This window comes from Diplotaxodon limnothrissa, linkage group LG3, assembly GCF_057381915.1.
Source record: "Diplotaxodon limnothrissa isolate DT_005_m linkage group LG3, D_limnothrissa_male_GT1.1, whole genome shotgun sequence".
NCBI classification, from domain to species: domain Eukaryota; kingdom Metazoa; phylum Chordata; class Actinopteri; order Cichliformes; family Cichlidae; genus Diplotaxodon; species Diplotaxodon limnothrissa.
Genome location: NC_140598.1, coordinates 31,245,946 through 31,297,891, shown reverse-complemented (window position 1 = coordinate 31,297,891; position 51,946 = coordinate 31,245,946). Strand labels below are relative to the sequence as shown.

At 43.2% G+C, this 51,946-nt stretch overlaps 2 protein-coding genes across 2 annotated transcripts; both read left to right on the top strand.

Annotated features, from left to right (window-relative positions):
* Window positions 1-22,670: 22,670 nt before the first annotated feature.
* Window positions 22,671-28,707, top strand: LOC146635358 (alpha-tectorin-like). The gene is made up of 14 exons (XM_085350096.1): window positions 22,671-22,715; window positions 24,941-25,025; window positions 25,131-25,260; window positions 25,421-25,664; window positions 25,984-26,140; window positions 26,265-26,352; window positions 26,459-26,521; window positions 26,689-26,888; window positions 27,009-27,140; window positions 27,234-27,421; window positions 27,582-27,733; window positions 27,816-28,076; window positions 28,148-28,310; window positions 28,621-28,707. The coding sequence occupies exons 1-14, from the start codon at window positions 22,671-22,673 to the stop codon at window positions 28,705-28,707; spliced, it is 1,995 nt and encodes a 664-aa protein (XP_085206222.1).
* Window positions 28,708-35,532: 6,825 nt separating this feature from the next.
* Window positions 35,533-51,398, top strand: LOC146635357 (alpha-tectorin-like). The gene is made up of 17 exons (XM_085350529.1): window positions 35,533-35,578; window positions 39,734-39,825; window positions 40,114-40,338; window positions 41,007-41,081; window positions 41,230-41,335; window positions 41,462-41,591; window positions 41,725-41,974; window positions 42,196-42,346; window positions 42,474-42,561; window positions 42,668-42,730; window positions 42,918-43,117; window positions 44,160-44,291; window positions 44,385-44,572; window positions 44,733-44,881; window positions 46,289-46,534; window positions 46,648-46,810; window positions 51,306-51,398. The coding sequence occupies exons 1-17, from the start codon at window positions 35,533-35,535 to the stop codon at window positions 51,396-51,398; spliced, it is 2,397 nt and encodes a 798-aa protein (XP_085206655.1).
* Window positions 51,399-51,946: the final 548 nt, after the last annotated feature.

Genomic DNA, 51,946 nt, shown 5'->3' with positions numbered 1-51,946 from the left:
GGCATAACCAGTCATTAATTTCCTCAATGCATTTACCAAGAGCCTGTACAGGACCTTGGTCTCCTGGTGACATTGTGATATATATTTGTGTGTCATCTGCATAGCTATGATAGTTTATTTTGTTGTTCTTTATAACCTGTGCCAGTGGGAGCATGTAAATGTTAAACAGAAGGGGTCCCAAGATGGAACCTTGGGGAACTCCACATGTGATACTTGTCTGCTCAGATGTGAAGTTACCTATTGATACAAAGTATTTCCTGTTTTCTAAGTATGTCTTGAACCAGTTTAGTGCATTTCCTGAAAGACCTGTCCAGTTCTCCAGTCGTTTGAGTAATATGTTGTGGTCAACTGTATCAAATGCTGCACTGAGATCCAGTAAAACTAAGACTGACATTTTTCCACTGTCTGTATTCAGACATATGTCATTAAACACTTTGGTCAGAGCGGTTTCAGTTCTGTGGTTCTGTCTAAAACCTGACTGGAAGGCATCATAGCAGTTATTCTGTTTTAAGAAGTAATTGAGCTGTTGAGAAACTGCTTTTTCAATGATCTTACTTAAAAATGGGAGATTTGAGATCGGCCTGTAGTTGTTCATTTGTGTCTTGTCAAGATTGTCCTTTTTTAGTATAGGTTTTATTACAGCAGTTTTTAGTGATTCTGGAAACACACCTGATAATAAAGAAAAGTTGACGATCTGTAACAGGTCTGACTCTAAAGTCTTTGAGACCTTTTTGAAAAAACTTGTTGGCAGGACATCTAAACAGCAGGAGGAGGAGTTCAGTTTACCTAAGATGTCCTCCAGGTCTTTGCTGTTAATCGGGTGAAACTGTTTCATGGTGTTTAAACAGTTTTTTGGTGGACACAGTACATATCCTGGATCTGCTGTTGATGTACCAATTGTTTGTCTGATTTTTTGGATTTTTTCAGTGAAGAATTTGGCAAAGTCATTGCAGGCCATGGTCGAATGAAGTTCGGCTGCCACTGACACAGGAGGGTTTGTTAGCCTGTCAACTGTAGAAAATAAGACCCGAGCATTATGGCTGTTTTTAGTGATGATGTCAGAGAAGTAGGACCTCCTTGCGCTCCTCAGTTGTAAATTATAATTGTGAAGTTTCTCTTTATAGATGTCATAGTGAACCTGGAGGTTTGTTATTCTCCATCTGCGCTCAGCTTTCCTACACTCTCTTTTTTCATTTTTCACCAGTGTGGAGTTTCTCCATGGAGACTTTTTCCTTCCAGAGATAACCTTCACCTTAATGGGAGCAATAGTGTCCATTACATTTAACATGTTAGCATTGAAGCTATTGACGAGCTCATTGACTGACCCTCTGGACAGGTCAGGTGTTAATGGGAAGACCTGGTTAAAAATTGCACTACTGTGTTCAGTTATACACCGTTTTGTGATCACTGTTGTTGATATATTTATGTGGGCTGAGATTTTACTTTCAAAGAAAACGCAGTAATGATCAGACACGCCCACATCAGACACAGTAACCTACAGTATAATTTGTTTCTCCTTTCCTGTAAAATACCTACAATTTAGGCCCTATTTAAAATTATTTATGCAGTACTTGAATGTAGTTAAATAAGAGTTATCCTCTTATTCGAGTGTACCTATTTTGCCTGGTGATTTTGTGTCATTATACACATTAGACAAAGAAATTTAGAACCAAATTTTACATTTCATACTGGTGTTTACTATATTATACTATGTGTCTGTATCAATTATCAGTGTCTCCTTTGTCTCCTTCTTCTTGGCTTGGTAACATGTAACAACTGAACATGTTGGCATTTTACAATTATCCCCTCTTTCTGTCAGCATTATAGATTCAGCTGTGTTGTAAAGTTAATAGGCTAAATAGGATAAGTGATGTGTCCTAAAGTATCCTTTAGATCAATGACTAGATGCTGAAAAAAAAAAAGAGCTCACCTCTTGGGTCGCAGTTGCCTTTGTCTTCATCCACACGTACACGGTTAATTTTTAAAACAGCTCCCCCAAGTTTCTTTAAATAAAATACCCCCATCCACATAAAACTAAAAAGAAAAACCCATCTCAAGCGTTGTCAAGACCCAAACAAACATATAACCCTAATCTGACTGAAAATCAGAATCAGAATCAGAATACTTTATTGATCCCTAGGGGAAATTATTTTTTGTTACAGTGCTCCATTATAAACTAACATTAACAAGACATACACTACACTAACTAAGAATAACACAATATATACACACAAACACACCTATATATACAGTGGGGCAAAAAAGGAATTTAGTCAGCCACCGATTGTGCAAGTTCCCCCACCTAAAATGATGACAGAGGTCAGTAATTTGCACCAGAGGTACACTTCAACTGTGAGAGACAGAATGTGAAAAAAAATCCATGAATTCACATTGTAGGATTTGTAAAGAATTTATTCGTAAATCAGGGTGGCAAATAAGTATTTGGTCAATAACAAAAATACAACTCAATACTTTGTAACATAACCTTTGTTGGCAATAACAGAGGTCAAACGTTTACTATAGGTCTTTACCAGGTTTGCACACACAGTAGCTGGTATTTTGGCCCATTCCTCCATGCAGATCTTCTCGAGAGCAGTGATGTTTTGGGGCTGTCGCCGAGCAACACGGACTTTCAACTCCCGCCACAGACTTTCTATGGGGTTGAGGTCTGGAGACTGGCTAGGCCACTCCAGGACTTTCAAATGCTTCTTACGGAGCCACTCCTTTGTTGCCCGGGCGGTGTGTTTTGGATCATTGTCATGTTGGAAGACCCAGCCTCGTTTCATCTTCAAAGTTCTCACTGATGGAAGGAGGTTTTGGCTCAAAATCTCACGATACATGGCCCCATTCATTCTGTCCTTAACACGGATCAGTCGTCCTGTCCCCTTGGCAGAAAAACAGCCCCATAGCATGATGTTTCCACCCCCATGCTTCACAGTAGGTATGGTGTTCTTGGGATGCAACTCAGTATTCTTCTTCCTCCAAACACGACGAGTTGAGTTTATACCAAAAAGTTCTACTTTGGTTTCATCTGACCACATGACATTCTCCCAATCCTCTGCTGTATCATCCATGTGCTCTCTGGCAAACTTCAGACGGGCCTGGACATGCACTGGCTTCAGCAGCGGAACACGTCTGGCACTGCGGGATTTGATTCCCTGCCGTTGTAGTGTGTTACTGATGGTGACCTTTGTTACTTTGGTCCCAGCTCTCTGCAGGTCATTCACCAGGTCCCCCCGTGTGGTTCTGGGATCTTTGCTCACCGTTCTCATGATCATTTTGACCCCACGGGATGAGATCTTGCGTGGAGCCCCAGATCGAGGGAGATTATCAGTGGTCTTGTATGTCTTCCATTTTCTGATGATTGCTCCCACAGTTGATTTTTTCACACCAAGCTGCTTGCCTATTGTAGATTCACTCTTCCCAGTCTGGTGCAGGTCTACAATACATTTCCTGGTGTCCTTCGAGAGCTCTTTGGTCTTGGCCATGGCGGAGTTTGGAGTCTGACTGTTTGAGGCTGTGGACAGGTGTCTTTTATACAGATGATGAGTTCAAACAGGTGCCATTCAAACAGGTAACGAGTGGGGGACAGAAAAGCGTCTTACAGAAGACGTTACAGGTCTGTGAGAGCCAGAGATTTTCCATGTTTGAGGTGGCCAAATACTTATTTGCCAACCTGATTTACGAATAAATTCTTTACAAATCCTACCATGTGAATTCATGGATTTTTTTTTTTCACATTCTGTCTCTCACAGTTGAAGTGTACCTCTGGTGCAAATTACTGACCTCTCTCATCATTTTAAGTGGGGGAACTTGCACAATCGGTAGCTGACTAAATACTTTTTTGCCCCACTATATATATATATATATATATATACACACACACACACACACACACACACACACACACATATATGTATATGTATATAGATAAAGTAAGTATGAACAAATGACTTATGAACAAATGACTTAATCTGTAACATAATAAAGTATAAAGAAACATAACCAGTGTTGGGAAGGTTACTTTTAAAATGTATTCCATTACAGATTACAGAATACATGCCCCAAAATGTATTCTGTAACGTATTCCGTTACGTTACTCAATGACAGTAACGTATTCTGAATACTTTGGATTACTTAATATATTATCATGCTTTTTACAACAACGTGAATGTACTATTGCTGTGTGATTTATTACTGTTACTGAAGGTTCGCGACTCCGAACTGTAGTAAAGGGACCTCTGACTAATACGGCGGGGTCCCTGTCGGCTCGTAGCCGAAAACTAGCTTTACTTTGTTGTCTGGGTCAACTTTTCTTGCGAGAGACCGAGAGAGGCGCTGAAAGGCTGCTCCAACGGAACTTATTGTTTTCGGAGGAAAACACGAACACGGTGTACAGTCGAGTCTTAACAGCTTACTTACAGCTGGGCTCGTCAGGCTCTCTTCTTGGCTGAAGTGGTTATTATTATATTTACATGCTTCCAGCTCCCGTTTTTGCTCGATGACAACTCGTACCTTTCCACTCCCCTTTTTCTCCCTCCTTGCGCTCACAGACACATAACGTGTATGGCGGTCCATTCTCCCTGCAACACGGACTACACTGCCCATGAAGCTACATTCTTTAGAGCTATGCTTGTAGCATTCTGCTTGTTAGCTTAGCACAACAACAACGAAAAGGCGCTCTCTCACCCAGGAAACACACAGTCGCAGAGAGAGAGAGCGTCGCCCTATAACCATGACAACCATAACGCTGCCGCCTGGAACAATAGAACGTAGCTGTCAAACAAAACCCAAACAGTCCTGACCCGCGACAAAATGAAACAGGAAAGTACCGCCGTGTAATCCATTTATTCTGAATACCACCTTTTTAAATGGTAACTGTAACGGAATACAGTTACTCATATTTTGTATTTTAAATACGTAATGGCGGTACATGTATTCCGTTACTCCCCAACACTGAACATAACTTAGTATTGGTCTTAATTTGCAGAATGTTTGATTTGCCGGCAACAAAACGCTTACACAAACAAACCCGGGATAGTGAGTGAAGCAATGTTACTTGACAAATAGCAAATCATAGCAAATACATAGAAATAGAATAATGTGTACAATGTGCAAAAAAAAGGTAAACACATATGGGACAAATGGAGAGCATTACAACTGCTTCTCCACTTTGTCACACAGCACAAATGAACCAGCTGCTAGTTAACGAGAGACACCCGGAATGGCTAACCGAAGGTCGGACGGTCCTGATCCCCAAGGACCCCAAGAAGGGACTGGTCCCCTCCAACTACCGACCAATAACCTGCCTTAGTACCACATGGTAGCTCCTGTCAGGCATTATATCGGCTAAGATGAACAGGTACATGGGTCAATACATGAGCAGGACACAGAAAGGAATTGGCAAGAATACCAGAGGCGCAAAACACCAGCTACTGGTAGACAGAACAGTCAGCCGAGACTGCAAGACCAGACTGACCAACCTGTGCACTGCCTGGATTGATTACAAGAAGGCCTATGACTCAATGCTCCACAGCTGGATACTGGAATGCCTAGAATTGTACAAGATCAATGGGACCCTAAGAGCTTTCATCAGGAACTCAATGGGGATGTGGCACACAACACTAGAGGCCAACTCCAAGCCCATAGCACAAGTCACCATCAAGTGCGGGATCTACCAAGGAGATGCTCTGTCCCCACTGCTGTTCTGCATAGGCCTGAACCCCCTCAGTGAGATCATTAACAAGACTGGCTACGGATACCGACTACGGAACGGAGCAGTTGTCAGCCACCTCCTGTACATGGATGACATCAAGCTGTATGCCAAGAGTGAACGAGACATCGATTCACTGATCCACACTACCAGGCTATACAGCAATGACATTGGAATGTCGTTCGGACTGGAGAAGTGCAGTCGGATGGTAACAAAGAGAGGGAAGGTAGTCAGAACTGAGGGGATTGAACTACCAGAAGGCAACATTGCAGACATAGAGGACAGTTACAAGTACCTGGGGATCCCGCAGGCGAATGGGAACCATGAAGAGGCCGCTAGAAAAGCTGCAACCACCAAGTACCTGCAGAGGGTCAGGCAAGTCCTGAGGAGTCAGCTGAACGGTAAGAACAAGATCCGGGCCATCAACATGTACGCCCTGCCCGTGATCAGGTACCCTGCTGGGGTAATAGGCTGGCCAAAGGAGGAGATAGAAGCCACTGACATAAAGACAAGAAAGCTCCTTACCATGCATGGAGGGTTTCACCCCAAGTCCAGCACCCTGAGGCTGTACGCTAAGCGGAAGGAAGGGGGCCGGGGACTGGTGAGTGTCAGCACCATAGTCCAGGATGAGACAACGAACATCCAAGAATACATTGGGAAGATGGCCCCAACTGACCGAGTGCTCAGTAAATACCTCAGGCAGCAGAAACCCAAGAAAGAGGAGGGAGACGAGGAACCATCATGGAAGGACAGGCCCGCAGGGGCGTGCTGGGTGTTTTTATATAACACCCAGCACGCCCCTGCGGGCGGTTTTATCCTTCAAGCTCGGGTCCTCTACCAGAGGCCTGGGAGCTTGAGGGTCCTGCGCAGTATCTTAGCTGTTCCCAGGACTGCGCTCTTCTGGACAGAGATCTCCGATGTTGTTCCCGGGATCTGCTGGAGCCACTCGCCTAGCTTGGGAGTCACCGCACCTAGTGCTCCGATTACCACGGGGACCACCGTTACCTTCACCCTCCACATCCTCTCGAGCTCTTCTCTGAGCCCTTGGTATTTCTCCAGCTTCTCGTGTTCCTTCTTCCTGATATTGCTGTCATTCGGAACCGCTACATCGATCACTACGGCCGTCTTCTTCTGTTTGTCTACCACCACTATGTCCGGTTGGTTAGCCACCACCATTTTGTCCGTCTGTATCTGGAAGTCCCACAGGATCTTAGCTCGGTCATTCTCCACCACCCTTGGGGGCATCTCCCATTTTGACCTCGGGACTTCCAGGTTATACTCGGCACAGATGTTCCTGTACACTATGCCGGCCACTTGGTTATGGCGTTCCATGTATGCCTTGCCTGCTAGCATCTTGCACCCTGCTGTTATGTGCTGGATTGTCTCTGGGGCATCTTTACACAGCCTGCACCTGGGGTCTTGCCTGGTGTGATAGACCCCAGCCTCTATGGATCTTGTGCTCAGAGCTTGTTCTTGTGCTGCCATGATTAGTGCCTCTGTGCTGTCTTTCAGTCCAGCTTTGTCCAGCCACTGGTAGGATTTCTGGATATCAGCCACCTCCTCTATCTGCCGGTGGTACATACCGTGCAGGGGCCTGTCCTTCCATGGTGGTTCCTCGTCTCCCTCCTCTTTCTTGGGTTTCTGCTGCCTGAGGTATTCACTGAGCACTCGGTCAGTTGGGGCCATCTTCCCAATGTATTCTTGGATGTTCGTTGTCTCATCCTGGACTGTGGTGCTGACACTCACCAGTCCCCGGCCCCCTTCCTTCCGCTTAGCGTACAGCCTCAGGGTGCTGGACTTGGGGTGAAACCCTCCATGCATGGTAAGGAGCTTTCTTGTCTTTATGTCAGTGGCTTCTATCTCCTCCTTTGGCCAGCCTATTACCCCAGCAGGGTACCTGATCACGGGCAGGGCGTACGTGTTGATGGCCCGGATCTTGTTCTTACCATTCAGCTGACTCCTCAGGACTTGCCTGACCCTCTGCAGGTACTTGGTGGTTGCAGCTTTTCTAGCGGCCTCTTCATGGTTCCCATTCGCCTGCGGGATCCCCAAGTACTTGTAACTGTCCTCTATGTCTGCAATGTTGCCTTCTGGTAGTTCAATCCCCTCAGTTCTGACTACCTTCCCTCTCTTTGTTACCATCCGACTACACTTCTCCAGTCCGAACGACATTCCAATGTCATTGCTGTATAGCCTGGTAGTGTGGATCAGTGAATCGATGTCTCGTTCACTCTTGGCATACAGCTTGATGTCATCCATGTACAGGAGGTGGCTGACAACTGCTCCGTTCCGTAGTCGGTATCCGTAGCCAGTCTTGTTAATGATCTCACTGAGGGGGTTCAGGCCTATGCAGAACAGCAGTGGGGACAGAGCATCTCCTTGGTAGATCCCGCACTTGATGGTGACTTGTGCTATGGGCTTGGAGTTGGCCTCTAGTGTTGTACGCCACATCCCCATTGAGTTCCTGATGAAGGCTCTTAGGGTCCCATTGATCTTGTACAATTCTAGGCATTAGGGCTGGGCCATATTATACCGTTCACGGTAATACCGGTATAATGTTAGGCAACGATAGGAAAATGAAATATCGCGATAGAATATGAGTAAAACGCGCATGCGCAGTGCCTTTGTTTTCATACGCACATGGCCGATTGTTGAGTGAAACAGATGAACCAGAATTGGTTTGTAAAAATGGTGCAACTTCAGTGATGTGGAACTATTTTGGTGTTTGTCCGTCAGATACACGACAAAGCACATTTTTTTGCAGAACATGCAAGCGGCCGTCGTTATTGTCGTATTTGTCGGACTAAGATGCTCTTAAATCTGGGAGTAATCTGGGTCCTAAACTCCGTATACTTCAGGTCAAACGAACACTGCAGCATCACTGAGCGTTAAAAACTGTCTAAATTCTTTCATCTTTAATAAAACGATCAGCATTGCTGCTTTACCAGGGGTAACTATGAAGTTTAACTTCCAGGCATCCATTAAAACAAAATTTATTACATTTAACGGAGTTAGAAGTTAGCAGGAAGCTAGCGGAAGTTAGCTCGCTAGTTTCGCTAGTTACCTAAGCATGATATAGCATGTTCTGACTGAGAGATTTCTGAAAAAATTCAAACGTACAGCTCTGCTATCACTTCCAACATAAATGAAGACAGGAAACTAAACAGCAGTGATGTTTGTAGGGTTACTGAAGTTGGGCTAGCTGGTATATAATGATGTGCTACGTAATCGCTAGCGACACAGCTATGTTAGCATAACATAAACAGTGAAGCTGGAGGACGAACACTAACACTTTTCCACTTATAAAAGTTAACGTGAAGGTTCCTCATGGTTAGAGACAAATGCAATTGCATGGCAGGATGCTGTAAACGGACCAAACTTCGGTCCGGAGAACAACTGAGATAATCCATCCACAATACGAGGTTAGTCATTAATATACTGCAACAACATGGGAATAGAGCAGCTGCTAGAGAATTCAACATTAATGAACCAATGGTACAGAAGTGGAGGAAGCAAGAAGAAGGAGTTTAATAAAGTTTGATTTATCTGACTGCTTTGTTTCGCTTAATGTGCCTTATAATCCCGTGCACCTTATGGTCCAAAAAATACGTACTGCACACTGCAGTTTAATGTTGCAAAGCACCTCTTTTTAACTTCAGTGGATATTATATATGGTTATGCTCAGGATATGTCAGCCCATTTCTACTGGAAATGCCTTTTGGTTAAACTTTCAGCAAGGAATTAGCATTTGCACTGTTACATTTTTATAAAGCTTTAATGTACATAAAAACCAGCTTCTTATTTAAGTGAAAATAAATGGAAGGTTGTCTTTTTGCGCTAGTAATGTTGTGGAGTTGTATTTTGTCTCGCATCAATTATATCGTCAGTTATATCGTTATCGCAAATTTTCAAATATATATCGTGATAAATGTTTTTGGCCATATCGCCCTGCTCTACTAGGCATTCCAGTATCCAGCTGTGGGGCATTGAGTCATAGGCCTTCTTGTAATCAATCCAGGCAGTGCACAGGTTGGTCAGTCTGGTCTTGCAGTCTCGGCTGATTGTTCTGTCTACCAGTAGCTGGTGTTTTGCGCCTCTGGTATTCTTGCCAATTCCTTTCTGTGTCCCGCTCATGTATTGACCCATGTGCCTGTTCATCTTAGCCGATATGATGCCTGACAGGAGCTTCCATGTAGTACTGAGGCAGGTTATTGGTCGGTAGTTGGAGGGGACCGGTCCCTTCTTGGGGTCCTTGGGGATCAGGACCGTCCGGCCTTCAGTTAGCCATTCCGGGTGTCTCTCGTTAACTAGCAGCTGGTTCATTTGTGCTGCCAGACGCTCGTGGAGTGCAGTCAGCTTCTTCAGCCAGTAGGCGTGAACCATGTCGGGCCCTGGTGCTGTCCAACTCTTCATACTGGAGACCCTTTCTTGGATATCTGCCACTGTGATGGTTACTGGACCCTGTTCAGGGAGGTCGCTGTGGTCTGCCCTCAGATCCTCTAGCCACTGAGCATTGCCGTTATGGGTTGCATCCTTCTCCCATATGCTCTTCCAGTATTGTTCCGTCTCCAGCCTTGGTGGTGCTGTTCTCTTATTGTTCCCTTGCCACTGAGAGTACACCTTTGCTGGTTCTGTGGAGAACAGCTGGTTTATTCTCCTGCCTTCTATCTCTCTGGTGTACCTCCTCAAGCGGCTGGCCAAGGCTGTCAGTCTTTGCTTGGCAGTTTCCAAGGCCTCAGGTATGGACAGCTTGCTGTATTTCTTAGGCACCTTATTTGTCGCACCTTTCTGCAACTCCGTTAGTTGGCTAACCTCCCTCCGTGCTACTTTGATCTTGCCCTCTAGCCTCCTTCTCCATGGAGGGTACTGCCCCTTGTGGCTGTTCAACTTGTAGCCAAGCATCTCACTGATCACTGCTGCCGTATTGTAAATCAGCTTGTTAGTGTCGGTAATCGTGGTTGTACAGTGGGGCAAAAAAGTATTTGGTCAGCCACCGATTGTGCAAGTTCCCCCACCTAAAATGATGACAGAGGTCAGTAACTTGCACCAGAGGTACACTTCAACTGTGAGAGACAGAATGTGAAAAAAAAATCCATGAACCCACATGGTAGGATTTGTAAAGAATTTATTCGTAAATCAGGGTGGAAAATAAGTATTTGGTCAATAACAAAAATACAACTCAATACTTTGTAACATAACCTTTGTTGGCAATAACAGAGGTCAAGCGTTTACTATAGGTCTTTACCAGGTTTGCACACACAGTAGCTGGTATTTTGGCCCATTCCTCCATGCAGATCTTCTCGAGAGCAGTGATGTTTTGGGGCTGTCGCCGAGCAACACGGACTTTCAACTCCCGCCACAGATTTTCTATGGGGTTGAGGTCTGGAGACTGGCTAGGCCACTCCAGGACTTTCAAATGCTTCTTACGGAGCCACTCCTTTGTTGCCCGGGCGGTGTGTTTTGGATCATTGTCATGTTGGAAGACCCAGCCTCGTTTCATCTTCAAAGTTCTCACTGATGGAAGGAGGTTTTGGCTCAAAATCTCACGATACATGGCCCCATTCATTCTGTCCTTAACACGGATCAGTCGACCTGTCCCCTTGGCAGAAAAACAGCCCCATAGCATGATGTTTCCACCCCCATGCTTCACAGTAGGTATGGTGTTCTTGGGATGCAACTCAGTATTCTTCTTCCTCCAAACACGACGAGTTGAGTTTATACCAAAAAGTTCTACTTTGGTTTCATCTGACCACATGACATTCTCCCAATCCTCTGCTGTATCATCCATGTGCTCTCTGGCAAACTTCAGACGGGCCTGGACATGCACTGGCTTCAGCAGCGGAACACGTCTGGCACTGCGGGATTTGATTCCCTGCCGTTGTAGTGTGTTACTGATGGTGACCTTTGTTACTTTGGTCCCAGCTCTCTGCAGGTCATTCACCAGGTCCCCCCGTGTGGTTCTGGGATCTTTGCTCACCGTTCTCATGATCATTTTGACCCCACGGGATGAGATCTTGCGTGGAGCCCCAGATCGAGGGAGATTATCAGTGGTCTTGTATGTCTTCCATTTTCTGATGATTGCTCCCACAGTTGATTTTTTCACACCAAGCTGCTTGCCTATTGTAGATTCACTCTTCCCAGTCTGGTGCAGGTCTACAATACTTTTCCTGGTGTCCTTCGAAAGCTCTTTGGTCTTGGCCATGGCGGAGTTTGGAGTCTGACTGTTTGAGGCTGTGGACAGGTGTCTTTTATACAGATGATGAGTTCAAACAGGTGCCATTCATACAGGTAACGAGTGGGGGACAGAAAAGCTTCTTACAGAAGACGTTACAGGTCTGTGAGAGCCAGAGATTTTCCTTGTTTGAGGTGACCAAATACTTATTTTCCACCCTAATTTACGAATAAATTCTTTACAAATCCTACTATGTGAATTCATGGATTTTTTTTCACATTCTGTCTCTCACAGTTGAAGTGTACCTCTGGTGCAAATTACTGACCTCTGTCATCATTTTAAGTGGGGGAACTTGCACAATCGGTGGCTGACTAAATACTTTTTTGCCCCACTGTAGGTATTGCCCGTAGTGCTGCATTAACATCATCTAGCAGACCTTCTGAGGGTACTTCACGTAATCTTGGTAACCGGCTACGGGGGATCCAGGTTTCAAGCTTGGCCATAGCTTGGCCAAGCTTGGCCATATATTATATTATATTATATATATATATATATATATATATATATATATACATATATACATAAAAGGGGCGTTGTCCGTGGCCGCTTAGTGGGGATAAATTCGCCGTCTTAGTGGGGCGATGTACAAAGCCGCTCAGTGGGGTTTTTTTGTACAGAAGCATTAAGTCGCAGAGTTGCGCAGTTCGAACTTTTTTGGTTCGCCGTCTTAGTGGGGAGAAATGTAGACCGCTTTGTGGGGTCCGCCGCTTTGTGGGGTATTGAGAAGTTCCGCGGGGTCCAGATTGTGCTGGACAATAGCCCTTTTTTGTGTTGTTGTTGTTGTTGTGTGAGTGTGTAAGGAGCAGAACACGTGGTCTGTGACGTCAGCAGCTGTTGTTGTTATCATGAATTCCTAAGCAACCAAGAGTGTGTCGGAGGGTGACAGACGTTTATGCTGGACTTTGCTCCTGGCAGCACAAAGTATTTAAATAAAAATAAAAGAGAGCAACGGCTCCATGGCTGTGCGGGTTTCACGCGGACCTGAGCCGTGCGGTTAATCGCAGGCTTATAAATGGAAGAGATTCAAATGTTAGAAGTTTTCAGAAAACACATCAGCCTTGAAGAGCGTGTGGAGAAGGCCAGCCCACATCAGCAGCACTTAAGATATGCTCTGGTGAATGGCTTTCCCCCACCCCTTGCTGACACAAAATGTTTATTCTTTAGCTTGTTCGACAACAGCCTGTGCTCCAGACCATAGATTTAATTGAGGTGGATAGTTGTTAAAAGTAATCTGCATTAAGCTTAGGGTTGCTCAAATTCAGTACAATGACATATGAGATGAAGTAAAATAGGCAAATATTTAAACTAATGAAGTGCATAGAGGCACTTGACCTGTGTGAAAGACTGTCGTCTTAATATGAGCCATTGTTGAGATATAGAGCACACCTGTGAAAACAACTGTTACGGATTCAAATATTGGGGATGGATACAAGAGGAAAAGCCAAAAGAACAACACTGGTCCGGCCGGGTTAAGTCAAACAATGATTTTAATGGTCACACGCGTGGGAGATGGACACTGTACGCAGACAGCATCAGATCTCAAAATGGTGGAGCATTGATCAAACTCTTATGGCCCCCACCTAATTATAAAAGCCTAAACATTCACATTCTTTCTCTCACACAGCGCCTAAGCTACGGCCTTGGCTCCCTGTTTATCTGCTCCTGCTGAGATGGGGCAGAAAACTCCAGTATGTTCTGTTCTCTTCTAATCAGACAAATAAGGCGATGACTTTCTGCGAACAGTATTTCTTATAACTCAGCAGTATAATGCATCATAAAACAATATCATTCATTCACAATAAATCAGCAGTCTAATGCAATGCAAATCAGTTTAACAAATGCAATAGTTATCACCTTCTTCTAATTCAGGAGAATAATGCAAACCAAAACTACATAATAATTCACAATCTTTAATTAGGGGTCTAACATGGCATACAATAATATTATAATCCCACACTCCCCCTGTTGAGCTCTTTAGAATAAAGAGCTCACCTACACCCTGCATTCCAGTGTGGCCGGGTTCATTTCTTCTTACCGCTCAGGTCCTTTGTCCCCCTGTTGGGTGAACCATATGTGAGATGGCCTCTGTGTTTGCGCAGTTCAGATGCAAGAAAAACTATTATTACAACAGTAGCAGGTACAGATGACACTCCCCAGTTCTGCCACAGCTTTATTTTGGTGCTACCTATACCCTCCAGACGTATTCAGACTAGAACCCCTGTCCGAGGAGCTTTTAGCCTCTATTTTATTGCTGCAGCTACCAGTGTCGTCCAGTTGGGTGATCATCTGCTCGTCTTTCTTCAACCTCAGGGGTTAGACAACCCTTCAGTCGTTGCACAGATCAGGGGATTATTCTGCCCCGATTTCAAACAACAATCTGTGTATCCTCCGGTCCTGTGTATCCTCCAGAAAAAGGAACAGGAACGTGTCCCCCTTTTGACCAAGAGCCTCTCGAACCTCGCTGGTCTGGTGTTCCTGGATTTCCGCCAACCCCTTCATGGTTATTGCTGTGTTTATGGGATCCATCTTTTTGAGGTGACTAATCGGAGCCCAAGCGCCATGACACTTGAACCCAGTTGGTGTCTCGGCAGTCACTGTGTCTGTCTCTGCTGCGAAGGATCCTCGTATATCTGTGACCTCGTCTGGTGTCTGTTCCTTTCTCTGTAAGAGACAGAAAACCAAAACACCTCTCTGCCTAGCCCTAATAATCTAATGTTGTTATCTACTGATCTTCTGGCGATTCAGAATTGGTTTAGAATATTCAGAATGTCCCAGGGACTTATTCTAATCATATCCTATGTGTGTGTAAGCGTGTTTGCATTTAGCCCTCTGCACTCAAAGTCAATACCTGCAATATATCAGTCCGGACCATCACGCCGAACGAAGCTTATGACCTTCAAAAGACCAAGTGCCAACTCATTATAAGCACATTTGCAAGGCGTGTCTGAAAATTATTAAAACCACTCATTTTAACAAAAGACATCAAAAACAAATTAGCCATTTTTATTTCTAACATTTGCCCCCCGTTTTCATGTGTTTGCTTCCGCCTACTGTCCCACGGTTTCCTCTCCAGTGTGGTACTCAGCTTCTCATGAACACAGGCATTTTATCATCTAAACGCTATTCAGTTCATTTCAATGATTAACGCTTAAACATGGAAATAATGATTTATGCTTCTCACTGATTCTATAAAAAAGTCCGGAAACCTCTATTAGCTTAAGCTTTACCATACCTACGTCATTAAAACACAAATGAAGTCATAAAAATGTTCATATAATCCTTGTTTGATGTTAAAACTCAACTTCCCCCCCTTTTTTGACACATTCCCATGTGTCAAATCAACAGAGCTAGAAAATTAAAAGAAAAGGTTAGTGACCTCGTATCTTAGAAAGTATGAGACTTTCTCCTATCCAGTGTCGTTGCTCCAGTCCTGTCATCCTGTGTTAGAGAATGAAATCATTTTAATTGTCATGTTAGATCTGTTCAACTCCTGGCTCTGCCCAGAGCCTGCGTCCGCAGAATTGCCAAGAAACAAAACCTGTAATAATATGAACTTCACTTCAATATGAACCTGTTGACTATTTCTGAGACAGCAAAGGAAGATTCTCTCCTCCTCGAGGACAGGCACTGACTCCCACCTATCTCCTGGAGCCAACTGTCCCTTATGGAGACACAACAATGCAGCCACAAGGTTTTGCAGATTGTTAAGTTGATCTGTGTGTAATGCTCGGAATCAGGTATGTAATATTAAATGAATGTTGTTTAATCAACTGCCACTACTTAAAACTTAGCAAAAGATATAACTGAATAAAAGAGCACAAAGAAAAGCATGATATCAGTGTTATGTAAGCGCGTGCGGCCTTCTATGCTCGAAGTCACTCCAGTCCATAGATCAGCCAAACATCGCGTTGACTGTAGCTTTTAACCCTTATTAACTTGAGCACAACTCTATAATGAGCAACAAACTGCAATATGTATAAAAATGATCATGGTTACACCTGCAATGAAAGATTATATGATTATTCTAACACCTGTAAATAGAAGATTAACCTGAGGTTATAACAATCACTGTAAAACAAATGTTAATGTAATGTCAATAGCTTCAATAAATGTTTAATGCAATGCTTGTTATATGATTCTTATGTAATAATAATGCTGATGCTAAAATAACAGTAAAACACCCCCTTTTATCCTGTTTATAACCTTCACACATAAACGTTTATCCATGCCTCTTTTAATTTCACTTCCCCCTGTTTTCCCCTCACTGACCACAGCAGGGGAATCTATGTTTTTATTCAGCCATGAATGGAGCTCACCTGATTAATCACTGAGCCCCACCGTCACTGGCGTCTGACAGGGTGGCGCTGCATACTCTTCCTTTAATGTCACTATTTTCAATCTGTTAATTAGAGTGCTTAAACATGACTGGTTCATCCAGAGCTGTATCATCTTGAAACATATATGCAACAAGCCAAACCACACCTTGGTCACACCAACACTTTTCCGCCCTGAAGATGTCCAAGGCCATCTTAGTCTGGACCAGGGTTTTAATAGTTTTGCAATTTTCATTAGTTTTATTTTTATTTAGTTTCGACTTCAGATTTTCAATTTCCTGTCAGTTGTAATTAGTTTTTACCAATTGTTTGCTAGTTTAGTTTAGTTTCTATTTTTTCTCTGAAAATCCTTAGTTTCAGTTTAGTTTTGATTAGTTTCAGTTATAGCTTTAGTTGTGTTTGCAAAAACTAAGTGAAATGAAATCCCCATTCCATCATATCAGTCATGCTCTTCTGCTTATCCTTGGGTATTGAGACTATTAACTCTTGCAGCACCGGTGTTCGTAATTTTGGTTCAAGTGAATTGATAAACTTTTTGAAGGCAATTGACTCACACAGTTATGTAGATGTCCCCGTCCTGTTGTCTCGGGATGCATCACGCTGCCTTGCCTGGGGTTAGCTTCTGTTTTCTGGGGAAGAGGGTTGAGTGTGCTCCCTTACCTTCTCAAGGTAAGCTAGGTTAGCCTTCTGGTGTGAGCTTTTCAAGTGCACTTTAAGATTTGTGGGAGTTTTTTCCCTTTAGAAATGTCCCTTTATCCAAAACACAGTCATATTCAAAGTAATCCCAAATTGGACTCTGGCGCTTTCTCCCGACTTTTCCTGACCTGAGTCTGCGCATGGACGGAGCAGCAACCAGTGTCGCCAACTCCTCAGTAAGGAAAATCGCTATTGGTTGTCCTAAAAGTCGCTAGAAGTCGCTAAATGACGTCATCGCCTAATTTGCATAATTGGTCATGCTAATCTCATTGTAACCTAAGTTGTTGGAGAGAGAAATAACATCGCTAGGTGTGCGTTACAGCACCCGCTGCTTGTTGAGAGTAAAAGTGATATGCGCTTTCACGTCTTTTTTTTTAGCTAAGGGGTCTGAAAGGGGTCGCAGATGCCAACAGACTTAATAAACTGATCCGTAAGGCCAGCAATGTTGTGGGGATGGAGCTGGACTCCCTCAAGGTGGTGTCGGAGAGGCGGATGCTGTCCAAGATAAAGACAATGTTGGATAACACCTCCCACCCACTCCATGACATGTTGGTCAGTCACAGGAGCTCGTTCAGTGAGAGACTGAGATTACCGAAAAGCACCACTGAACGACACAGGAAATCATTCCTGCCTGTGGCCATCTCCCTGTACAACGCATCCACTTAACACACTGTTTACTGCTACAGCTACACATGTTTCTTTTCCAACTATTTATTTATAAGTGACTTATGTATGTATGTATGTATATATATGTATATATTGTACTATTCTTAGTTAGCGTATTGTCTGTCTTGTCTTAATGTTGGTTTAAAATGGAGCACTGTAACAAAAAATAATTTCCCCCAGGGATCAATAAAGTATTCTGATTCTGATTCTGATTCTGTGTCACGAGCTGAAAGCAGGGACTCAAGCGCAGAGCAGGTTGATGTCTCAGAACACGATTTATTTACACACCCGTGCAATAATATATACAGTGACGGGAAATTCAGGGTTCCAGGGGATTAGGGGAAGGCTCTCTCTCTCTCACGCTCGCTCACGTCCTCACACACGTTCGTACCGCGGGGAGGTCACAGGTCCGGGAAGATAAGCTGGAACAGGGAAAGGGAGACATCACTCACAAATCACGAAGGCATAAAGGTGTAAGACCACGGGAGCTGGAAAGGTAGACTAACGTCAGTAGCGCAATCATCCCGCGATGAGAGGATCTGTGACCCAGCCTCAAATAGAAGACGGATAATCAGCTGATCGCCAACAGCTGTGAGAGCCAAGGGCGGGAGCCAGCTGTGAGCTCCGCCCAGGCAGAGAGATAGGGGGAGAAAGAGAAAAAAAACACAAGTGTAGCCTTGTGAGGCCGGCTGGGCAGGCACGGGGACCATGACAGTACCCCCCCCTCAACGGGAGCCTCCCGGCGACCCACCAGGCTTACCTGGATGCCTGCGATGGAAGTCCCGAAGCATATTCCTGTCCAGAATAGCCGCCCGAGGCACCCAGGAACGTTCCTATAGCCCGTAGCCCTCCCAATCCACCAGGTACTGAAAACCCCTGCCGCGGTGCCGGGAGTCCATGATGCGGGAGATGTCATAGACCAGCTGACCACCCACAAGCCGGGGGGGGCGGCGGGGGCCTGGCAGGAGGACACAGCGGGCTGGAGAGCACCGGCTTGACCTGGGACACATGGAAAACATTGTGAATCCGCATGGTACGAGGCAGCTTGAGGCGAACGGACACAGGGTTGACAATGGAGTCTATGGGAAAGGGGCCAATGAACTGAGGTGACAGCTTCTTAGACTCCGTCCGCAACGGCACAAAACGGGTAGACAGCCATACCTGTTGACCGATGGAGTATTCAGGGGCCGGTGTCCGGTGACGGTCAGCGAGGGCTTTGTTGCGCTCCTTAGTGCGGAGTAGAGCGGCCAGAGTAGCACGCCAGGCCCGGCGGCACCTGCGGAGGTGAGCCTGAACAGAGGGGACAGAGTGCGCACCTTCGACAGCTGGGAGCAGGGGTGGTTGGTAGCCCAGGGATGCCTCAAAGGGTGACCTGCCCGTGGCGGCGGAGGCGTGGCTGTTGTGGGCGTACTCGATCCATGGCAGCTGTTCACTCCAGGTCGATTGATTGTGGGAGGCAACACACCGGAGGGCAGCTTCCAACTCCTGGTTAGCCCGTTCGGACTGTCCGTTGCTCTGTGGGTGGAAACCGGAAGAGAGGCTGACCTTGGCCCCCAATGCGGTGCAAAACTCCTTCCATACTCGGGAAGTGAACTGTGGTCCCCTGTCCGAGACGATGTCCTCGGGGATCCCGTGGAGCCTGAACACATGTGAGGCGAGGAGCCGAGCCGTCTCCAGAGCCGTAGGGAGTTTAGGAAGGGCGACAAAGTGTGCGGCCTTAGAGAAACGGTCGATGATAGTTAGTATGGCGGTGTAACCTGCAGAAGGAGGCAGTCCAGTGATGAAGTCCAGCGCGATGTGTGACCATGGTCGAGCCGGCGTAGGGAGAGGTAGAAGATGGCCCGACGGAGGTTGGTTTGACCGCTTGTTCTGGGCGCAGGCGGGGCAGGCGGTCACAAACTCCCTGGCGTCCCTCGCCATGGTGGGCCACCAGAAGTAGCGTCGAAGGAAGGACAGGGTACGGAAGACCCCGGGGTGGCATGAGAAACGGGCAGTGTGAGCCCACTGGAGTACCTGGGAGCGGACCGCCGAGGGGACGAAGAGGCGGCCCGTTGGGCCGGTCCCAGGATCCGGTTCAGTCTCTTGTGCCTCCTGAATGAGGGATTCAATCTCCCAGGAAACGGCTCCAACCACCCAGGCCGCCGGCAGAACTGGTTCGGGTACCGACTCCTCCTCCGTGGTGGAAAACTGCCGGGACAGGGCATCCGGTTTCACGTTGCGAGATCCGGGCCTGTAGGTGATGGTGAAATCAAAGCGAGCGAAGAACAATGCCCACCTGGCTTGCCGAGAACTGAGGCGTCTGGCCGAACGGATGTACTCCAGGTTCTTGTGATCCGTCCAAACAATGAATGGGTGAGCAGCCCCCTCCAGCCAATGTCTCCATTCCTCCAAGGCGAGTTTTATGGCCAAGAGTTCCCGATCCCCGACGTTGTAATTGCTTTCTGCAGGTGAGAGACGGCGAGAGAAGAAAGCACATGGGTGAAGCTTACCGTCCTCCTGTTGTGAGAGAACCGCCCCCACCCCGGAGTCAGAAGCGTCGACCTCCACCACGAACTGCCTTGTGAGGTCCGGCTGCCGGAGGATGGGCGCTGAGGAAAACCTCTCCTTGAGCTGGACGAAGGCTCGCTGAGCGGCAGGGTCCCACAGAAAAGGAACCTTCGGAGAGGTGAGTCTAGTGAGAGGGAGAGAGATCTTACTGAAATCGCGAATGAATCTCCTGTAGAAATTAGCGAATCCCAGAAAACGTTGCAGTTGGCGGCGATTAGGAGGGACTGGCCATTCAACCACCGCACGCACCTTCCCAGGGTCGGTACGTAGATTTCCGTTCTCAACTATATAGCCCAGGAAAGCCACCGCAGGCGCGTGGAACACACACTTCTCCCCCTTCACAAACAGCCGGTTCTCCAAGAGGCGTTGCAGGACCTGTCTCACATGCACCTGATGCTCCGCGAGTGACTTAGAAAAAATGAGAATATCATCCAAGTACACAAAGACACAGCGATTAACAAAGTCACGAAGCACCTCGTTCACCATGGTCTGAAAAACAGCGGGAGCGTTGGTGAGGCCGAAGGGCATAACAAGGTACTCAAAGTGCCCCTGGTGAGTATTGAAGGCCGTCTTCCACTCATCCCCCTCCCGGATGCGAACCAGGTGGTAGGCGTTGCGCAGGTCCAGCTTAGTAAAAACAGTCATGCCCTGGAGCAGCTCAAAAGCAGAGGAAAGCAGCGGCAAAGGATACTTGTTCTTGACAGTGATCAGGTTAAGGCCACGAAAGTCGATACACGGGCGCAACGAACCGTCCTTCTTGTCCACGAAGAAGAACCCAGCCGCAACCGGGGAGGAGGAGGGACGGATCAAGCCCGTAGCGAGCGACTCAGAGATGTAACGCTCCATAGCGACCCGCTCCGGCTGGGAGAGGCTGTACAGGCGGCTAGATGGCAACGGAGCCCCCGGAAGGAGATCGATAGCGCAGTCATACGGGCGGTGGGGGGGAAGGGACCGTGCCCGATCCTTGCAGAACACGCCACGCAAGTCATGATAGACCCGCGGAACCGCCGAAAGATCTGGGGGGTCGGACGGCGAACCAGAGGGCAGAAGCGGAATGGGCGCCGTGGCCGCCCGAAGGCAGGACATGTGACAATTAACACTCCAACCCAGGACGTCACCCTTCTCCCAGTCAATGTGCGGGTTATGGAGCACAAGCCAGGGGTGACCGAGAACCAGCGGAGTGAGTGGAGCCGTGAATGCAAAAAAACAAATCCTCTCCGTGTGATTGCCCGAGAGAGACAACGAAAGGAATTCCGAGACATGAGTGATATCGGGCAGGCGGTGACCAGAGAGCGCGTGCACGCGGAGAGGGCGTGACAAGGGCTCCAAAGCGATGTTCAGCTTGGCGGCGAGCGAGGTGTCAATAAAGTTCTGCTCAGCCCCAGAGTCAATGAGTACTGAAAGCGAGTGAAAAACAGATTGTACTTGAAGTTTGGCCGGTAAGAGAAGTCTGGGGAGAGGGTTTTTACTAGACAGATCGCCCACCAGCACCCTCTCAATCACTGGCGAGCGCGCCCTTTTGCCAGCGTCGGGCACGAGGAGACAGAGTGACCCTTACGGCCACAATAGACGCACTCACCGGCGGCCAGACGGCGCTGGCGCTCTGCAGGCATTAGCCGCGAGTGTCCAAGCTGCATGGGCTCCTCCTCATCACCGGCGTCAGAGTCGCGCGGCCCGCGGCCGGCTGGAGAGGCCCCGTGATAATCCAGTGATTCCTGTCCCGTCCGTGTGTGCGCGCTCCGGTGTGCACGTACTCTGTCATCCAGCCGAACGCACAGGGTCATAAGCGCGTCTAGGGAAGAAGGCAGTTCACGAAGCATCAGTTCTTTCTTTATGTCTTCGTTAACATTAGAAAGCAAAGTACTCTTTAAAGCCTCCTCCCCCCACTCTGTCTGTTCAGCTAAGGTGAAGAAGTCAATAGAGAAATCAGCCAAACTCCGCTTGCCTTGTTTGAGCGCGAGCAGGCGCTGGCCGGCTGTGAGCGTGGTGGATTTTCTATCGAAGACGCCTTTGAACTTATCCAAAAAGTCAGAATACGTTATGTCAGGGTTGGCGTGAAGCACAGCTTGAGCCCAAATCAGAGCCCGATCCTGGAGTAGTTGAACTATATATGCAATCTTAGCACCATCGTTAGCAAAAGCTTGCGGTTGCTGACGAAACTGAAGGGCACATTGAGTGAGGAAGCCAGCACATTTATCAATTTCTCCGGAGAAAGCTTTCGGTGTGGGTAGAAATCTGTTAGCTTGGGAAAGTGAAGAAGCAGGAGGTGTGGCACTTACTGCTGAGGCCGAGGCTTCCTGGAGAGGAGCGGCGGCAGGTGGAATTGCCGGCAGGGGTGTTCGTTGGGCCACAGCCTGCGTGAGAGCAGCGAGCTCGCCACGGAGATGAACAAACATCTGTTCGTGTCGCTCCAGCATTGCGGCCAGGGTGGCGAGAGTGGGAGTGGAGGCCGCCGAGTCTGCTGAGTCCATTTCCTGGCGGGATGATTCTGTCACGAGCTGAAAGCAGGGACTCAAGCGCAGAGCAGGTTGATGTCTCAGAACACGATTTATTTACACACCCGTGCAATAATATATACAGTGACGGGAAATTCAGGGTTCCAGGGGATTAGGGGAAGGCTCTCTCTCTCTCACGCTCGCTCACGTCCTCACACACGTTCGTACCGCGGGGAGGTCACAGGTCCGGGAAGATAAGCTGGAACAGGGAAAGGGAGACATCACTCACAAATCACGAAGGCATAAAGGTGTAAGACCACGGGAGCTGGAAAGGTAGACTAACGTCAGTAGCGCAATCATCCCGCGATGAGAGGATCTGTGACCCAGCCTCAAATAGAAGACGGATAATCAGCTGATCGCCAACAGCTGTGAGAGCCAAGGGCGGGAGCCAGCTGTGAGCTCCGCCCAGGCAGAGAGATAGGGGGAGAAAGAGAAAAAAAACACAAGTGTAGCCTTGTGAGGCCGGCTGGGCAGGCACGGGGACCATGACATTCTGATTCTGAAACTCGCTAAATATAGCGACAAAGTTGCTAAGTTGGCAACACTGGCAGCAACACAGATGACACGACTAACGTACTGCCACCTTCTGGCATAATGAGACAGCAAGAAAAAATCTGGAAACTAAACTTCATCTTCACCCTTGACTATCGTATGTCACACACACATCAATGAAAACAAAACACATTTTGCTATAAATTCAGTTAATTTTAGTTAGTTTTGTGAACACTCATTACAGTTTTAGTTAGTTTTCCTTTTTTGTTTTTATTTTTATTTCCGTTAACGAAAATGTTTTTTCACTTCTAGTTTTCGTTATTTCGTTAGTTTTTGTTAACGATAATAACCTTGGTCTGGACTGTCAATGGTGACTTTAATGCTGACTGTTCCGACAATCCATTTTATAACATTTCCTGGTCAGATTAGCCAATCTCTGTACACTGGAATAAACATAATCAACATGGTCAATATTTTTCCTGCGTGTTATTTCACCATCTTATCAATTCCAATGCTCCATCCTTATGTGGTTTGCGACATTATGTTTATCCACTCTGTCTCTAAATGTTTGAAGAATTTTTCAAGTTTGGGGTCAAATTTTGAGAATTTGACCATAAGTGAAAGTTATGGTGTTATCACCCCCTTCGGGGCTTACCTTTCCCAGTTTTGATGATATTCCTCCCTATTCTTTGCAAGTACCCCCTGTTGGTGACGAGAAACTGTTGGTGTGGTCAAGTGGGTGCTGTAAAAACAAAAGCTCAGGACAGATCAGTCACCAGTCATGTACTCACACACAAAATTAGCATATATCGAATTTCATATTGATCCTCTGAGTGTAACGGTACATTTTAATTTTAATTTCTCAAAGCTAAACACAATATTTTTCTTTATTTTGCTCTTGTTCTTGTGCAGCACCACCCCTCAGCACATGCCCCTGTCGGTTATATCTGTACTTTTCTGAATTATTGACTATTTCAATGAAAGGACCTAAAAGACGGGGACCAGTGTTTATTATTACATATCTCCATTTTGAGTGTGACAAGTCTATCATTCCCCTGTTATTCACAGACCTCAATAGAGGGTTTTTTGGCTTTTTTTTTTTCCTCTATAAAAGTTAATTGACTCTTTACAGTGGCCTGCTATGGTTAATAATAACACGTTCAGTCATGAGTGAAATCAAACCTTTTCTTCACTTTAGCATTTAACATTCCCAACAATATAATGTGATACATTAATCGAAACACAGCTACAAAAACACAATTTTCTTAATGCAAACATCAGTAACTCAAAATTAGCAACCAAAGGGTTAAGTCTGCATTTCACACTCATGTGAAGCTACAGCCTCCCCCTTTAGTCTCTGTCATCCTTCTGTTCCTGCAAAAACAAAACGAAGCAAGACAAAACATCCACCCTTCTTTTACAGGCTGGGTGAATTGTTTGTGGACATTTACTAATCCTAAAGTCAGTACCGTTTTTGTCTCAGTATCAAGTCAGTTAAAACTTTTAGTCGTCAGTCCATCACAGTCCAGTCACATGCATACATCCACACACATTCATACCAGATATTGTTGATAATCGAGTCATTGTTAATCTTCAAAACTGACTAGGTTACTTTTAAACATATAACACTGTCAAAGTGTTAATTTAACACTCAACAGTGTTGTATTTAACACTCAGAGGTGTGCACCCATATAGACACTCTCCAGTGTTAATTTAACACTGGAGATTTTGCTGTGTAACATGAGTTTTGTGTGGTTCTGCTTAGGACTTGGAAGTTTACATCAGTGGTATCAAAGTGACTACAGTGTACAAGAATACAATACAAGATATCAGTGGATGCAGACACTTAGGTTGGTGAATCTCAGGCTCATTACTTTGACGTTGGGATGTTGCTGTGCCTTTCTGCTTGCTCTTGTTGGTTTTTAAACTAAAGTAAACCGTCCATCACTTCTCAGGTATTGCATATGAACCTGACACTGTGGTGAGCGCTGATCCAGAAACCTGCTCCAAACTCACCTGCTCTGAAACTGCAGTCCTTGAAACCATTGGCTGTGGTCCACTGGAGCGTTGTCAAGGAAACAACACGTGAATATAACCCCATTTATATTTAAAAGAAAGATCTGATGCGTTAAGGGATTTTTTAAATGTAATTTAATTAATTATTTTTATTTTGTGTATTTGGTCTCTTCCTCATCAGCGGCTTATGAGGTTAGTGGTTGATTGTTTTCTTCTTTGCTTCCATCAGCTGTGTAGTGGACACCACCTGTAATGTGACTGGCCCAACTGTCATCAAAGTCCACGGCCAACTCAACTTCATCAAGGATCGGTGTGCTTACTCTCTGGTTTCTATTCCGTCAATCCCAAACCTGTACCTCGTGGCAAATTTCAGAGACGGCCGTCGTGAAGATGTGAGCTTTTTGGAACGCGTGATACTGCGTCTAGATGGGCCAGGTGTTCATATTCACCTGGAACAAGGCGGGAGAGTTTGGGTAAGCTGCCTCAGGCAAGCTAAGGGTACATCTTTAACCATATTGCCATGTACATTGTTGCAGCCATTCCCCGATTCTCAATGGTGCTCATGGCAATTAATTAATGGTCATAACAATTCGGTCGATTGTTGGTCAGTGGTGCAAGTTTAGGTTATGCAAAGAAACTGCTGTGTCTCCTCGCATCGTTCTTCTCAGGGCTGTTAGAAGCAGTTCTTTCAGAGCTGCTGAACTCAGTGGTTGTTGCTGTGAAATCAGCCTGTTTGTGTGTTTGACATGTTTCACTCAGTGTTTCCTCCACTTTGTCTCTGCTGTGATGCAGCTGGACGACTCCATGTTGACCCTTGAAAGTTTGCCTCAGCTGGTTCATGGTGTGCAGCTCTCTAAGGACCAAACTGGAGTCACTGCCAACCTGTTGCTCTCCAACCTCAACATTTCTGTCTTCTTTGACGGCTACACCGCACAGATCCTCTTAGAAGGTACAGAAGTTAAAGTTTAATTCATGTAATGTAAACTGTAAACTGTGCTGTTATTTATTCTTCTGTGTTCGTCCAGTTTGAATATTGATGCTGATCTGACTCATTCTGTCCTGATCCTGTGCAGGACCTGCTGGTTCATCTGTGGAGGGTCTGTGTGGAAACTCCAGCAGCTCTCTGAGTGACCTGAGGCTCTCTGAGTACAGCTCCACCAGGTAAGACCTCATCACAAGCTCAGAGTCCCTCTGACTGCTGCTGCTGATGTTGCAGATATTCTGTTTGTATGAATGAGCCTGAACTTTGTTGTTTGTCGCCCCCTAGCTGTGAGATGCAGTACAGTGAGACTGCTGACAGCACGATCAACTGCAACAGTGTGACTGAACGGTGAGCAGACTGATCCACACAGCAGGAAACATCTGTGTTGTACCTTGATCTCTGTTCTAAATTATATGGTACATCACATGTGACTGCAGCATAGATGGAAGATAAACACATCTGATTACAGATTATTATTTTATTGTCTTCAACTTCTTCTTCTGTCTGTGGTACAGCTGTAATCTCCTGAAGGAGGCGCCCTTCTCCTCCTGTAACACTGACATTGACCCAGAGCCCTACATAACCGCCTGCACCGACACTTTGTGTAAATATCCTGCAGTGGACGGACTCAACTGTCAGTTCCTGAAGGCCTACGCCAGAGCCTGCAGTCTACACAACCACGCTCAGGATGGCTGGACATCAAATACCGGCTGCTGTAAGAACTTAATAAGACCTTAATAAGACATTAATAAGCTCTCCTTTGTTAAAGACCTGAACTGTGGCTTTTTAGAGCTCCCATGTTTTCAGGATAATAGATCAGTGTGTTCCTCTGTAGCCTCTGAGGCCTTCTGTCAGGACAGGACCTGCAGCGATCACGAGTTCTGTGGTGAGAAGACGGTCGGTGGTGACACTCGCTGCTTCTGTCGGGACATTTTTGCCTCCAAGTACCAAGCAAACAACTCTTTGGGTACAACAGCTGTGACGTCACCATGACAACAGGGCTGAATAATGGAGGAAAACTTCTAACTGTGATTTTTCTGACTGATATTGTGACGTTCAGGTGATCCAATGGTCTGCAAGGAGAACTCTGCTTCACTCAGTCTGGTCGGTTGTCTCCTGGAGGACAAAGACATCAATTACTCTGCCTTACACCTCAACGACCCGACCTGCATGGGTCAGGTGGACAAGCTCACCCACATGGTGACCTTCAGCTTCAACAGCAGCAACAGCTGTGGGACGGTGGTCACGGTGGGTTTCATCTCCTGCTGTTTAAGCTTTGATCTCTGTGAATTCTAAAATTTTTGGTCATCTGAAGTTTATACCAGTCAGTCAACATCTTAAAGAGTATCAGATGTTAAAGATGAAACAATGAAGAACTTGCCCAGTATCTGATTATGTGACCCTGCAGACCAACAACAGCTACGTCATCTATAAGAACACCATCAGGAGCCAGAATTACTCTTTTGACGTCATCACTCGCAACGACCAAGTCCAGATCGACTTCTCCTGTGTTCACAGTCAGCCAAGCATCCACACTGCAACCTTCAGAATCAGAGACTGGTTTGTAGTGGCTGCTAGGTATTGTTTGAATATTTGTTAAAATGTGGGCATTGTTAACAGTGCAAATGTGTGCATTCTGCAGCTCCGTTGCACAGAAGATCTCATGTGGAGCTTGGAATTACACTCTGATTATCAAGGCCTACACCGACGCTGGGCGGACACAAGTTGTGCAGCTGAACAGTGATTTGAGACTGAACCAGAGGATCTGGGTAGAGCTGGAGACTAATGGGCTGGATGGAAGCATGGTCACTGTGGTGAGCGACTCCTGCTGGGCAACCAACCAGGCATCACCTACCAGCAGTCCAAGACATGATCTGATCATTAACGGTGAGAGATACTCAGAGTCACTCATAAGTTCACTTTGATCACCTTTATCAGCTCCTCAATAATGTGTATTTTCGTGGTTATGAAAAGCTGTGCGAACCCCGCTGACCTGACAGTGGCAGTGGAGGAAAACGGACTGGGAACCTCCACCTTGTTTTCGTTCAACATCTTCCGGTTCACTGGGGGTTCTGGTGAAGTCTACCTGCACTGCAAACTCCACCTGTGTCCCAAAGAGGAGACCAGCTGCATACCGGTAGGCCTCGCTGTCAAACACTCATAGCAAGCTTTACCTATTCATCCCACCTGTTACAGGAGGGCTTGATTTGTTATGCACAAACCTAACCATCTATTCATTGTTCCAAAGCACACCATTAACATATATGGTCATATATAATCATTTTGGTGCTTTAAGTAAAGCAGGTGCATGTGTTACGTTCTAACTAAACACCTGGTTTATTACTAGATTATATTGTTCTGTACATTTTTATCCTCACTTAACTACACTCACAGCACAACACTGAAAACATGAAGTGAATTCAGTTGTATTTTGTTTGAACATCCAGAATTGTAATGCAGCAGCTCGCAGAGGCAGATCAGTTGGATCCAAATACAAAGGTGAAGCCTCAATCGGCATGTCCTGGACTCATTAGGTAACTTCAGGTGACAAATCTAATGAGTGGTGTAAGAAGTAAGATTGGCTGCAAACAGAATCACGAGAGGGCAAGAGTGGTTTCCATGCTGACTACGACTGAATGACCAGTTGCCGACCAAATGCTGAACATTGTTTTTGAGGACAGTGTTCAGCAGACACACAGAGCAACACTACTTCCATCTTCTTTATTCAATATTATTTATATAGTGCCAATTCACACCAAAAGTTGCTTTGAGGCACTATATATTGTAGAGGCCCTACAATTATCTTTATTGTTGTACTTTCTGCCAAAAAAAAATAAAGAATGTGGCAACAACCAGCCTGAGTTTGATCCTTGTTTTCTGGCTCAAACACCATTCAGGTAGAAATCCAGTAATTATCCAGCTGACGATTTCTCCTTTTACGCCACCTAATGGATTCAAAAGCATACAGTGTATCACGGTCCTGGGTGATTTGACCAAGTGTTTTTAAGATTTTGGACTTTCGTTTTATTTATGTAAATATTCTATTTGACTCTTGGTTTACTTGTTTATGTGGTTTCCTGCATTTTCCTTGTGCCTTGATTTTAGCTACCCTTTCATTGGCTCACCCTTCAATTTAGTTTACCTGTGTCTCGTTATCCCCGGCTTTCTCCACTCCCCCTTCTCCGTGTACATATAGTGCTGTATTGGACTTTGAAGTCTGCTCATCTCATCTCTGTGTTTCTGCAAGCTTTACGTTTCAGTTGTTTATAGCTTCCCCCCTTGAGCACACAGTTTTTGATGAAAACAGAGGTGTGACCATAGCAAACAGGAAACTAATGTTGTAGGAGATGAGGCAAGCACTGAACTATTTTAAATCTTGTTAGGCAGAATTTAGAAGTTGACCACACATGTACACAATACTATGCACCCCAGATTATTTCAGAGCATTAAAAACAAATCAAAAACTAAGTTTTATGCAAAAGACTACAAGAATTTCAGAATTTTTTGGGATGAGTTTTTGGGTTCACTTTCTCACAAGAAGAACGCCGGTGAGATTTGATCCAGGAGTTTAAATCTGTACCATGACCGCTTTCGTGCATTTTTCAGGATGTCAGTGGGGCAGTTTGAGGTTTGGTTAGCAGAGTTGGGAAGACATCTGTGGAGGCAGAGAAGTAATTTTAGGGAACTGACTGACAGGGAACAGGAGCAGCTTCTAGCTGTGTATCTGAGGTAAAATAAAGGCCTTAATACTTGCAGATGATTTTGAGCTTCTAGAAATAAATTGAACACATCATTTTTGAAGTGAGAAATGTATTTGGTGACTCAAAGTCCTCCTAGAAGCAAGTCCTTCCACTCAGTTTCTTAAAAGCCTCCTGACACTTTAAACATTAGAAAAATTTATTTCAGTTGGCTGTTTAATGTTTTTGCCAAGTACTCTTTAAAATACCAGAATAGAGAGGATGGAGGATTTAAGTTTATTAGATTGATCAGTATTGCTGAACTATGAAATATTTTGAGTGCAGTGTGTTTTTTGCATACAGGCATAACAGAATAGCTTTAGTGTTTTGTTTTTTAAACTTGAGAATGAACTTATACAAAATGCAGCAAGATATTCAAAAAACATTTTTAATGATTAAAAAATACACTATATCGGATTCATATCGGTATCGGACATATAAAGTGGTATCGTGCCATCTCTAGTATATACAGAATGTGGCAACTGAAGTATACACAGAGGGAAATTCAGGGAAGTGCAGACAGCCATGTAGAACGAGACCCAGCTGAACTAAATTATCAACAATGGCACAAAGAAAGCACAAGCACACCAACTCAAAATAAACCAAAAATGTCATAATTATATGTCAAGTTTATTTCTAAAGTACATTTAAAAACTACAGCTGATGATTAAAGTTATGTACATCTAAAAGAAAATTCAAGTAACATAAAACAGAGGACACAATCAAAGTTTAGGTTCAACAGTTTTTCCAAACAGTTAGAGTTGAAGCATTCGCAGAGACAACCCTGTGTTTCATCCCTGACAACCAAATACAGCACCGAGCTCCTGTCAGAGCTTCACACTGCAGCGATAAAGCTGTGCTGCACGGTGGGGACCTAAACATAATCATCAAATTAATGACAATGATAACACGATCACATGCTTAACTTGTTACAGACAAATATACACAATACACCTTTTACCTGACATCCTGTCAGAAAACACTGGAATTCACCCTACACCTAAAAATTTCCATGTATGGTGGATCCTAGATGCACTCCAGCTGTCGATGGTGTACTGCCCACAACTCAACAATGGCCTCTGGGAACAGACATAAATAAAAAGTTGTGTAATGTTCAATCTCACATCCTGTCCAACCTTTTGGAATGAGGTCTGTCACACTAGGTGTTTTGGCAAGATGCACTCCAGAAAACATGCCTGTCACCTTTTCATTGACATTTACATTAATTTTAATGTAAATCAAATTAATTTGATTTGCATTAATTAACATTAATTATGTGTAACCACATAATTTCCTCAGGGATTAATAAAGTATTCTGAATGTGTCATTTAGTTCACTAATTAGTAGCATTTACCTTCACGACAGTGGTGATGTCTTTCAATTTGTAGCACAGCAAGTTTTTTGTGTTTATGATTCTGTGAGAATCGCTCCACATGGTTTACCCAAAGTATGTTGATTTCCTCAAAATCAAATGTGAAATGCGCCCTTATATCTGCTCCTCCCAAGCCTTGACATTCTAGATGTCTCATCTCAAAATACCTAAAAATTGTCTTTGTGTCCTTGCATGATGATACTGTAACTAGTTTTGTGTTTTTGCAAATATTTTGTTGACTCTTCATAAATAAAGGAGGTTTTCACATAGTTCACTCAAGTAAAATTGTTAAAAGTTAAATTGTCTACATTCCCCACTGGTTCCTGGTCCCTAAAAAGGTACCGTCTGAGCAGAAGCAGATGTAGATTAAAGTTGTTGTAATATGATGGCATTAACTGGACTCTAACAGTGTGAATACACAGTCATCCCAAAGATGAGGTGCAGTGAGGGTGACACGAAAACTTTCAGTGCATGCAAAATGACATCATTGCACTGAAAGATCCTCATTTTACACTCGGCTCCACTAAAATCCCATCTCGATGCAGTCTGGCCAGTTTAAAATACGTGTTCTTGCACAAAAGCACAACCAGAATACCATAGTAAAATGTCATGTGATTGAAAAAGTGAGACTGTGATGAAGATGATGTACATATGACAAAAATTAAATTTTTGCAAGAAATGCATTTTGAAAGTACACATAGTGTACTTTCTGTGGTGCAGTTTGTTCGCCCGAGTACATAAGCATACGCTGACAGATGTTCACCATCAGAGAAGCATGTACAAACTTAACGGTTCTTGATTCAGAGCCCAAATGTCAGAGTAAAGGAAGGCTTTCAGAATGTAAAGTGCGTATTGTTGTTAGCTGTAATAAAATCCCAGTGGGAACAAAATGTACACTAAAGTCCTTATTATCCAAACTGTTCCACATCCTGTATCTGTGTCTACACCGAGTCAAAGCAACATGACGTATAATGGGGTTTTTCAGATGAGTGTGTCAAGGACTGATAACAACTACGTAACACTGACACGATAACCTGTAAACATGCTGTGTACTCAAATGCATCTTTTGATATTTCAGAGGGCTGATAAAGGGACTGTGGGAGCTTTTCTATCTGTTACACCCAATAATTCTGACATGAAGCTGATGCTAATGACACTTACTAGAGAATTTTGTCAAACATCAGAAAACCTGCTCACAAAGGATTGGATCAATGGGTCAGTGAGTCCAAAGACTAAGCACAACGATCCTTCTAACATCTTTAAATGTAATGACCAATATTTTACATCCTGATATGTTCCCTCCATTCATCCGCTAAAATTTAAAATTTGGGTTAAAACTTTTCAAACTTCAACATGGCATGTGTAAACATACTAGTTTTCTTAAGTAAGCCTAAATTATTTCTGTTTCAGAATCTTATTGTCAAGAACAACAAAATTGTAATCAAACCCATCCTGAAAAAAATACTTTTTTATTAAGCCACAGCTGTGCAAATGATCTAGTTTAACTTTAAATCCACAAAACTTGTGAAATAAGTTAAAACTGAGGATTATCTTTCAACTTACACAGACACATTGTGCCAAAACCAAAAGAAATCAGTTTAGACTTGAGAAAAAGACTTGCTGAGGCTCAGAAAGCTGGAGCTAAAAATACAACATTAACAAAAATTTTCCAGGTGTCAAGAAGTGGAGTGAGAAGGATCATCGATACATTCAAAGACAGCCAGACAGTACAGAACAAGCCTGGCAGAGACTGGAAGGAATAGATCTCAAAGACTGGACAGAAAACTAGTGAGAGACGTGTCTAAAGACCCCAGAAAAACCAACTCCTAGCGAACCTCGTCCCCACAGTGAAACACGGTGAGGATGCTTCATAGTGGAAGGAAACATGAAGAAAGAAAATGTGACAACCCTGAAGGAAAACATCAAGCAGTCAGCAGCAAAACTGTGCTTGGGTCTTCACTTTGTCTTCCAACATAACCGCAAAACAAAACAGACGTGGCTCCTTCAGGAGGCGATGAAAAACCAGCTCACAATGAGCATTACTGACTGGCCTGCACAAAGTCCTGACCTGAAGCCTGCTGAACATCTGTGGAGGGAACTGAAGACCGAGCTCCATAAAAGATGATCATCAAATCTGGAGGTGCTTGAGAATTTTGCAAAAGAAGAATAGGCTGGGGTTACTCGGTTCAGGCTGTTATCCAACAGAGACCACACACAGCTGACTGTTAGCATCAGTGATGCTAATAATTCTGACCCTGCTAGTTTTGTGTTTTTGCAAAGTAAGAAGTAATGTGAGCATTCAAAATAAAACTAGGATGTTTGAACACGCTGTTTTAAACATTCCTGCTCTGTTTAATGAAATGTTCATTGAGCGACTAATGACCCACAGTGAAGTGATCATATTAGCCAGTGAAAGAGTGACATTATTCCATTTTTACCTATAACAGTTGTGGCCGATCTGTGTTTAATTCTGGGTAACTCACTCTTACTGCTTAATCAGTCTCTCTGTAGCTACTCAGAGTTGTGTTGCTGGCATATGTGACGTGCTTCTGACAAAAATTGATTAGTGTATTAATCTTTTGTTTATCTGTCAGCACAAGGAGTGAACTAAAGGAATTTTTGTTTGATACGATATCTCTGGCCTCAAACGTTCCAGCCTTGGGACTCTCCTCCATCTCTGCCATCTCTGTATCTTGGTGGCCTTGACGACTTTCTTGCCCGTGTGCACTTGTGTTTGCAGCCACGTGGTGATTAGAAAGCGGAGATTACGAACGGGACCGGGACAAGATGTTGGTCACTAGAAAAATCTCAGCAATCAAAATTCATAAGGAATTATTTCTAATTTTATTCCATTTAAGAAGACATAAATGTTATATGCTGAAAGGTTTCAAAAAACACCTGAAGCTCTCGGGGGCTTATTTCAGGTGTCTCTCTGTAAGAGGCTGATTCATCAGTGGGAGGTTCCCATCAGGTAGCTCCTCCAGCCCTCCTCTCTACCCCACTGGTTCCTGGTCCCTAAAAAGGTACCGTCTGAGCAGAAGCAGATGTAGATTAAAGTTGTTGTAATATGATGGCATTAACAGGACTCTAACAGTGTGAATACACAGTCATCCCAAAGATGAGGTGCAGTGAGGGTGACACGAAAACTTTCAGCACAAGGAGTGAACTAAAGGAATTTTTGTTTGATACGATATCTCTGGCCTCAAACGTTCCAGCCTTGGGACTCTCCTCCATCTCTGCCGTCTCTGTATCTTGGTGGCCTTGACGACTTTCTTGCCCGTGTGCACTTGTGTTTGCAGCCACGTGGTGATTAGAAAGCTGAGATTACGAACGGGACCGGGACAAGATGTTGGTCACTAGAAAAATCTCAGCAATCAAAATTCATAAGGAATTATTTCTAATTTTATTCCATTTAAGAAGACATAAATGTTATATGCTGAAAGGTTTCAAAAAACACCTGAAGCTCTCGGGGGCTTATTTCAGGTGTCTCTCTGTAAGAGGCTGATTCATCAGTGGGAGGTTCCCATCAGGTAGCTCCTCCAGCCCTCCTCTCTACCTGGGTGTGGACAGCAGGAAGGATCCAAATAAAGAGAGACGGACGGCTCACAGAGACACCATCACCAGACAGCCTCCTTAGCAGCAGCCTCCACCCTCCTCATCCTCCAACAGAGCTCCAGAAGGTAAGACGAGCTGCACGAGTAGAACAATAAAGAGTCACTGACGGGCATCTCTGTGGCTTTAACAGGATAAATAACAGACAGACGAAGGAGTGGGCAAAACTCGCACACTGACTTTTAGAACTTTTAAATGCCGAGTCCTCCTTTTAAAGGATAAATTCAGGGTTTTCGTTGTTTTTTTTGCTCATGATACGCATTCCTCCAGTCTTTTATTCATATTGTTATGTTTCTCTTCTTTGAAGTTTGGTGTTTAATGAGAAAATAAACTTAGATTCAGAGAGGAAATGTGCCAAGTGTTGGTGCAAGGAGACAAATTTCACTGACAGCTGAAGGAGCATGGAGATGTTTAACTCGCACAGTGATGATTGTTCAGTTAGTCTGTTTCTGTGACATCATCAGAGTCATAATTTCAAACATTCTGCATGCTGGGATTTTCCTAACCTTACAGATGATGTACAGTAATAACTCCAAGTGTTACCATTTGATGTTTGTGCTACTTTCTGTCCAATCACAGACGTCCAACTGTGTTTTTTTTTCTTTCAGGTCTTTGTCAGGCGATTGGTTCCCTCCAACATGCTGTGCCCACTGCTCTTCCTGTCTGCATTCATTGTACTGGCAGGTAAGCATGCACCGCAGCTACTTTAAAAGTATCCTTACTAGGGATGGGTACCGGTGCACCGGTTCTGACATAAACGGTAGTAACCAGACCAAAAAGCAGCGCACATTTCGGTGCTTTATTTCGGTGCTTTTTTTTCCTGAGCTGTGATACACTTTAGATTCTAGCCAATCATTTTACGTTTCCGAGGATAGTAGGCGGGTCCAGGTACGTACGTTCTTTTAGAGCAGAGCTACAGATTAAAAATGTCCAAGGTGAAGCGTTCAAAAGTCTGGCTGTACTTCACAGCAAAATATGCAAACTCAGCAGCAACAAGTGCTTTAAGCTGATACTGTGATACTGTGCAAAGGAGGCAACACCTCGAATCTGATGAAACACCTGGCGACGCATAGCGTTTTTTTAAAAGCCGAGAAATGCGCCGTATTTGATGGCAGCAGCAGCCGAGAGGAGAGTCCTGGCCCCTAGCCCTGCCAGTGTAGCAGAAATGATGAGGATGATGATGCAGCAGCAGCCGTTCTTCTCTGCGTGAGTAGCTTAATGTTGTTCGTGTGTAGTTTACGTTGAGTAGGCTAACCACGTTATTACATTAATGCATGTAAGGTGAACTAGCAAACATCATCATAGCTACATGCGGCTGTCTTCTTGTTTGATGGCAGATACTCCCTTCACCCTGGCCAAAAAGGCTAAAATGACCAAAGAAAAAGTGGGAAACCTCACTCATGTCATTGCCTGGCCCTATTTGGTTCATAACAGACAGAAAGAACATTACCTTAAAAAGGTACAAGAGGTTTTTGGACAAAGTTGGTGTTTTTTCCATTGTTTAAGCACTGCTTCCAGCCAAGAGTGATACCATACATGCCCCATAGCTGCAGAAAAGGCTAACATTGTTGTCTTTTTACAAAAAACAGCTGAACATGAGAGGTTTTTGGACCAATTTTGTGTTCTCCATTCTTTAAGCACCGGTTTGAGCACCGTTTGAGCACCGGCACCGTTTCAAAAGTACCGATTTGGCACCGGTATCGGATAAAACCTAAACGATACCCATCCCTAATCCTTACTAGACTTGAGTATTTGGTGATTAGTATTCAGGAACTGATAATCAGAGACTGAGGAACAAAGACCAAATGACCTGAAGTGAGGAGGGACAGTGAAGGCCATTTGAAGTGCTGATAATCTGACAAACATGGACAGATTTTCCTGGGATCCTTGCTTTCATATCTTTATTTTAGAATAAACAATCATACAAACAAACAAGCATTTTTAAAGAGTTCAAGGGATGTAGATCTCTGTCATCCGCCCATCCATCAATCTGATGGTTCATTAATTACATTCAACACGACTCCCTGAACTCTTTCAAACGCCCTGTCTTGTCTTTTAGTTTCTATGATTTTCTCGTGGAAGGTTTGGCGCGTTTGACAATGCTATGGTCTTTTTTGCATTGAAAACACTGAGCTCTACTAACATTTTGCTCACATTTAACATGTTTGTGTCCTTCAGGGTCCAGACACACTAAATATAGTTTTGGTTCTATGTGGAAGAAATTATTTCCTGTTTTCTGTTCACATTCAATTTAACTCACTCATCTTAAACTTTTCACGTAATAACTGAACATTTCAAGTCCTGTTTTTTGTTAATATTGAGTTATTTTCGTGGCATTTTGAACTAATAAGACTCAGACAAATTATAACCCCTAGTCCTGATCCTAAACTTGAGTTACTAAATTGAAATTTAAAGACAATAAACCAAAAGTGTAACTTGCAGATAACTGACAGCATTTTTTTCAGTGGCAGAAACAAGCTTCCATATTTACTGGATGCAGGAAGATAAAACTGTACCATGGGGAAAATATGGATCGCTACATACAAAAATAGCAGTGTGTGTGTGAAGAGAAAGGCACTGTAGAGAAATATATAGTACTAAAAGTTTAAACTTCAAGCACTTCAGTTGTTAAACATTTTTCAGTTTTACTAAGGTCACCAATACAAATATCTGCTCTCTTTTAGAATAATATATTAATGCTTATAAAACAGAAAAGATGTGTTAAGATATCTGCAGCCAGCCAGGAGAAAATCAGCAAATAAAGTTGAGAATCTTTTTTTTTTCTTAACTGATACTCAGAGAAATACAAAAACATTACTTTGAGTTTGATTCCATAAAAAGTGACAAAAACATTAGCGTCCATCGTGCGTGGGAAGAAAACTTCTTTTTACAGCGAAAAAAACCCCCTAAACTTCCAAGCAAGCACCGAGTAGCTACCACATAATGGGAATCTCACAGAGAAACTCGCGGATTCTTCAACTGACCGCGGCACACCTGCACCAGGGCAAGCATCCGCCTACCCTACTCCTGCTTCACAGGTGAAAATAGAGCAAAAGGACCGCTGAGTCTTTGATTTTATTTATTTTCTGCTGTGTTTTACTTGCATCTATTTGAAAGAGTGAGTGTAAACACAAAATAATATTTTATTTTATGTGCTGGAATGTGCAGAAAATAGGTTTAAATGTTAAACTAATTTATTCAAGTCAGAGAATGTTGCATATAATTTAAGTTTTGCTTGATGCAAAAAGTTAAAAGATTAAAACTAATAAAACAAGCTTTAAAAAGAGACTTTTCCATTTGATTACATTTTGTATGATGGATTATGCAGAAAAAGTAGAATTGGGCTGAAAGATCTATCACTTTATCACCTCTTCAGGTTGTAAATCGTGTTTTTAAAAAGTAACTAAGTAACTAAGTAATTAATTACTTTTGAAAATAAGTAATCAGTAAAGTAACGGCATTATTTTTTGGGGAGGTAATCAGTAGTTACTGATTACTTTTTTCAAGTAACTTGACCAACACTGCTCGCCATACAGAGGTCCGAGGGATCTCCCAGAAATGGCCAAGCTCATTTCTGGAGAATAGGTGACTGATCTCTTACCCAGTGCAGGTTAGGTTTGCAGTATTAGTTACCATCATGATATGCCCCAGTCACACTTTCACAGGACAGGAAACCCAGCGTAAATAAGATTGAATCCACACTTTTAAGCTTAAATTTCAAAACTTACATTTAACTACTGATTTTATCTACTGTTCTGTTTTTATCTGTTTTGATTTTATATACTGTTTTGTTTGTTTGTTTGTTTGTTTGTTTGTTTGTTTTATTAGTTTCAGGTTGGCCATTCTTGTATTTTGCTCGTTTGTGTTGTTGTGTTTGCACATCTCTGTTGCTTGTGGGGCTCGCACACAAGAATTTCACTCGCATGTGCTGTGCCAGTGTGCCTGCACATGTGATGTGACAATAAAAAGTGATTTGATTTGATTTGATTTGTTAATTAGTTAGTTAGTTTATTTGCTTGTTTTAATCAATTTTAAATCATGCTTTTTATTTTTTTTTTGTTTCTAATGTCTCTGTAAAGCACTTTGAATCACCTTGTTGTTGAATTGTGCTATACAAATAAACTTGCCTTGCCTTGCCTTGCCTTGAATCCTGCTTCGTAGTGGACCTCCAGTCTTTGCATTTGGAGTTTTTTCCCTGTCCATATCTGTCTGTTACTGGTTTTTCAGCTTCACCCTGATTATCTGTGAGTCCCTGTCATGTATTTCATACATTTTGTTTTACTTTGTTTTAGCCTCACTGGCACTCTGAATGTTATCAACTCAACATATTCAGATCAAAACAGCTCTCATTCTCTTTTCCAAACACTGCATAGCTGATCTATACGATGCAATATCTGAAGTTACAACATAGTAACCTTTCTGTACTTTAGTGTTTAGGCCTGTCGTGAGAGTACATGTTAATGTACTACCGTAACATAGATAAGACTTCATAAGTCCCCATATATCCATCAACCCTATTTCTTTAGCAAAATAATTTGAATAGTTGTTTTACACCAGCTATGAGACTGATCATGACCTATCCGGCTGTCCATCGCTGCATCGAGTATGCTCTGCTATTACAAATGAGAGTGTAAAGTGAGTAAGTAATAAAAAAGTTAAGTCTACTATACCCATCCATATAAGTTCCCCAAGTTTAACTTGTAATCTACCCTCCTTTTCCAAGATTTTGGCAACTTGTACGAATACTTTGTTTCTACAAACGCGTGAATGTGAACCTTTGTTTGTCCTAACAGCTAACAAGCTGCAGCTCACACCTCTCACGTGTGTCTGTGTCTTCAGGTGCTCAGCAACAGTCAGTCACTCAAGCTTCAGTGGTGGACATCAGCTCATGTCCCATCACATATTATGGACAGAAGTACGAGAAGCTCTATGTGAGTAGGATGAAGCCTGATGTTTTAGCAGAGCTTTATGTGTTGTTGCTGTTTAATCTCCACCTGTAGCAGAGATGATGTTTGCAGACTGAGTGAAGAGTTCAGAGATCAGCGTCTTATTAATGTCCTCTGCAGTGATGCTGAGTATGTAACCATCACCTGATGCAGCTTCCTGAAGAAGAGCGAGAGCTCTGACTGAAACCTGAGCACCAACAGTTCAGCTGTACATGACAGAAAAACCCACAAAATATTTTGCTATTTGATTTGTTGTGTCTCTGATTTTTACAGGTGACCTTCACAAGACGAGACATTGTGATGTGTTTTGACAAGTTTTACGACCCTAGGAATGAAGGCGACTGCATCGTGGGGAGCTCACCTGACAAAAGGAGAGCAGCTTTTAATATAGTTCAAGCAGAGTCTGTTCTTGAACGTTGGGTTAAAAATAAAACACAAACAATTCAGAACAGTTTGAGATGCAGTGTGCAAATAACCATGCAGATCAGCAGTTCAAAGGTGAGTCCTGCTCTGCATCACAAAGCCTGAAGGGTGTGCCTAAAATGAATAGTTTCAATCAACACTGAAAACAAACATAAAATGAAAAATGTTTTTTTTATTTTTTAAAGGGACATTGTAGACTAATTAACATGAGTATGTCAGATGCAGCCGTACAGGCTAGTTTTCACCTGAAGGGTGAAGGAAAACCAAAGATGCAAAGGCATCTAAGCGTAGACAGGAGACAGGACCAACGCATGTGAATGGTAAAAGTAATGCATAATCATAACCAAACAAACTAAACATCAAAAGCAACTATTAAAGATTGAAAACAGAAGCACTTTAAGACAATACAGACCATGAAAACAGAGACTTGCATGGATACCACTTCAGTATATGACAACATGTTGGATTATGATCGTGTTTGTTTAAAAATCACTTTTTCTGCTATTTTTGTTGCTAGCAGAAGGATTGGTCTGATGATTGGTTATATAATCACCTGATTTAAAAACATGTGTGATGACTGTAGTTTTTATAGCATATGGAAACACTCCATTATGAAATTCAAAATGTTTTAGCAATGCAGCTCAACAGGCCCAATGTTAATGTTGTGAACCTGAGCTTTTCTAAACACTTTCAGATGAAACTTCTTCACAGTGACTGAATCTTTCCTGTTAACCTGTTTACAGATTAGCTTACACCTATTCAACTTTGGGACAGAAGCAGCTCTGAGTTTGGAAGCACATGGCACTGGTTTAGTGGCGGTGAGTCTGTGTGTATATGAACAATAACACTTTGACGTAATATGTTAAATACTTTATATTTAATGCCAACATTTGTGTCTGTTTTCAGCTTGATGTCAGTTCTTTCTGTTCTGTGATTATAACATTAGCTGTGTTTGTTTCTGTTTAGTTCTATACTCAGGTCAGTGATGTCGTAATCAACAAAGTAGAGGTTAATAACATTGTTTACAAGTCTCAAAATCATACCATAGATATCAGTGGATGCAGACACTCAGGTTAGTGAATCTTAAACTCCTACCGTGACTTTGGGATTATGTAATTCTGAAAGATTTGATTGTTACTGTTTTATTTGCACTTACAGTTGGAAAACTGTTGAACTAAAGTGAAGCCTCTCTTCCCAGATACTGTGTATAAACCTGGTACTGTGGTCAACTCTGACCCACAAATCTGCTCCAGTGTCACCTGTTCTGAGACTGCAACCCTCCAGACCTCTGGTTGTGGTCCATTGGAGCATTGTCAAGGCAACGGCATGTAAATATTTTCTCTTCATATTTTGTTACTAAAAGGTTCTACAGTGAAATAACTTAAGAAATAGAGGGTCCCCTGGGGTAACCTTCTTTGGCAGCAACTCATGGTGATGTTTGTGGTTGGTTGCCTTTGTTAGCTGTGTGTTGGACACCATGTTAGACTCCACCTGCACTGTGACCGGCCCCACTGTCATCGACGTCCACGGCCATATGAACTCCATCCAGGATCGCTGTGCATACTCTCTGTTCTCGACTCCGTCACTCCCAGACTTCCTTGTTCTGGGGAACTTCAGGGACAGACGTCGTAAAGATGTGAGCTTTTTGGACAGTGTGACGCTGCGTGTGGACGGGCATGACATTCACCTGGAACAAGGTGGGAGAGTTCAGGTAAGCGACCTACAGCCACAGTTCATGTGTCAGAGTGGAGTCTGATCCAAAGTCCTCCCTCATCCTCTGCTGTGTCTCCTCTCATCGTTCTTCTCAGGGCTGTTAGAAGCAGTTCTTTCAGAGCTGCTGAACTCAGTGGTTGTTGCTGTGAAATCAGCCTGTTTGTGTGTTTGACATGTTTCACTCAGTGTTTCCACCACTTTGTCTCTGCTGTGATGCAGCTGGACGACTCCACACTGACCCTCAGCAGCTCACCTCAGTTGGTTCATGGTGTGCAGCTCTCTAAGGACCAAACTGGAGTCACTGCCGAACTCACCAACCTCAACATCTCTGTCTTCTTTGATGGCAACACCGCACAGATCCTCTTAGAAGGTACAGAAAATAAAGTTTAACTCATGTAATGTAAACTGTAAACTGTGCTGTTATTTATTGAGCTGCTGTGTTCCTCCAGTTTGAATATTGATGCTGATCTGACTCATTCTGTCCTGATCCTGTGCAGGACCTGCTGGTTCATCTGTGGAGGGTCTGTGTGGAAACTCCAGCAGCTCTCTGAGTGACCTGAGACTCTCTGAGTACAGCTCCACCAGGTAAGACCTCATCACAAGCTCAGAGTCCCTCTGACTGCTGCTGCTGATGTTGCAGATATTCTGTTTGTATGAATGAGCCTGAACTTTGTTGTTTGTCGCCCCCTAGCTGTGAGATGCAGTACAGTGAGACTGCTGACAGCACGATCGACTGCACCAGTGTGACTGAACGGTGAGCAGACTGATCCACAAGGCAGGATCTGTTTACCCTTTGACATAATAAAAAACATGTGTGTTGATCTGTCTTGTAAATTACATGGTACATCACATGTGACTGTAGCATAGATGGAAGATAAACACAACTGATTACAGATTATTATTTTATTGTCTTCAATTTTGTTTCTCTATCTGTGGTACAGCTGTAATCTCCTGAAGGAGGCGCCCTTCTCCTCCTGTAACACTGACATCGACCCAGAGCCCTACATAACCGCCTGCACCGACACTTTGTGTAAATATCCTGCAGTGGACGGACTCAACTGTCAGTTCCTGAAGGCCTACGCCAGAGCCTGCAGTCAACACAACCACGCTCTGGATGGCTGGACATCAAAGACCGGCTGCTGTAAGATGTTAATAAGACCTTAATAAGACGTCAGATTGTCACTGATTTCTAGAATCGATTCAATTCTGATTCGATTTGAATTGAATCGGGGAAATTTGGCCTCAGACAGTCAGAAATATTATAATTCAGATCATGCATCGGTACATTTCTATATTTTTATATCTATAAAAAGAAAGCTGACACTTGCGAGACTTTATCAAATATTGAAGATACTTATTATCTAGACGGAGGAATAATCACACGTGGGGCATCGGCTTTTATCGGAACATTCACACCAAAAGGTGACTTTGTTTATTGAACTCTCGCGTATACTCCGCAGCATAACAGGAAGCATCCTTTCAAAATAAAATCACAACAGATGACAATGAGGGCATACCTATTAACTAGCTCAACAAAACTGTTCTTGAAGTAGACTGAGAGAGAGAGAGAGAGAGAGAGAGCTGTGCATGAAGTGTGATTGTATCGTGGTGGAAGCAAAACAGCAAAAGTAAGAGGGAATTCACGTCGATGTTTATCAAATGTGAAGCGTAGTTTGCTGCTTCTTTTGCTGCTGGTTCAGTGAATTTTGGTTGGAGAGAGAAACCTGCAGCTTCGGAATCTAGCGCAAAAAAGCGTGGACCCGCCGAAACATCAGAATCAGCGAGCTGTCGGCTTTCAGCCCCAGTCCGTGCCGTCGGGTGAGAAAGGCAACATCTCACTGATCCTGATCCTGATCCGCGGGTCCGCGCTTTGTGTTTACGTCTTTGTGCAGAATCCGTGTACCTGCTCTCATTTACTGTTTTAGCTGTTTGGTGGTTGTTGAAATTTTGTGAGGTTTAACCTGAGATTCTGGCTTTTTGGGCAAAATAAATTTAGATTAAAAAATCGATTCAGGATTTTAATGAATCGATATCACGTTATCCAAGCTAGAATCGATTTTAATCGATAAATCACTAATCAAAACCCACCCCTATTAATAAGCTCTCCTTTGTTAAAGAACTGAACTGTGGATTTTTAGAGCTCCCATGTTTTCAGGATAATAGATGAGTGTGTTCCTCTGTAGCCTCTGAGGCCTTCTGTCAGGACAGGACCTGCAGCGATCACGAGTTCTGTGGTGAGAAGACGGTCAGTGGTGACACTCGCTGCTTTTGTCGGGCCATTTTTGCCTCCAAGTACCAAGCAAACAACTCTTTGGGTACGACAGCTGTGACATCACCATGACAACAGGGCTGAATAATGTAGGAAAGCTTCTAACTGTGATTTTTCTGACTGATATTGTGACGTTCAGGTGATGCAACGGTCTGCAAGGAGAACTCTGCTTCACTAACTCTGGTCGGTTGTCTCCTGGAGGACAAAGACATCAATTACTCTGCTTTACAGCTCAACGACCCGACCTGCAGGGGTCGGGTGGACAAGCTCACCCACATGGTGACCTTCAGCTTCAACAGCAGCAACAGATGTGGGACGGTGGTCACGGTGGGTTTCATCTCCTGCTGTTTAAGCTTTGATCTCTGTGAATTCTAAAATTTTTGGTCATCTGAAGTTTATACCAGTCAGTCAACATCTTAAACAGTATCAGATGTTAAAGATGAAACAATGAAGAACTTGCTTAGTATCTGATTATGTGACCCTGCAGACCAACAACAGCTACATCATCTATAAGAACACCATCAGGAGCCAGAATTACTCTGACGTCATCACTCGCAAAGACCAAGTCCAGATCGACTTCTCCTGTGTTTACAGTCAGCCGAACATCAACACTGCAACCTTCAGAATCAGAGACTGGTTTGTAGTGGCTGCTAGGTATTGTTTGAATATTTGTTAAAATGTGGGCATTGCTAACAGTGCAAGTATTTTAAGATGTTGGGATTAGGGCTGCTCGATTATGGCAAAAATGATAATCACGATTATTTTCACTGAAATTGAGATCTCGATTATTTGACGATATTTATTTAACCCTTACGACCTACTATAGAACCAAGTCCGCCAGAGCTTATATTATTTTTTTACATGTTGTAGTGCCATTTGTGGGAGCATTTCAAGTTGCTATACAATTATTATAGCCCATATTTTAATAATATGTATGCATTAAGTCCATAGTAACTACATTAATTGCAAAAAAGTGCAATAAACTACAAAAAAAAATTGAAAATCATTTTTGTTTTTTTTACATATATTTCTACTTGGAGAAATTTAAGAGGTTTATCCCTCAAAACTTTAAATACAAAAAAGTTGCAAAAAATAGTTTACAACAACAGGAAATTTATTTTGAGTGTCTTCATAGTTTTATTTTGGAGATACACCAATTTTTATATACTGCAGGAAAAACGAAAAAACAATCCTAGCATGTGCATCAAAATAAACTATTTCCAGCAGTGCAATTCGAGTTCTAAGCATCCCAGAAACTATTCAGAAAAGTCAAACATGACCAGTATAGGCTTTTAAGCCCTACAAGTAAAAAACTACATTTTCCGCGAAAATGACGTCATTTCCGGTTTCGGGCAGGAAATGGCGGACATGCGATAGTTCCCGCTGACGTCTGTTTCACTGTGGGAAGTGTTACGAACAGCTGATCGGATCGGCAAAGCGTGTTTCTGGAATATTATGTTTTTGTTCCTGCAAGCGCTTTTTATGCAATTTTTGCAAAGCTTTATGTGGAAGGAAACCGTGACCGAGGACAAGCTGATGGAATAAGATGTAAGTACAACTCCTCTGGTTTCATATGCAAAAAAAACTTATTGCGCTAGCTTACACGGCTCAGGGTTCTTCAGGGATTTAAAAATAGTTACACAAAACGGAGCGTGCTGCTCTGACCGGATTTAAAGGGTAAACAATGACTTTAAAAAATAATATAAAATAGTGTGCAATACCACTGAAGTTTTTTTTAACCTCTCTTTTCAACCAACGGCAGTCACTCTCCTCTCCAAATAACTTCTGCTTAGCTTTCCGAGCTTCCCTCGGGTCCTCTTAATCAGCGGTCTCCACCCTTTTTTGCGCCACGGACCGGTTTATGCCCGACAATATTTTCACGGACCGGCCTTTAAGGGTAAATGAGGGAGGGGCTAATAATCGGCTCAGTCATTTTTAATGATCGTTGAAAGCCCAGATCGTAATCGTGATTAAAATTCGATTAATTGAGCAGCCCTAGTTGGGATTGTTGTTAACAACAGTGTAAATGTGTGCATTCTGCAGGTCCGTTGCACAGTGCATCACATCTGGAGCTTGGAATTACACTCTGACTATCAAGGCCTACACTGATGCCGGCCGCACACAACTTGTGGAGTGGAACAGTGAATTGCAGTTGAACGAGAAAATCTGGATGGTGTTGAAGACCGATGGCTTGGATGGAAGCATGGTCAGTGTGGTGACCGACTCCTGCTGGGCAACTGACAAGGCATCACCCACCAGCAGTCCAAGACATGATCTGATCATTAACGGGTGAGAGAAACTCAGAGGTGGTGGTTGCTCGCTGCTGCTCAGAGATTAATTCAACTCCTTTTGATCACTCTCATGGACTCCTGAACAAAGTTTATTTTCCTGCTTATGAACAGCTGTGCAAACCCTGCTGACCCGACGGTGCAGGTGGAGGAAAACGGACTGGCAACCTCCACTTACTTCTCCTTCAACATGTTCCGGTTCACTGGGGGCTCTAGTGACATCTTCCTTCACTGCCAACTCCACCTGTGTCCCAAACAGGGGAACAACTGCATCCCGGTACGCAAATGTTCATAGAAAGATATACCAAATCTGGCCATCTTTTCTGATTTCATGAGACATTGCTCTGCACATAGACATTTCTCTTCAGTGTGCAAATGTTCAAGCACTGAAGCGCATTATTTACTGTTCCTTATCCATAGTGTCTTTTGCTATTGATGTCCAAATAGCTTCTAGATGTCCACAGAGAATTGGTTTGCATAAAATGAGCTGTCTTTGAATACATTAAATCTCAAATCTGCTCAACAGAACTGAAGTCTGACCTTTCGCTTCGCCATTTCATCAGGTCCAGAACTTCACATTCTTTTTTCTTGGTCAAATAGTGTCTGCACAGCTTTGACTTATGATTGGGGTCAATGTCTTGTTGGTATATGAACTAGAGCTGGGCGATATGAGATTTTTTCATATCACGATTAGAGATGGACCGATCCGATATTACGTATCGGTATCGGTCCGATACTGACCAAAATTACTGGATCGGATATCGGAGAAAAATAAAAAATGTAATCCGATCCATTAAATATCACGAAAGCACCTCACAAAACTTGCAACACGCCGTAACTCACCTCAGAACGTTAGCACGTCGGAGCAGTATGCATCACGTGATAGAGCGGCTGTGGCATACGGGACCTGTCGGTGGTCTGGATAGCATTTGGAGCTTCGCTAGCAACCCGGCATTTCATCTCCGACAAAGTTATCCCGAGAGAAGTAAAGCAAGTGTGTAAGTCCATCTCTGAATGTTTGTAAAGCATTCCTGCGTTAAGCTTAACAAACGACTGCCTCTTCTTGCTGCTACTTCAATCATGAAACTGCTTAACGATCAGCTGATCGGCTTTTCTGTCGCGAGTCCGTGTCTCTAGTTTGCTTTTGGCCCACTTTGCACCAGAAAGAGGAAACCAGCGGCTGAACAACAGCAGCACGTTTAAGCTTGATCAGCTGTTGTTAGAATGTATTTAATATTACTTTCTACTCCAGGATCTTTTTCTACGTAGCTGACGGCTGGTAACTGTGCAGGGGCGGATCTAGCAAAGTTTAGCCAGGGGGGCCGATAGGGCATTAACAGGGAAAAGGGGGCACAAAGACATACTTTTCTTTCTTATTCTCATTTAAAATGTCTAGCTTTTAATAAATAATTATCTGACACCCAAAGTTTTAATTTGATGTAAAATGAATAGAAGTCCATTATTGTATATAGTAACTATTAAGTCTAATATATATACCCTAGTAAGCTATAGTACTTTTTCCTTTGGGAAGGTACCATCTGTGCAGTCTGCAATTCTGTTGAAGAAAGATGTTGAATCTATTTAATATTTCTTGAAAAATAATTGATTTCTGTGCATTTTTTTTCACACTGCATCAAATTAAGGTTGATTACGTCGATTAAGCATCATGAGGTGGAGCGTGGGGGGTGGTTCCCTATTTTTTATTTATTTATTTTTGTTGTTGCTGGGAGTTGGAACCCTATTAGTTAGGTTGCTTAATATTTATGCTAAGTACTCTTTAAAATACCAGAATAGCGAGGATGGTGTAGGTTTAAGTTTATTAGATTGATCAGTATTGCTGAACTATGAAATATTTTTTTTTGCATACAGGTATAACAGAATAGCTTTAGTGTAGTTGTTGTTTTAAACTTGAGTATGAACTTATACAAAATGCAGCAAGATATTTAAAAACAGTTTTGTTGATTAAAAAACACTATATCGGATTCATATCGGTATCGGCAGATATCCAAATTTATGATATCGGTATCGGACATAAAAAAGTGGTATCGTGCCATCTCTAATCACGATATGTTTTTTTCATTTCAGGCGATAACGATATCTATCACGATATAAGCCAAATAACTATTTGTAAGATTTAAATGTGCCGTTGCTCACAAGTAAAATGTGAAATAATCAGCAGCTTGTTTTTATTTAAATATTTATTTCCCATAATAAGTTCAACAGGGTAGATGTACTTAAGGAACATGAGACTTTTTCAGATAAATAAAGGCAAATATTGCAAACTACACAAAAGGCAGCCGCTAAAGCGTTTAAGTTTCAAAATAGAACAAACAAAACAGACTAAATTGTCAATTCCACTTAGAAACAAAATGTTAATTCTAAAAATAAATCTTAGTTTGTTTTACAGAAGAACAGACAAAACTGACTAACTTTTGTCAATATCAAATAAACTGAGAACTAAAAGGAAATTCTCAATCTCTCCTTGTTGTATAGCTGAGCTTTTCAAACAGTTTTAACAGTTACTTTAGTCTGACAAAAGCCGAATGACGAATTAGCGCTTCCAGTCAGAGACTGAGGCTACATCCACACGTACACGGGTATTTTTGAAAACGGAGATTTTCCGTTTTCGTTTTAAAAAATAATCCCGTCCACACATAAAGGGAGAAATGAAGGAAAACGCTGCTATGAACATGCCAAAGCAGCAGGTGGTGCTAGATTCCTAACCGTGCAGAAATGTTGGCCAATCAGAAGTCTAGAAGCCTCGGTGGGAAAAAGTAAACAAAGCTGGGGCATAGAAGCAGACCCGAGTCGTATGTGTGGACGGACAGTAACTGTGTATATGTAAGCATTTAAACACTGCAGAGTAGAATTAACAGTAACAGTATTGTAGAAATTCATTTCACTGAAACAATAACGTGGCGCACAGTGTGACGCATGCACCAGTTTATTGTATTTCCAGACTTGCTTTCGGCACAATTTACAGTGCACGCTACTCTGTTTTTTGTCAGACTTGAAATAGCCGAAATACCTTCACCCTACGGAACTTCTTTGGCTCTTCCGTTCGACAATCTCTCCGGCATTGGAACCATCATCTGTTTTCTCTTCGGTCACGCTCGGTTGATTTTTCTAGTCGGCACACTCATTTCCTCCATTACGCGCTGGCTCCATTACCCGCTGGCTGCTTCCCAAACAAACACACGTGCGGCTTGGCACTTGTGCTGTACGTAACAAGTCACGCGACGTGACGCTGCGGCTGTGATTGGTTCGGCTCTGCGCTACTTAATTTGGATTGGCTGACCTTTATTTTTTTTTTTTTGTATTTATTTTTTTTTAAGAGGACAAGAGCGGCGAGGTCTATCGCGATAGCTTAATTTCTCTATCGAGTAAAAGTTATATCGCGATACATATCGTTATCGTTCTATCGCCCAGCTCTAATATGAACCCACGACTAATCAGCTCCGGTCCAGAAGAGACTCCATAATGCACTAAAATGTTGTGGTAGACTTTCTTGTCCATGACACCATAGATTTTTTTCCTAATTTGCCCGAGCTGTTAGATATGGGTGCAGTGCATCAAGCATTAACCCTTTAAAGGCGGTCGGAGCAGCAACGCTCCGTTTTGCGTAACTATTCTTAAATCCCTGTAGAACCGGAACCATGTAAGCTAGCACAATAATTTTGTTTCGCATATGAAACCGGAGGGGTTGTACTTACATCTTATGCCATCAGCTTGTGCTAGGTCACGGTTTCCTTCCACATATAGCTTTGCAAAAATTGCATAAAAAGTGCTTGCAGGAACAAAAATGTAATATTCCAGAAACACACTTTGCCAATCCGATCAGCTGTTCGTAACACTTCCTACATTGAAATAGACGTCAGCGCGAACAATCGCATGTCCGCCATTACCTGCCCGAAACCGGAAGTGACGTCATTTTCGCGGAAAATGTAGTTTTTTACTTGTAGGCCTTAAAAGCCTATACTGGTGTTTTTAAAAGTCATGTTTGACTTTATGCTTTTCTGAATAGTTTCTGTGATGCTTAGAACTCAAATTGCGCTGCTTTAAATAGTTTATTTTGATGCACATGCTGTTTTCTTTGCAAATTTGCATTATAGGATTGTTTTTCAATTTTTCTGCAGTATATAAAAATTGGTGTATCTCAAAAATAAAACTATGAAGACACTCAAATTAAATTTCCTGTGGTTGTAAACTATTTTTGCAACTTTTTTGTATTTAAAGTTTTGAGGGATAAACCTCTTAAATTTCTCCAAGTAGAAATATATGTAAAAAAACAAAACAAAAACGATGTTCAATTTTTCTGTAGTTTATTGCACTTTTTTGCAATTTATGTGGTTAATATGGATTTAATGCATAAATATTATTAAAATTTGGGCTATAACAGTTGTATTGATGTATAGCAACTTGAAATGCTCCCAAAAATGGCACTACAGCATGTAAAAATATAAAGTAAGCTTTGGCGGCCTTGGTTCTATGATAGGTCTTAAAGGGTTAAAAGGTTCTTCAGCTTTTGAAAATGCTGTTTCTGATGCTGTTCATTGTTATCACCGGAATTCATCATTTTTAAAAGATGAATCGACCCATATATAATAGATGCTGATCGACTTTCAGAGACTACTATCATCAGATTCAATAAAAATGTTATAATTGGAGGGTTTTGACACAAAAGATGAAATGTTTGCTGTCAGTGGCTTCAGTCCTAAATGAATGGATCACTCTTGGTTTTGTAAAGCCTGGACTTTGTCTTTAACTTCCAGACGTGTAACACACCTGCTCGGGTACGCAGATCTGCCAGTTTGACATATGAACCTGAAGCTCCAGCCTTCATCAGCGTGTCCTGGACTTATTAGGTAAGGTACAATCGGCTTTTGTGATTTACCATCATATATGTTATGTGGTGATTGCTGAAGAGAACAGTGAAGTTTAAGTAAGAAATTCAGAAAGAGGAAAAATGCCTGAGGAAACCTCACTGGTGGAGGTGGAAAGAGACATTACAGATATGTTAGCAATTTTTACTGGAGTTAAGTTTTCTGCCCACCTAAACTGATGGGTTTGTATTTCCAACTTTGCCTGATAAGCTGTTGAGTGAATAAAATGTCCTAGTTTATACAGTGGTTCAAAAAGGTGTTTCCCCCCTTCCTGATTTGCTATTTCCTTTGTAGATTTGTCACACTTAAATGTTTCAGATCATCAAAAGAATTTAAATTTAAAATTTTAAGAGGAAAAAACCTACATGGCCCTGTGTGAAAAAGTGATCGCTCCCTTAAACCTTATAACTGGTCGGGCCAAACTTAGCAACAACAGCTGAAACGAAGCGTTTACCATAAATGGCAGTCTGTCTTGTACAGTGCTGTGAATGAATTTCGGCCCGCTCATTTTTGCAGAATTGTTGTAATTT

Coding starts and splice junctions, on each gene's coding strand:
- LOC146635357 (XM_085350529.1), top strand. CDS start 35,533: ATGCTGTGCCCACTGCTCTTCCTGTCTGCATTCATTGTACTGGCAG. Junction 40,339..41,006: donor TGCAGATCAGCAGTTCAAAG/GTGAGTCCTGCT, acceptor ACCTGTTTACAG/ATTAGCTTACACCTATTCAA. Junction 41,336..41,461: donor CAGTGGATGCAGACACTCAG/GTTAGTGAATCT, acceptor CTCTCTTCCCAG/ATACTGTGTATAAACCTGGT.
- LOC146635358 (XM_085350096.1), top strand. CDS start 22,671: ATGATTCTGTCACGAGCTGAAAGCAGGGACTCAAGCGCAGAGCAG. Junction 22,716..24,940: donor GGGACTCAAGCGCAGAGCAG/GTTGATGTCTCA, acceptor GGTTCTGCTTAG/GACTTGGAAGTTTACATCAG. Junction 27,141..27,233: donor CCAAGCAAACAACTCTTTGG/GTACAACAGCTG, acceptor TGTGACGTTCAG/GTGATCCAATGGTCTGCAAG.